Source organism: Leptopilina boulardi, unplaced genomic scaffold, assembly GCF_019393585.1.
Source record: "Leptopilina boulardi isolate dan_hultmark-lab unplaced genomic scaffold, ZJU_Lbou_2.1 LbouV2_218, whole genome shotgun sequence".
NCBI lineage: Eukaryota > Metazoa > Arthropoda > Insecta > Hymenoptera > Figitidae > Leptopilina > Leptopilina boulardi.
This window is the reverse complement of record NW_026137772.1, coordinates 725,867-789,741: the sequence shown is the minus strand read 5'-3', so window position 1 is coordinate 789,741 and position 63,875 is coordinate 725,867. Positions and strand designations below refer to the sequence as shown.

The window sequence follows — 63,875 nt, the reverse complement described above, 5'->3', positions numbered from 1 at the left end:
TAATAGTGCTACACTGCTAGCGACAAAAAAAAATCTACTGCAAATAAAATCATCTGTTGTTTCCAACAGGTATAAAACTTTCCATCTTGTTAATAGTGCTAATCTGATAGCAGAGAAGCAATTCAGCTGGCGACAGAAGAGTATCTTCTTAAAATAAAATCATCTGTTGTTTCCAACAGGTATGAAACTTTCCATCTTGTTAATAGTGCTAATCTGCTAGTAGAGAAGCAATTCAGCTGGCGACAGAAGAAAATCTTCTTAAAATTAAATCATCTGTTGTTTCCAACAGGTATAAAACATTCCATCTCGTTAACACTGCTAACTGCTAAAAGAGAAGTAATTCTGTTAGCGACAGAAGAAAATCTTCATAAAATAAAATCGTCTGTTGTTTTCAACAGGTATAAAACATTCCATCTCGTTAACACTGCTACTCTGCCAAAAGAGAAGCAATTCTGTTAGCGACAGAAGAAAAACTTCTTAAAATAAAATCATCTGTTGTTTCCAACAGGTATGGACTCTTTTATCAAGGTAATAGTGCTACACTGCTGGTGACAAAAGAAAAATTTACTGAAAATAAAATCATCTGTTGTTTCCAACAAGTATGGAATTTTTTATCTTGTTAATACTGCTACTCTGCTAACAGAGGAGCAATTCTGCTAGCGACAATAGAAAAATCGTCTTAATATAAAATCATCTGTTGTTTCCAACAGGTATAGATTTTTTTATCTTGTTAATAGTTCTACTCTGCTAGTAACGTGATTTTCAAGAGACACCCCGAGGCGAAATTCGAATCCTCTTTAGCTTCCCTTAGAACCTAAATAGGTCCTCTTTTGGATCTTGTAGACTCCCCTAGACCCTCCTTTGAATCCAAACGTGGAATAAACAGAAATTTGCGATTGGTTGAGGAAGCTAAAGAGGGTCTAGTTCGATTTAAGAAGTATAAAAAATACAAAAAAAATAGTCTTTTAACCCTTCAGCAGTCGCGCTATTTTTTGTTTCTCACTCGCACTGCAACAGCGCCCTATATGTTGAGTAGTGTTGCGTGAGACTTTTTCTCACGGCGCGATCGTTGACGGGTTAATTAATTTGATTAAAGCAAAATTAATTTCTTTTTCACACAATTTTTTTAATTACCATTTAAAACTGAAATCAACATTTTTAGACCCTACTTTGAATCGAAACGTGAAAGAAAGGGAAATTTGCTACTAGTTGAGGAAGCTAAATAGGGTTTGTTTAACCCTACTTTACTCCTTGTAAAGCGGGCCTTAAATTTCGCCTCGGGACATGAAGAGCATATGATTTACATGTATAGCATAGCCTTTAATTAATATGTTTTAAGCCTCACATCTTCTTCGTCTCTAAATTGAGTCCGACGACACGATGCTATACTCATATTCTGATTGGTGCAGTCCGGACAAATTTTTAAGTATACTACTGCTAAAAGGTGGGATTCCTCGGTAGTATCATTAAATGCTCATTAAGTGTCAATAAATAGGGTCTCTTGTATATCTAATATTCGACTAATTTATAAAGACTTAGGGTGCTTTATACCCCCAGTATTTTGGTTAAGCAATCAACTGGATTGAATTGTCAAGGTTGTATAACTAAATTTGCATGGCTCTGACAAATATTACATTTCCACCGTGAAAATTGAATTTTGTTATAACCAATTAAATTCAGTGATTTTCCGTGAAAATTCAATCCAGCCGATTGCTTGACCAGAATACTATAGTTATAAAAGCACCTTTAAAGTGACTTTCTAGTTTAGAATTCCAAAAAAGTCGATTTTTTTGCTTGAAAATGTTACTTAGTTTCAGAAAATTACTGTCCCAAAACGTTTTTTAAAAAATATGTAAAGAAAAGTTGTTATCATAGATTGTTTGATAGCCTTAGTTTAAAGTATTATGTTTTGGAAACTTTAAACACGTTTTTCTCGAAAACACATTTCTCAAACTGGTGCATAGCTTTTCTCCATATTTACCGAACCGATTTTAAAAAGTTCAAAATCATTCGATTCTTTATTTAAAAAACCAGAGACACTGGTGAATCAGTTAAATACACTGATTTATCAGTAAAAATTCACTATGTAACCAGTTATAAGTATACCACTTATTCAAATAAGTGAAAATACACTGGCGAATCAGTGAAAATTCTATTAATTCAGATGAAGATAGATACCCCTCCCCTACCTCCCCCATAGCGGGCACACGAATTTATATGGAAGGCTGAAAATTGGTATTTTTTTACGAAAAATTACTATGTACCCCCCCCCTAGTAGTACACTTATGTATTTTAAAGTGAAAATTATAGGAAAAATATAGCGAACTTGATTCGGATCGATTTACATAGCGTTGTCAAGGAAAAATAAAAATTTCGAAAAAAGTGTTTAATCCCCCTAACGTTCACAATATTCAACCCAGACAGTTTATATTTATTTTACAAATGTATTTTTATGTGAAAATTACAGGAAGAAAAAGGGAATCACGATTGGAGTTGATGATTCATTTTATCAAATTTTTAAAGAGAAATGATAATTTTAGAAAAAAATGTGTATTCGAGAAAAACGAGTTTAAAGTTTCCAAAACATAAAATAGTACAGAACCCTCTATTTCAGTGCGAGTTACACTCGCACTTTTCCGAGTTTTTAGGTTTATTGTCTAGAATAAACCTTTATGAAGAGATTCCCGTTTGAATTTGAATTTATATATTAATGGTTGTCCGGATTTAAGTGCATCAAAAAAGTACCTTTTAGAATACGCCACCTACAGCTACAGTTAATAGTTGATCCCTGCATGATCCCTATGATGAAATCGCGACGATTCTCGTCGATAGGACGGACGGACCGTTCAATGAATGATTATAATTCTTGGATTGATCGTTGTGCAAAGTCCTTATTTTTTTATTACTTTATAATGAATAATACGTTTCGAATGCAAAATTTTAATTTTAAATCCAAATAATATTTCTGCATAACTACATCTGAGTAAAAAATTAAGTTAACACTGTAAACAAATTTCAGTATTTTAAAACATTTTTTCGATTGTAACTTATTAACTCAATTTTTTAACTTTATTATTAAACTAATTAAAGAACATAAGAATGTCTTAAAACAATTAAATTCTTTTAAAAAATTGAATATTAATCAATTCACCTTTATTTTTTCTAGGTGAGTGGCGTCGAACTCCCGACACTTTTAAAGAATCTTTTTTGTGAGTTTGAAGAATTTTTATTTAAAAGATTAATTGAATTTGTTGTCTTCAAATGATTTTGCACATAAGGTGATCGAGAACGATATGATGTGGTTTTATGAAAATGTTTTGAGTCTCTTCGTGAATGGTGTGATGACCGGGACAAATGTTGTGGGCTGGCTGAATGATTTGGATGAATATGAGAATTTGTTCTAGTCTTGAAATGGGGTGATCGAGGACGATGAGATGTTGTTTTATGAAAATGTTTGGAGTCTCTTCGTGAATGGCAAGGTGACCGTGATAAATCTTGTGTGTTAGATGAATGATTTGGATAGTTATGCGAATTTGTTTTAGTCTTCAAATTAGGTGATCGAGAATGATGAGATGTTGTTTTATTAAAATTTGAATGTTGTTTGGAATTTCTTGGTGAGTGGTGAGATGACCGAGACTTTTGTGGGTTTGAAACATTATTTGAAAGAGTAGTTGAATTTGTTGTCTTAAAATAATTTTGAAAATAGGGAGATCGAGAACGATGAGCTGTTGTTTCATGAAAATGTTTTGAGTTTCTTCTTGAGTGGTGTCGTGACCGGGAAAAATCTTGTGGGATAGATGAATGATTTGGATGATTATACGAATTTGTTCTTATCTTGAAATGAGGTGATCGAGAACGATGAGATGTTGTTTCATGAAAATGTTTTGAATCTTTTCGTGATTGGCGAGGTGACCGTGACAAATTTTGTGTATTTGATGCATGGTTTGGATAATTATGCAAATTTGTTCTAGTCTTGAAATGATTTGGTAAATGAGCTGATCGTGAATGATGAGAAGTAGATTCATGAAAATTTAAATGTCGTTTTGAATCTTTTGGCGAGCCGTGAGATGACCGGAATGAACTTTTAGATTTAGATGAAGTTCTTGAAGGATTACGTAACTGTTTTTTTGAATTTAGAAGCGAATTTTCATTTGAATGAAGGCAGTCAGAAATGCATGTAGAGCAAAACAAACACTTTGAATAGTTACGCTCATCATTAAAATTCTTTAAAAGTTTGAAAAGTTGTGAACGCATAGTTCTTCTGTCTTTTGAATTTTCAGTTTTGAAATTAATCTCTAAATCCTTAGATGAATTTGGGGGTGAAGAGGACAGTTCTGTTGTTTTTTTTGTTGCTGCTGATGTTGCATTTGGATTGTTTGTGTCTAAATCCTTAGATGAATTTGGGGGTGAAGAGGACAGTTCTGTTGTTTTTTTTGTTGCTGCTGATGTTGCATTTGGATTGTTTGTGTCTAAATCCTTAGATGAATTTGGGGGTGATGAGGACAGTTCTGTTGTTTTTCTTGATGCCGTTGATGGTGCATTTGGATTGTTTGCAGATTGGAATAAAAGTGATAAAGGTAGAGATGATGATTGATTTAACGTAGGCGTTGGAATTTCAATGACAATTGGTTCCTTAATTTTTGACTTAATTAATTCTTCGATTTTTTGAATTTCTGAGGCACGAGTCTCTACAATAATTTAAATTAAATCATTTTTAACAAAAAACAGTATAAATGGTTTATGGTCAATTTGCAATATGCCAATTTGTTTAACTATAAAAGAGTATATTAACTGATTGACAAATTACACAGCAAAACAAATTTGGGTCAACTTTTGGACCCGGGAAAGTAAGAACATTTCTTAACGAACTTTTTTTACGTTGAATTCGAATCTGTCGTTAGATTTTCTCTAACACGTCAAATTTCAAAATGTCCAATAAAATATGTCGGGAAAAATTAAAACTTAATAGCATTTGCTTGAAACTCGGAAGTTCTTGAGGTCGCTGATTACGAATATGAAGTCAGATTTTTAATATTAAAAATGGCGGACGAAAGAAGGATTCACACACACATACATACATTCGGACAATTGATCAGGATCTCATATAACATGTTTCCATATGGAAAAAAAACTTATTGTTTTCACCATTTATAAAAGTTGTTATTGTTACTAGGGGGTCTTTGGGGTCTCTGATTTCAAATACGAAGTCAGATATTAGAAATTCAAATGGCGGCTCCAATATGTCATTCTGTTTGATTTATATTTTTTGTCCGCCATATTGAATCTGTCATGTTGAATTTTTAAAATTTAACTTGAAACCCGCCATTTAAAATTTTAAAAATCTGATTTCAACTTTGTAATCATAAAAAATATGTTAACCGACATGTTATTATGATATACATAGTTGATTGAGAAAAAAATATTTGTTCTTTTGGTTAAAAAATGTAAACAAATGTCAACATATTTAAACTGCGACAAAAATTTTGACAAAAGAATTTATGAATATAAATAAATCAAAACTATTTACTGCCTTTGTTTATATACTTATGTATTTGACGCGTTGTGAAGAAAAGGATCCCTATTGTAAATTCCCGTATGAGATCCCGTATAAGATCATATGAGTTTTCTCATATGAGATACTACATGAGATCTTACGAGAATCCTATATGGAAAGTCATGAGAAAAATTTCATGAGTGTCCATATAGAATTCTATATGAGATCTCACATAGGAACCCACATGGGAATATGTAGTAGTTATTTAAAAACTATTTTAGGTATATTTAGGACATATTTTAGGTTTTAAACATAAAATAATTTTGCTTTATATAAAATGAACTCAAAATTTTGTCCGATTTTGCGTACCTCTTACCGTTTTTGAGATATTCACAAATTTTATTATTCAAATTCCTATCTCATATGGGATCCTATATGGACACTGATGATTTTCTCCTTACGAGATGTCCTTATAGGATTTCGTATAGAATCTCATATAAGAAACCATAAGCGATCTTATATAGGATCTCATATGGGAATTAACAGTAAGGATTTAAGAGTCAATAAATTTCATATTATGTTTACAATTTTACTATTACGCAATTAAGAAAAAGAGTTATATTAATGTAAAACTGACTCAAACATAACCTTAAAGTGATTTGTCTCTTAGGCCCCTTTCTTCGCGATGCGTCAAATGTATATTATTTTGTGATATTGTAAACTTTATGGAAGATCATAATTTATGCTCAACAAACTTTAAATAATATTTGGCAATGATATAATTTTATATAATTAAAAGTATTTGTAATATAAATTTAATTACCATTTCTTAGATCAACGTTTATTTCTTTGTTAGATTTATTACTGCTAGGCATATTTATATTATTTTCAACATAATCTTGGTCTTGAGAGGCTGTAATAAATGAAATTATTTATGATTAAAATAGAGCTTCAATATTTTTGATTTAATTCTGATTTTATTTTTTTACTCTTGGAAAAGTAGATTCATAATTTTTATTAATATTTTTTAAGCCGTTCACAAGTTGTGAATCGTTAATATTTTTAAATATTTGATGTTTTGAATGATCTTAACTTCTTTTAAAATGTTGGTGTCAATTTTAATTTTTTCTATGAAAATTATATGTTTCTAATTGAATTTCTTAATACTGTTATGACAACCATAATTTCCAAAGTTTGTCCAACTTTAAAATTAATAGTTGGCCCAACTTAATCTGCCGATGGTTGAGCAAACTATACAAATGATAACGGTTCACCGTCCATTGATGAGGATGGTTGGTCCGACAACTCATCATAAAGTCCGACAAACTTTAAATAGGTAGTAGTATCAACATTAAGAAAATTAAAAAATCTAATTATTTATACAATTATCACATTATTTATTATCGGAGACTTCACATATACTTCTACCTATTATAATTAACTGCTATTGTCTACATACATTTTCGAAAATATCTAATGCTCGCTAGGATAAGACCCCCTAACCTAACGCTCTACAGCCAAACACGCTGCCCATTACGCTACGTTGACATGGGAATATAAATACAAAATCGAGTTGATAAGTTGTGACTGAAAAAAATAATAATTTTGAAGCAGAACAAAATAAAAATAATAATTTACCCACATAATATTAATAAGTATTATCAAAAACAATAATTTGTGAACTTTTAAACTTTTTTTTATCTTTAGTTTTGTCAACCGTCGAGGCAATCATGGCAAAAGAATTTGACCAGCCAATAATTTTAAGTCGTTTAAATTTAGTTTTTGTGAGTTTTTCCAACCAAAAATTATATATATATATACCCAGATAACACATGTACTAGTACGGTAGTAGCCCGAGGCGAAATTTAAATCCTCTTTAGCTTCCCTTAGAACCTAAACAGGCCCTCTTTTAGATCTTGTAGACTCCCCTAGACCCTCCTTTGAATCCAAACGTGGAAGAAAGGGAAATTTGCGACTGGTTGAGGAAGCTAAAGAGGGTCTGTTTAACCCTACTTTACTCCTTGTAAAGTAGACCTTAAATTTCGCCTCGGGAGTATAATACTAGTACAGCGTACTAGGCGTACTGGTACTGTACCAGCCATGTACCTTCGCACGGTACCAGGTACTGTACTAGTACGGCGTACCGGTATGCAATATCGGTAGAATACGAGTACGACGTACTGAAAACTTTTGTGACTTAGTATAACGTACTGTTATTGTACTGGTACAATACTAGTATGATGTACAATATAAAATATTATATTATTATATTAATAAAGATTTTAAAAAAATAAAAATTAGGTGCTTTAATTATTATTATAATAAAATTATTGATTTTCATAATTGTTTTAAGTAAAAAGCAGTAAAAATCAAAACCTTTTTACAGAAATGTGTAAATAAATTTACTTGATTTTTTAATAAAAAAAATTTTTATTTTGAAAAAATTGGCACTTGACCCCTTTTGTCATTCAAGGCTTCAATAATAATTATTACATTATGTAGTTCATGTGACTTAATGTTTCGTAATGTATAACTTAATGTCGCCTACTGTATAATTTGAAATCCATTATTTTTTATCACAGTTATAAGGATTTAAGAATAACAGTTTGTTAATATCATATTCTAATGTTAAATACATTTTTTTAATATGCGCATCAACCAATCAAAAGGGTATAAAAAAACTATACAAACTAATACCAACAAAATTTTTTTATTTAATTAGTCACAGAAAAAAAATTGTTAAAATATACGCTACTCTTTGGTACTAGTGATTTACCTAGGTGATCTTCAAGAAAAAAAAGTTTGACTGAAATGTTTTTCTAGATATAGATAATGTTATAGGTCAGTATAGAATAGAAACAACAGTATAAACTAATTTTTTCTGCACTGTATCAGTACTTTTCATTTTGTTAATTTGCACTAAAGAAATAAATTTTTAGTATTCAAGTGATACACAAAAGTAATCTATAACTCGATATTGCATTCATATCTTCTTATGTTTATTCATTACATAAAACTATTTGGTATAACACTCAAATCTTTAAAATATAATAACAATTTTATTACCATCTAATACGAGTTTAAAACTTCCGTCATTATCTGATTGTGAGTTTTGAGAATCTATAATGTTACAAAAATCATTTGAATAAAGAGAAAACACACATTAGTTATATAACTTATTTAATCTCATTGTGAGGTTAAATTAGTTATATAACTAGAGTTTTATCAAAACCTTATTTTATTTATCTTTTCTGTCATATATATAATAAAAAATTAATTACCACTTAAGTCTTGATTTATATTTTTCGAAATTTCTGAGTCTCCAGGTGCTGTAAAGAAGTAATGTAAATTATTTTCAACTATGAAAAGTAGTATTTTCATTATTTAATAGGTAGTAGTAGTTCGTCGCATATGTACCCAACAACAAGGGTGGAATTGAATGGAATTTAAAATTTTATTTCCTTTTAATTCGGAAAATTTCCTCTTTTCATCAATTCTATTTAGGGGAGACCGGGGCTATTTGGCGCAGGGGTTGCTTGGCGCACTTGAGTTTATTCAAAAGTGTTAAGTTAAATTAATTTTTCTCTTCATTCAACCCTGTTGAAAATTCCTATGTGAGAACACATATGGGATCCCATCCAGGATTTCTTGTGAGTTCTTATGTGGGTTCCCATACAGGTTCACACATAAGATCCTGTATGAAAAGGTTCCTGGGATGAACTTGCGTGAGATCAAGCGCACGATCTTATGTCTCTGTAAAAGCAATAACACAGGATCCCATGAGGTTTCCTGTGTAGGTTCCTATATGAACAACACGATAAATAGGAACACACATGGGATCTTATCCGAGATCTTGTATGAGTTCTTACATAGGTTCTCACATATAAGAAGATTAATAGCAGCTTAATAAGATTTTATAGAATGCTTTTATATATATGCTATTAATCTTCTTATATGTGAGAACCTATGTAAGAACTCATACAAGATCTCGGATAAGATCCCATGTGTGTTCCTATTTATCGTGTTGTTCATATAGGAACCTACACAGGAAACCTCATGGGATCCTGTGTTATTGCTTTTACAGAGACATAAGATCGTGCGCTTGATCTCACGCAAGTTCATCCCAGGAACCTTTTCATACAGGATCTTATGTGTGAACCTGTACGGGAACCCACATAAGAACTCACAAGAGATCCTGGATGGGATCCCATATGTGTTCTCACATAGGAATTTTCAACAGGGAAGTTAAAGTATTTAATGCACTTGATATTTGGCACTCCAAAGTAATTTTTTAACCTCTTAATTTTTTTGTGATATCTCTTTAAAAAATGAATTGTAGAAGAGCACAAATATTAAGTTTTGAGCTCTATACATTTGTTATTAAGAAACAAAAAAAATTTCGATTTATATTAACAGTTTTTTTTTTAAATTAATAAATATCTCAAAAGTACATTTGGGGTTAGGTGGCGCGGTTATTTGAAAATTTTGTTAAATATTAATAAAATGATTAAATGAAGTTGATTATATGAAATTTATACATTAATAGGCACCAATTACAATCCTTCTCAAAAAATTTAATCAAATAATGGGTTTTTAAATATTCACAACGTAATTATCAAAAAACATATAGGTATATTTTTTGATCACTTTACGACTTCATAGAAAATGCTTTTAATTTAAATGAACCCGTGTGAAAAATGCCACGATCTTGCCCCCAAGACTTCGGGGCCCCCGGCGGGGGCGCATGAGGGCTGATCCATATGGCGAATCCATGAGGGCCAACGTAGGGGCCCCGCATGGATTACCCACATGATCGTTTAGCAAAATTTTCTAAGTCCAAAAGTTAAATATTTTTTTATCAACAAAAAATTAATGTTTACAATGATTTAGAACAACAAAAAACGCGTTTTTAATAAAAATATATTTAAACTTTAAAAAAAAAACACTCTCACATATGGCAAGAGACATGAGGGCCAACGTAGGGCCCGTATAGATCGCCCACATGATCGAATAGCAAAATTTTCTAAATTCAAAAGTCAAATATTTTTTTATCACCAAAAAATTAATGTTTACAATGATTCAGAACAACGAAAAAAACGTTTTTAATAAAAATATATTTTCACTTTTTTTGAAAATTTACCTGGGATGATTCATGATAATAATCATAAAGCATATAATTAATTATATTTTATAAATTGCATTTGATTGGAAAATATAATTTAATATCTTAACTTTAACTAAATGAGTTGGTAAAGCGTTAGACTCATAATCCGTAGGTCGTAGGTTCGATTCCCCCCATGCGTTAGATTTATTTATTTCTGAGGTTTGCGTTTAATTATTAATTCTATGTATGAATTAGTTGAAAAATGAAAATATCCGACCATAACATATTTTTTAATTTTTTAATTAATTAATTTATTATTACTTTTAATTATATCCGACAGTTAATTAAAAAAATTAATTAATTCAATTTGAGTAAGAATTTAATTTAAAATGGAAGAATTAGTAAATAAATAGGTTATTATTCATAATTTAAGATTATTTATTTTTAATTAACTATTATTAATAATATTGTTGATTAATAAACATTAAGGCAAACGTGAGGGCCCATGAGCATGTCATCTCATGACATGAGGGCGATCCATAAGGCCTCCACTGGGGGCCCACATCACTTTTCCACACGGGAAATATAATGAAAATATAAAAATTGTATTACCATCTAAAACGAGTTTAAAACTTCCGCCATTGTCTGATTGTGAGTTTTGAACATCTGTAATGTTATAAAAATCATTTGAATAAAGAGAAAACACACATTATTTATATAACAAGAATTTTATCAAAATCTTACTTTCAGTATTATTTATCTTTTCTGTCATATATAGGGGAGGATGGGGCAAGGATAGTTAAGGGGCAAGGATAGTTAGTGGCTCTAATTCAGAAACGGCTCGTCAAAAAAACGGGTCATTTATCATGTACACTCGTCTTAACACCAAAAGATGACAGTAAAAATTTGAGCTTGCGGGGACACTATTTGTAGAAGCTACGTGCCCATTTGTGTTACATCTCAGTTTTGCTAAAATATTTTCACCTTATTTTTATTATTCAATCTTATTTTTGCGGATATAATTTATTAAATATATTTGGTTGCGTAAATGTTTTCTGGTGTAAAATTTTGTGCTGAAAACGAATATCATATTCGTTTTTTAAAAAAAAATTTTTTTTGTACTAAAAATTTGTGATAATTCGAAAAAAGCCTTGAAACAATGGAAAATCAAATTTCATGATTTTTTGTATCATTCTTAGTAAAAACAAATTTTCAACTATCTTTGCCCCACTAGTGGGGCAAGGATAGTTAAAATTTTTTTTTTACTTTTCCAATATTATCTCGAAGGCATTGCAATCTACAAGAAAACAATGTATAGCAAAATTGTAGCTAAATAAACAGGCTTTCCAACGATACTATTCTTTTTCCGATGCCAGTTTAAATTTCACGGCTAGATCCAAAAATATCTTACCTAACTATCCTTGCCCCATCCTCCCCTATATATATAATATAAATTTAATTACCACTTATTTGATTATTGTTTTCCTCATCGTATGAGTTTTCACTAATTCTAGATATATTTATAAAATTTTCATCATATTCTGAATTTTCATATTCTTGGTCTTGAGAGTCTGTAATAAATGAGAACATATTTAATTAAAAAAAATTTTTTAAATTTTTTATTTGTCTCGAATTTCTTATTTTTTTTAACTGTTAGAAAAAAAGCTTCATAAATTTTCCACATTTTTTATATAGTCGTTTAACAGTTATGAATTGTTAAATTTTTAAATATTTTTATGTTTTGAATGTTTATAATTTCTCTTCAAATGCAACTATCAAATTTAATCTTTCATATTAACATTTTGTTTTTAAAATTATTTTGAATAAAGAGAAAGAAAACATTTAAGTATAAAATTGAGATTTGACAACTAGAGTTTTTACAAAATCCCATTTTTGGTTATTTTAATTTTCCCTGTTATATATATGTATAATGCGATATAAATTACCATTTAAGTGTTCATTTAGAACTTTTGGTGTTTCTGTGTCTTGAGGTGCTGTAAAGAAATAATGAAAATTATTTTCAACTACAACAATGCATATTAGGTACTTATTATTCGTGAATTTGGTCATCTTATTTTCATTATTCAGGTAGAAGCCGTGTTTCACACAGGTACCAGACAAGAAAGGTGGAATTGAATGGAATTCAAAATTTTATTTCCTTCTAATTCGGAAAATTTCCTCTATATCAATTCCACTTAAAAAACAGAAAGCCATAAAATTCAATTCCATTTAATTCTATGGAAAAAAAATTTTAAAAAGAAGTCAAAAGATTTTTTATCCCTACAAGCCTGAAGGTGACAAATTATTCTCGTGAACTTTTATAGTATATGTGACCGGGTCTGAGAAAACGGTGCTATCGACCAAAATCAACTTTTCGAAAAAAACGCGTTTAAAGTTTTACTACTAATTAAAACAGATTTCTTCAAACATTTTATATTTCAAAGAACCTAGATAAATGTTCTTTATATATTTTTAGGGTTCCGTTCACGCAGTGAACCGAAACGGAACACTTATGATTTCACTCATGTCTGTCTACAATATTTTGTCCCCCCCTCTAAAATCTGGCCATTTTAACCGATTGGGCTCAAACTTAGTATACATACGTATTTTCGAGAGTAGATTAAAGGAAAATTATAGCGAACCCGATTAGAATTACATTTAACATAGTTTTTTTTAATGGTTTTGGCATTCATATTTGAGGTTTGAGAAAATATCCTTAACACTTGGACAACCAGGTCGCCGATGACGGGTATACCTGGAGATCATCTTCGAGGATTTAGGTAGAATTTTTCGTTAAATTTGAAAAATTAATAAGTTTTTAATTTTTTATTTCAAGGAAAAATACAAAGAGTGATTTTTGTCTTAGAATTACTTATATTTTTATATCTCAGACCCGGTCACATATATACTTTAGAAATTTTGAAATTTAACTGAAAAAGAATTAAATAAGATAGAAAAAAGTTGAAATGAATTCCGAAACAGAATAAAAATTCGATTATCATATCTTGATATTGCAGAATAGCATATTTTATTACCCATTTATATTGAAAGAAATTAAAAAGATAATAAATAATCTAATTTCACTTTTGGAATATATATTTATCAAATTCACCAATTTCTATAAATAACATATAATTTTCATTTGGAATAAAAACGTTAGAAAAAATATGTTAACTGATATATTTTTAAGATAAACATTGTTTATTGAGACTTTTGATGTAATAGTGCTTTTGTTTATAGTTTTATATATATATATATATATATATATCGCTGGGTTAGTGGAAAAAAAGGACACGTCGGATTTTCGTTGAAAAAGAGGACACGTCGCGTTTGAGTTGAAGAAAAGGACACGTCAAATTTTATATTTTTTTAAGAAAATTTAAGTTGGTAACACTTTTAAATTCGTCAAATTTATAACTTCACATCATTGATTTCCGATTATCAATAAAATATAAAAAATAATAATAAAAATTGTTATTTCATTTTATGATGTTTGTCTTTTATATTTAAGTTTTATTTCCTACAATCAAAATTTTTTTTATCAATTTACACATAAACGACCCGAAAAATTTTTGAAGTTATAAATTTTTTGCTGCATATACATCTTTCATCTTTTAATAAGGATAAATATAATTTTAATTTTTGTAACTTAGCGAAAACTGAAAATTGTATTAAACAAAAATATTAATTAAGATAGCATTATAAGGTTAAATTTTCAATATTATAATTTAATTTTTAACCATTCTAACCAATATAATTTATTTCAGTTAAGTGATAAATAAATAAATATTTAAATGTCAACCTCAAAAAAAGTGTTACCAACTTAAATTTTCTTAAAAAAATATATAATTCGACGTGTCCTTTTCTTCAATTCAAACGCGACGTGTCCTCTTTTTCAACGAAAATCCGACGTGTCCTTTTTTTCCACTAACCCAGCGATATATATATATATATATATTATTTTTGTGGTATTGTAAACTTTATGGAAGATCATAATTTATGATTAACCAAATTTAAATAGTGTTAATCTATTATGTAATTTTATATATCTGATAAGATGTAAATATAGAAGGAATTTAATTACCACTTGTTTTATCAATGTTACTTTCTGCGTTAGATTTCTCACTTAATCTAATTAAATTTATATTATTTTCTGCATATTCTGTGTCTGGAGAGTCTGTAATAAATGAAATTATTTTCAATTAAACAAAATTTTTGATATTTCAGACTTGACTCAAATTTTGTATTTTTTTGAACTGTTAGAAAAAGAGTTTCATAATTCTTTACGAATTTTGTTTTAAAATAATTTTTAATAAAAAATAATCACAGTGTACCCAGCAAACCATAATATAGAATAGTTCACGGAGAGAAATAGATGGTAAGAATTTATGATCTTAAGATGGTAAAAAGTAGATGTTATCCGGTACTATCATTATGCTACTCGGTACTATCAAAGATGTTACAAAAAGTATGGTTATGCTACCCACTACAATCAAGACGTTACTCCGTACAATCTGGATTGTTACTAATAGAATCTAGATTGCTGTCCGTATATGTAAGATCAAATATGGTACCTGGTACTATCTAGATAGTACCCCGTACCATCTATTTCTCTCCGTGTTACATTAAAAGATCAATTTGTAAATTTTTATATAACTTGTTAAAAACTATTTAGTAACTAGTTTAGTTCAATATCGTTCCATCCCGAATATAACAAAGATATAACAAATATAGAACATCGATACATCTCATGTACAAATAAAAATATTTATAGAAAATTGTCTAAAAATTTTAAAACGTTTCATTAATAATTTAACCTAAACTTATTTATAAAACAAATTAAGTAAGGATAAGTATATTTGTTTTATCATACATATTAGAGAAATTTTTCAATTCATTTAAACGGAAAATAGAAAATGTGAAATTAAAACTATATTTAACAAATTTTACCGAAATTTCTGCTTGGTTAGTGTATATAATCTACTGCGATATCTACTTCATGAAATAATTATGTAGCACTATTATAACATTATTCTATCGTTTGGTTACATTTCAGTTATAGAACAGTTCGACAACTATTTTATATCAGTGTTCCAGAATTTTGTTACATTTTGGTTATAGAACAGTTCCATAACTATTATGTAACAGTACTCCAGAATTCAGTTACATTTACAATATGAAACAGATAGATAAGTATTGGTGCAATAATATTCCAGATTTTAGTTACAAAATATTTACATAATTATTCTATAAATAACTTGTTTCATCTGATCTAACAAACAGTTATTTTCAAGTTATATAACATTTTATATCTGGTTTGCTGGGTATAAATAAATTGATTAATTCTTATAGATAGCAAAAAACGTTAAAGTTTAAAGTTATCATTTGACAAGTAGAGTTTTTTCAAAATCCTATTTTCAGTTATTTTAATTTTTCCTGTCATACATAATATAAAATACATAATATAAATTACCACTTAAGTTTTGATTTATATTTTCCGGAGTTTCTGAGTTTCGAGGAGCTATAAAAAATTAATACAAATTATTTTCAAATACACCCAGAGAAATGATTTATTTGAACCAAATAAATCATAAATAAATCACGTTGAATAAACGTATATTTGTCTCATCACCAAGTAGCCTATTTATTTGTTTTAAATAAAAATGTTATTCAACATAAATAAAATATATATTTGAGACAAATAAAATTTTATTTAAACCAAAATGAAATTTATTCCAAATAAATAAAAAGTTTCTAAGACAAATATATCTTTTCTCTGTGTACAACAAAGCATATTACTTATTATTCGTCACTTAAAACTACTTGGTATAATACTCAAATCTTTAAAACATAAAAAATTGTATTACCATCTAAAACGAAGTTCAAACTTCTGTCATTGTCTGATTGTGAGTTTTGAGCATCTATAATATAGCATATTACTTATTATTTGTGAATTTTATATTTTTTAAACTAAAACAAAAATTTTAGCTCTATATTTTATTAATATAAACAAAATGGAACATAGTTGGACCCTATGGATGAGTGCTTTAACCACAAGATATTGTTAGCTTTTATCAAAAACTATAAAGGAGCCATTAAAAAAATACGTAACGTTTTTATCGTGAGGGGGGCAAGGTACTTGTTACAGTCAGGAAAAATGGCGCCAATGTATGTAACGGTTTTTTCTGTTCTTTCGCACAATAAAAACCTGGGCTCATTTTTGCTTAAGATCAAAATGATCCTGTTGGCTGGATAATTTTGAGCCCGGCTTTTTTCTTTATGAATGTTGTAAAAAAATTTTTTTTAAATTTAAAAAACACCTTTTTTAAAAAATAAATATATTTTTGACTTTTTGTCAAAATTGACATTTCTCTTTAATATTTTAATTTTTTTGTAAAGTTTAGAATGCATATTTTCAGTACTAAAAATATTAGAATGTCTATTTTTTGTTTTTGAGATATTAACTAATTTATTAATTAATAATTATAAAAATAAAATAAATATTTTACAAACAAATAAAATTACCGAAAATATGAACTTTCAAAATGAAAAGTCATAAAATTCCGCATCTAACGAACCTGAGATGAAGTTTGAATTAATGGATTTTTTTATAAACAATTTAAGTTTTTTTAAAAAATGTTATACCATTCGAAAGATCTGAAAGAAATCATACAAAAACATATCGTTCAAAATTTTTTAACGCCACTGTATAATAGACTTCTTAAAGAGTCAAGTGTTCATATTTTTGACATATGTTTACACATACTTTGGGAATATTTTGGACTTTATATACATATAAGATATTTTACGTGGAATGTCATGAGTTGAAAAATTGATTTCTCAAAAACTACTGAAACCTGTGGAAATTGTTGTCCTACTTGATGGTTAAATATTTCAAAAAAATTTTTTTGACTTTTTTGAAAACTTGGGATGAGGTAGGGGGGTCAATTTTCTCAGTTTTGATTGACACCGTCCTCTATTTTAATTTTATCTTTTATGAAAATTTTTTTCATCCCAAGTTTTCAAAAAAGTAAAAAAAAAATTTTTTGAAATATTTAACCATCAAGTAGGACAACAATTTCCACAGGTTTCAGTATTTTTTGAGAAATCAATTTTTCAACTCATGACATTACACGTAAAATGACTTATATATATTATTTTTGTGGTACTGCCTACTTTATGGAAGATCGTAATTAATATTTAACCAAATTTAAATAATGTACGAATATTATGCAGTTTTTTATAATAAGAAGTTAATATGGTATGAACTTAATTACCACTTATTTCATCAATGTTTATTTCAGCGTTAGATTTTTCACTGACTTCAGATATTTTAATATTTTTTTTTGCTGATTTTGGGCCTTGAGATTCTGTAATAAATTAAATTATTTTTAATTAAAAAAAAGATTTGATATTTTTAATTTAACTAAATTTTTTTTATCTTTCTGTTTTCTCAGAAAATAGCTGCATAATTGTTAACTAAGTTACTTGAAATAAAACGCCTCTCTTGTGTGACTCTTTGTGATGATAAGTATTTTGGCTCCACAAATTTGTAGGTTGAGTTTGTTAGTTTTGAAATGAAAATACATACAAAAGGATTAACTCTCAAGGCATATACTAATGATAAATTTTAATATTCATTACATAATTTTTTATGTATATAATAAATAATATAAATAATATAATATAATAAATAATATAATAAACATAACTTTTGATAAGAATTGATGCAATAGGCTTGTTCCCGTTCACTATTAATATGGTAAAATGATCGTAACCATAACCGTTAATATTTTAGGACTAAAATATTTCTTGTTACAAAGAGTCACATGTATTTTTTATGTTAGACAATATTCTTACTTGATCTTATTGCTGCCTTAACATTTGATTTTTTGCCTCCTGTAGGGTTTTTATTTCCTTTTTTCTTCGTAAGATTAATATTTTTACATTGTTCTTCTCCTATAATAATAATACTTCATTTACTAAAATTTTAATTTTTATGTGTAACAGTAATTCGATTTCGGTGTACTTTACGTCTACTGAAAGAACTTTTTTCGAATTACTGTCATAATTCTGGTTAATTCTATCACATGGTATTTTTGCATTAGCATGAAACTGTTCTAACTTAACCAGGGATGGCAACCGAAATTTTTTCGGTATGGGTATTGCGGTTTCTGTTTTTTCTTAAAAGATTAAGGTTCCGGTTTGGGTTTTTAATGTCAAAAATTTCGGTTTTTTTAGGTTTCGGTTTTTTAATTGTTTCCCTCTAGTAATAATATGAATAAAAATATTTATGGATTTGAATTATTTAGAACAAAATAAATGTATTATAATTACTCATAATTTATTTATAAATTTATATTATAAGTATGAACATTAAAACTCTTAATAGTTAAACAAAATGTAGAATTTTCAAAACAGAAATAATTATTTTTTGAAATTTTATATTAATTTTTTGCAGCAAATAATTTATTTTGACAAATGAGTAACACATTTTCCTACACTGAGAGACCTTTTGCACCGTAGCCGACTTTCGACAGGCGGCTGCGGAGCATTCTGTTGGTAAGCTACGAGACTACGTTTGGGCTGCTGTAGTAGATTTTTGGGCGCGTGTCTGCCAAAAAGTTGTACAGCTACAAACCAAAGGTGGCGTCCCCACAACTTCGGTGAGCTACTCACTAACATTTTGGACAGTCACGCTCCCAAAATTTTACCGCCGCACACCAAAACCATAGTGGCGCTGCTGTCACTTACCTTGTTCCGCTGCAGTCCAAAAGGTCTCTCAGTGTATATATGTGAAGAAAGATTGCTACGTAGATGAGATAATACAAACTTAAGACTTGAAAATAAGCGTTCTACGCTTACTTGGGTTGCTGAAACTGATATTACTTGATCAGCTAGAGCTCGCAATTAAGGAAAATCATTTTCCATGGACTTCCAGAAATTTAAGATTTCAATCGATTTCACATTTTTAGAAATTCTTTTTTGTGCAGAATTGTAAGAAATCAAAACATTTTTTATTAAATTTTCTTCGATTTGTTCTACCCGATTATTAAAACCGAAAAAAACAGAAAAAATAAAATTTAGGTTTCGAAATAACGGTTTTTAAATTTTTATAATAAGGGTATCGATTTTTTGTTTTCGGTTTCTTAAAAATTTCTGTTTTTTCGGTTATCGGTTTCGGTTGCCATCTCTGAACTTAACTCACATACTAATTTGACAAAAAATCACGCAAAGTTATACACAATACCAGAATTATTTGGATATATCTATATCTTTAAGATATTTTTATAATATAATGAATAACCGGGTACTACACGAAGAAAAAAATCAACCAAATATAGTAGATATATACTATACTACTTTCGTGCGTGCGCTTTCAACGATATTTGGCAGGGATCTGTTACTCTTTTGGTATAGGACCTTGTAAATTGGGTATGTTCTTCTACGAATATCGTAGAAAGCGCACGCCCGAAAGTAGTAGAGTTAAGGCGTTTGTATACCTCACCGATCCAGAGTATACTTGCGTCGTGTACCATTGGAGTAAAAGAGACAGAAATATCATTTGTTTCTTTTACTCCAATGGTACACGACAGAAGTATACTTGGGATCGGTGAGGTATACAAGCGCCTTCACTGTTTCTACTACTATATTCGCTTGATTTTTTTCTCTGTGTAAATAAGTATAAATTATACCTTCTTTCCGTTTCGGGTTTGAAATCTTCCCCTCTAATTCCTTAAGGCAATAATTTTCTTTGATATTCAAAATCTCTATTAGCAAAAATAAATTCTTATAAGCATTTTAAAAATTAGGTACTTTTAAATATAGTAATTACAGATAGTTCATTGTATATTATTTTCAAAAAGATACATTTCATATATGAGACTTTTTATGTGTAATGTCCCAACTTGAAAAATCAATTTTTTTCAAAACAATATGTAACCCAACAAATTTTTTGACTTTTATTAATATTTGGCGGTGATGAAGGGGGGTTAATTTTATAAACATTCATAATTAAAATAAAAAAATAATACATGGATCTATTTCAAAACAATTTGACAATGAAACACAATCACCCAAGTATCACATAATATTAATGTAATGTTAAAATGTCCTCCTTATGGTAATATTATAGGGAAATGTTACTGTAATATTCCAATAACATTACGGGAGGATGGGACATGAATAGTTAGGTAAGACGTATTTTCGGCAACTAACTATCTTTGCCTCATCCTCCCCTACAGTAATATTACGTCGTAATGTTATTGTAATATTTCGGTAACATTAATTTAATATAACACGAATATAAGCAAAGTGTTCAATTCATGGCCATTTAGCTTTCTCATCATGATACACTTATATTCAAGATTAAAAGAAGGATTACAGCTAAAATAGCGATCAATTTTACAAATATTGGTAAAATGTAAACTTTATACACATCAATCGATTCGTTTTCATGCCAGGAATACGGTTTTGACAAAATTTATTAATAATTTTCATAAAAAAAACAGTTTTTTAAAAAAATACGAACAAAGTTTTTTTTCAAAAATTAAAAAATGATATAATTTATAGATTTTAAGTAAAATATAGACATTATATAGGTTAATCAATTTATTTTAATGCGAGAAATAAGTTTTTTGGACAAAAAATTATATTTACAGTGTAAAAAAAGTTTTGGTTAAAAAACGTATTTTTGAATTTTTGAAAAAGTGACATAAAAAAATGTGGATAATTTTGGAAACCCTTGTGTCTGATTTTAGGCATTGATGACTGTAATAAGCCTATAAAATTTCAGGACAATCCATCGAAGTGTATATTATATATTACGGTAACATTTCCTTGTAATATTACTATCAGGCGGATATTTTAACATTACACGGGTGCTATTCTGCAACTTCACTTCACTTTCACTTCACTTTCGTAACACTTTCATTTCACTTCACATTCACTTCATTTTCGGCTCGTCTCGGCTCGACATTCGAGCTTCTTGCACACCTCTAATATAATCTAATAATATTTGCTCTAAACACGAGCAACGTATCCATAGAGCACAGAAGCTGATTCGGCATTACAATTGAAAATAATAATAATAATAATAATAATAATAATAATAGACCATTAAAAAATATTATTACTAATCGATTAAATATGTTTATCACAATTATATTTAAGAATATTTACTTTTTGTAAAAAACGCATTAGGAAATTTAATTTCAAAATAATACAAAGTGAAGTACAATCACATTTAAACCAGAATGAAGTGGAGGTGAAGTAAAGTGAAAGTGAAGTGAAGTTACAAAATAGCACTCCAGTAATATGACGTGTTACTTGGGTATAAATGTTCAAAAATAAAAATTATATATTTACTACAATAAATAATGTTTTAATAAAGTCTCACCTGCTTTTGGCAAACTTATAAAATTTCTTGTAAATTTTTCAATTTGTAATATAGCACCTTTTACGTCTAGTCTAAAAAAAATTAAATATACATATTTCAAATACGTATAAGTATAGAGTAGAGTGGGGTGAGATCACCATTTGGCTTTTATTTTCGTATTCTCTGACTTAGAAATTTGTCGCTTCACGTAAATGTCTCTTATAGCAGTGTGCATACAGGGTGTTCCAAAAGTATGGAAACTTATAAATATCTCGAAAAATACGCATTTTCGTGAAAAATAATCAAAGCACAAGTTGTTCCCAAAAAAAGATCTACATTTTTGAAGCCAAAAAATTGGTCCCCGGGCCCAACAGTGAAAAAAGAAGCATCACGAAAATGCGTACTTTTCGAGATATTTGCAAGTTTTCATACTTTTGGAACACCCTGTATATGCCCTAAGTTTCGATCCGATTAAAGAAGAAGCAACCGAATGACAGAGTGATTACTGAAATCGAAACTTATTTCACAACTTATTTTTTTAATTTTTGTGATTTTATTTTGAGAAAAAATTTCATCAAAAAAAATTTAACGTAATTATGTTTTATTAATTTCAGTCTTCTGAATGTCATGGTGTGGTTTACTTTGCGATTTTTTAAGTGTTTTAAAAGTTATTGTGTTTTTCTCTGAATATATACACTTGTGGCGAGATCACCACCATGATATTATTATTAGCTTTATTCAATTTTTAATTATTATTTATAAAAAATTTTATTTTATATAACTTTGTGGCGAGAAAACCCCAAAGCAATTGCGATTCAATCAAATTGTCTAATTAAAGCGACAATCTCTGAAATTTGCAAAAAAATTTAATTGTTAATTACAAAAGATTTTATTTTCTAAAAATTCTAATTTTAGTGTTATAAAATAGTGATAATTTGTATGTATTTTTATTGATGTTTTTCAATGATTTTTAATTAATTTCTTAATTTTTACTTCAAAAAAAAGAGAAGTGGTGATCTCGGTTAAAAACTCACAATTTTGACATATATTTTAATCTAATTCAATCTTTTCTAATTTTCTAATTACAAAGTGAGTCAAATCCGAGAAAAATGGTTATTCTTTTGACTAGTTCAGTCAAGCGATACAATCTCCTTGAATTATGTATATTTTTATCATAAATATTTCATGGGAGAGCATGACCGCACAAATGCAACATTTATAGCACAGGAAGACAAATTCATGTTAACAGTTGGACGCGAAAAAGTAAGAACGTTTCTTAATGTATTTTTTACGCTGAATTCAAATCTCAGGGGTTTTTGGGGTTGCTGATTACGAATATGAAGTCAGATTTTAAATATTAAAAATGACAGATTCAATATGGCGGACGAAAAAAATAAAAAAACATTTTGATCAGCTTGGAACTTGTCACTAGGGGGTTTTTGTGGTCTCTGATTTCGAATACGAAGTCAGATATTACAAATTCAAAATGGCGTCTCCAATATATAATTCAGTTAGATTTTTATTTTTTTTATCCGCCATATTGGACCCGCCATTTTGAATTTATAAAATCTGACTCCTAATTTGTAATCAGCGACTCCAAAAACCCTCGAGTAAAAAGTTTCAAGCAAAATCTGTTTAATTTGTAATATTTTCGTCTGTAATATTAGATCCACCATTTTGAATTTCAAAAATCTGACTGTAAATTCGTAATAAGCACCCCAAAAGTCTTTAAATAATTTACGACTTTTTTTCTAAGTTGCAATTATCTCAAAAAACTAAAAAATATTCTTGAAACGTTTTTAGAACCTTAAATTGGCAGGCATAAAACGTTCTTAAAGCGCTTTAAGAAGGCTTTTGGTCTTTTTGCTCTGAAATACTTTTATTAAAAATAAAAATACAGGTATTACAAATATAATTTTGATAAATTATATTTTGTAGTAACAATATTTTTTATTTCGTCCGCAACTTTTGCTGTTGGACAACTCCAGTCCAATTTTAAGCCCTACTTTGAACTTGAATTTTCAGAGTCTGTTAGGTTGTAGCAGTCTTAAACAAGGCTATAACTTGAATAGATTCAGATCCTACTTTGAATCCAAAAAGAAAATTAAATTTCCCATTTTTTCATGAAAAAGCGTAAAGTAAGCTCTACAGTAATTCATAATCATTGATAGTTATACACGTTGTCTACCCTATTTTCATACTCCTAAACGCTATAATTTGAAGAAAAGAAATTACATACTATTAAACACAACATTTTTTTGATATTTGCAGTGTTTTACCAGTTTGTAGTGGTATTGATGGTCTCAAAAGATTATTTCAATTGTTTTTGCAAATTTTAAGATTTTAGGAGTATAAAAGTAGGGTATACAACGAACGTACATAACTATAAAATATTAATTGCTGTAGATGTACACCCTACTTCACGTACAAGTGAGTAGCATACACTACTCATTTTATGATTACAGAAAAACGATATTCTAGATTTTAGAATACCTACTTAAATAGGAGCCTAGAAATATTAATTCTTTCAATAAGAATATTGTTATTATTGTAAGAATATTTTCCACTTAATTTAAGTAGATATTCTAAAATCAGTGTTCAGTTTTTTTCTGTGTTGGCTTATAAGAAATACAAATAAAACTAAGTGGATCTTACACTGTAAAAAGAAAGTTAAATTTTAACTTCAAAGGGGACTATATTTATATAAGTTGCTCACATTTGGAGTTTAAGAGAGAAGGAATTAATGCTTTACGAGTTAATTTTATACCTAGTGACTGTGAGTTTGTGATAGGAAATTAATTTAAGGGGGGAAACTCGTGTAAATGTACATTTTTTAAGGATTTTTTTTAAAACTATGGTAAAGTTTATTGAATTAAACTAAAGCATACCTTGAAGTACGTAATATAAGCTTCATGAAAAAATTTTGTTTATTAAAATACGCAAATACGTTTTGCATGAAGAAGAGAAAACTAAAAAAAATTTTTTTTTGAAAATTTGGGACTATTTTGAAAAAAAATTACTTTTTTTTCTTATAAATAATGTTCAAGAATAATTATTAAAAAAATTTTTTAAAAAAAGGAGCTTGTCATGCAATAGCCAGTAAAATAAAGAAGATTTGTGGTAAGTTTGATTAAAATCGGTTAAAAATTGGCCTTGAAGACGTTATGTATTCGAAAAAAAATATTGCACTAAAACAAAGATTTACTATTACTTGCTTATGGTGCTTTCTAATGACAATTAATAAAATTATATTGACAAGAAACCGAAAGAATAGAGGGATCTCGTGCTCATAGTTATCTGCATTTGGTAGCATCTGAAGTGCTAAACTTATGCTTAGGTACTAAAGGACATTCATACATCTAATTATAGATTAGTAATAAAGGATCATATTCTACAGATAGTAAATTAATTTTTAAATCAAAAAAAATTTTTTTTAAATGTTGTTTTACACGAGTTTTCCCCCTTAATGATTAACTCACTTTTGAAGTAAATTTCATTTTTACTCTCCACTCCGGTTGCCATTAACTTCTTAAACATTTTCTTTACAGTGTAAGTAGGTTCTAAATGTAAACTAGAAAAAATACAAAAAATGAAATCATTTATTTACGCATTCTTGTTGAGACGTTGAATGGTGTCTATCATACAATTTTGAATCATAGATTTTACTTCCTTTTCTCGACTCGATTGATTATTTGCTAAAGCATTTATTTTATCTAAAAAAGAAAAAAATATCTTTTTTTTTATAAAATTCAAATCTCGAAAACGGCTTGCTAAAAAAATTTGAAAAAATCATGAAAGCTAGTCACAATTAGTACTAAAAGAAAAAAAAGTTTTAAAAAAATCGGAGATGCAATTGCAGATGGTCTTCGAATTTGGCGTGGAACACCTCATAGTCACCCATCCCAGTAAACCCGGTCAACGCGGAAAGGGGCAATGTTGGGTTGAAACTCTACGCCTAAAGCGTCTCAGCCATCTGAGACAGATAAAAGTCTTCAAAAAGATTACGAACTTATTTTTCAATAAAATGAATTGAACTTAAAAAATTTATATAACATTCATCTTAAACAGTTTCGGTGTATACGTTGAACTTAGAAAATAAAATTTAAAAGTTATTTTTATGAAAAATTTTCTATTTTCAAAATCTGAAAGAACGTCTTTTAGACATGCTAAAAACATCTTTTTGAGCAGACATAAAACCTTTTTTTGGACATACCTCAGAGATATTATTCACGTTGTTAAGATATACCATACGGGGCCAAATTAAAAACGTCTCTAACACTCTCTAACGTCAAAAAGACGTCTTTAATAGAAGTCCAAAAGACGTTCGCAAAAAGACATCCTCAGGACGTCTTATGAACAAGTGTGCCCATTGGGTATATATATATATATAAATAGGTATACACTGTGACTTGGGTTCATCGGATGTTTTGGTTGCTTGTTTGTTAAACTTAGTAATAAAATTTCCTATTTTCTTATAAAACCTCAAGTCGGAGTTCCTTACCTTACCTGTTATTTGCAACAAGAAGAGACTCGTTTTTTTCTGTGATATCGTTTAATTACCATCTCATTATTGTCAATTCAGAGAATCTGTTAAACCCGAGTCACAATGCATACAAATCCTTTAAAATCAATGAAATGAAAGAATGTTACCAATAAACTCTTCTGTAAATTTGGAGTTCAATAATTTCGTTCGCAGTCTAATGTTATTTAATTCAATTAAATCATTTGATTTTTCGTGAATACTATCAAAAAGAGGAACAAAATTTGTTCCCCAAATAATTGTATCACAAATATCCTTAACAAATTGTTCAGTTTGGTCTGTTAGGGATTGATGAACCATATCTTGAATTGTCCTTACTGCATTAAAGTAATCTCGAGGTGGTATTAAGGGAATGCATGCAAAATAGGACAATATGTGCTGTGACACATGTCCGATTTCAAGTTCAACCCATTTTTCGACAAGAATCTGTAATATGTATGTCAAAACATTTCTGAAGGTATTATTTGAATCAATAACTTAATGTTTTTAAATCAGACTGTGATCGATAATCAATAATTATAAAAATGAATAGGGTCAGTTGGGGTAAATGTGAACAAAATCCAAATTTTTCACAAATTACGTAAGTTTCTTCCTTTAAAAGATAATATTTGCGGGTTTATTTTTTTAAGTTATTATTTACATTCCCAGGATTAATTTTATGCAGCAGAAAAAAATTAAGCTAAGCTTTAAATGCATGAAACTGACTGTTCCCACCACAGAAAAAACTTAGTCTCATTTTGAAATGCAGCAAAAATGAGTCAATGCTAAACGACATAGACAGTGGCGCCACCAACCTGACTCATTTTTGCTGCTTATCAAAATGAGTAGCATACGCTATCATTTTGAGTTAAGGTTTTATCTGTGATGTACCCCAAGATTTAGAAAATTTTATAAAATTTGTGGTAAATGGGGACAGCATAGCATAGCATAATCTCGCTGTTCTCCGAAAAATACATAATTTTGAGTTAAATTTTTAAAAATTGAATTATTAAATTAAATTATATTAAAATAAATTATTAAAAAATTAAAAATGTTTAAAACGTGACATTTTAAAACGAAAAGGAAAAGAAACATGGCGGCCCATACAGAGACGTTGCTTGAGTGTCAGTGGTCCAGTAAACAGCGCCAATTCGAGCGAGTGGCCGCTGAATGAACGATGATAAAACACATTATTTTACTATTTATTGCTTTATTTTTATTATTTTTGCGTGAAGTTATATTAAATGAGTAGAACAACAAGATTCCTTGTACAAAACGAAATCATTTTTCCAAAATTTTAACCCGAAATCATTATTTATTTCAGAGAAAGTTTCAAACCACAAAAAAACTTCCTTTGCCCACATACCCTAAAGAGATGAAAAAACTTAAAAAAATTGTAGTAGATATTTAATAGTTGAATCAATTGAAATTTTTTTTTATTTCAGTATTTCGTGTCGCATTTGTAAAAAACAGACTTAAACTTATGACTCCCATAACAAAAATTCACTTTAATTTTTCATTTTTGTCAATTTGGATAATAATAACCAGTTGTGCTCATTTACCCTGAGTTTTCAAATTCTTGGGGTAAATGGGGACAGATTTTTATTATTAATCAAATTGACAAAAATGAAAAATTAAAGTGAATTTCTGTTATGGGAGTCATAAGGGAAAAGAAAAATTTTTGTATGATTTTTAAGTCTGCTTTCTTTAAAATGCGAGACAAAATACTGAAACAGTTTCATTTTGATTTTCAAGTTTTTATGCATTAAGCGATAACTTGAATTATCTTTCTGCCGATTGTCAAGATAAAAGCTTGGCAATACTGAGAACCTCTTGTAGGTGATCTAATTTTAAAATATTGACGTTGAACTTAATATTAAAACTGTAAATTAAGCTCCAACACCTCTTGTCCCAATTTACCCCATCTGAACCTACTTTTTGAACAATATTAAAACTGCTATATGATAAAATATTATTTGTACGAAAAAACTTTTTTAATAAATAGAAATAATAATAATAATAATAATAATAATAAAATTTTAAAAGTATAGCGAGTGTCTTTTTATTATGAATTATAAAAAAAATATTTTGAATAATTGTTAGTGAAAATTAATAAAAATTGTGGAAATTTAAATTTAAGAATAATCACGAGTAAAATTAAAACTAATTAAAATTTGATTTCCTCACAAATGTCAATTTCATTATGACAATTTTTTAAAATTATTTAACTTTAATTTAAGCATTTTTTTTCAAATTTCTACAATTAATTATTCAAAATCATAAAAAACTGAAAATAAAAATTTTCAATAAACAAAAATCGTACTATCTACAATTTAGCATATAAATAATTAAAATTGGTAATTTTTTTCTACAAATCGATTGAGCATGTCTACTATTAGATGTGTGCAAAAAGCTCGAATTTCGAGCCGAGTCGAGCCGACATTTTTTCGAGCTCGAGCTTGACTCGAGGTATCGAGCACTCGAGTAAATTCGAGAACTCGAAATTTTTGAGTACTCTAGTGAATTCGAGGACTCGAAGTTTTCGAGTTCTCGAATGAATTTGAGCATATTAAACGTTTAATTTTTATTGTTTTGCAAAAATTACTAAATTAATCAACAGATAAATGAATGACTACATATTTGAAATTACAAACTCATGAAAAAATAGTAAATAGCTTACAAACAATCGAATATTCAAATTTAATTTACACAAGTACTCGAATTTACTCGAGTGATCGAAGTTACTCGAGTACTCGAAATATTCGGGTACTCGAAAGCGTTCGAGTACTCGAAAATTTTCGAGTTTTTTATACAGCTTGGCTCGACTCGAACTCGACTCGAGCTCGAATTAATAGCGCTCGACTCGAAAAACGTAAAGCTCGAAAAATCTCCATTGAGTTTCGAGCTTTTTGCACACCACTAAATATCTCCGTTCGACTTCAAAATAATGTAGATAGACTTTCTTTATCCGTACAGTATAATAATACAGCTATTAAAAATACCTCAATAAAATGAACCCATGAACTTGTGAATTCCACGTCCTCGAAAGCACGTCGTACGTCCTCAAGCATTTCACAACAGTATGGTCCAATAATTAATTTTAAATTCTTGAAAGAATTAATTTTTTTAATTTCTTCGAAAATTTTCAGCCGTAATGATGAAGTTAACTTCGTATATATTGCATAAAATGCTATGCATGCCTATAATGATCATTAATGAAGAAGCATAAATGTCAGATTATTACCTTAGACTTAGAAAACCTTTTACATACAGTATATTTTTTAACATTTAGAATACTCCCCCCCCTCTCTCTCCAAATGAAATAGTGATAAATGTACTACTAATCCAATTGTGAATTAATCAGAAAATAATTTGCTACCATGACATAGATAACTGGTTACTACAACCAGGACTGTACTTGAAAACTAAATTCAGAAATGCATCATTGATTAATTATTGACTGTAAATAGTCAAAAAAGTTATAAAAACGAAATCAAATTAATTCTATATGATTGAAATAGTTAATGCAGAAACAAAACAAATCTATAAAACAAAATTGTTCAGGAATCAATAAAAACGGTTTTTCTTTTAAGTATTAGATTATTATTATTTAATAATGAATGTCATCTAGACAGTCAAAATAAACTTTTAATAAAGTTAAGCAGCTTTGCTTGAAACTTGTTACTCAGGAGTTTTTGGAGTCATTGGTAACGAATAACATCAGATTTAGAAAATTCAAAATGGACGATTCAATTTAGCGAAAATATTTTTAAAAATTGATTAATTTCGTTTTAAACTCTCAACTGGGGTATTTTTGAAGGCAGTGACAACGAATTTAATGTCAAATTCTTAATCATCGACCCGGAAAACCCTGAATAACAAGTTTCACGCAAATCCATATTGAATTTCTAAAATCTGATGTCAGATTCGTAATTAGTGACTTGGAATTCCCGTGAGTAATGTGTTTCAAGCGAATTTGATCAATTTTTATTCTCTTTTATACTAAGAATTTGTTGTTTCCGCACGGAACGAAAATTTGAATGTGCTATTTAATGGAATAACAATTTAGAAACCTATGTAATATTTTACCAGATTGTTGGACTTCATTTAAATTCAACATTTCAATAAAGAAGTATTTTTAGAAAAAGAAATGGATTTAGGCTTCTTCTGTTCCAATTAATTCAATTATAATTAGTCACATGAAATTGAAAACAATAAATATTTGAACAAACCAAATGTAAATTATCATAAAGACAAAACAAAAATTTTATTTACTGAAACCTGGACCTCCAAGGTATCGTTATCCATGTCATTTCACGTTGCTGAAAATAGGCATTTGTAGTTGAAAACAAAACTACATTTCTGGTTTATTTAATCAGTAATTATATGCTCTGTAAATATATTTCATGCAACTACTTTTTTCTGGCTGTATTAACCTAGTCTCATTTCTCACAGTGTATTTTGTTTCACAATATTAATGTTTGACAAATATTAAATGAAATTAAAGTATGAAAATTTTTAGACAATAGCGTTATAGTTTTACCTGATCAGTTACACGAGATATGTACTGTAACTTAATATCGTTAATAACTATAAAGATTTTAGACAGTATCGGTAGTTTTACGTGACCAGATATACGAGATATTTACTGCACAGTTATTACAATTAATAATAAGTTACCGCGGATGCGATACAACTATGACGAATTACTGTTTTTTTACTAAGTGCTAATTTTTTAAAAATTATTGTAAATAAATTCTGTTCTTACTTTTTTGTCAACTTCAACTCCAAAAGTCATGATTTTAATGTCAAAATTTTGAAAGGTCATCTGTAAAAAAATTTAATTTGTAATCTTAATTTTTAAAACTATTGTAAAATCATTTAATGAATAAATTTTTCAGTTGAAGCAGAGAGAAACTAATAGTAGACACGTAATGAAAATAATTGATCTTGTCATAGCGACCAAAATTGGTACTGAAAAGTACTGTTTAAATTTTATTGTTCCAGGATAGTCTGTGTATCTAAATTAGTGATTCACACACAAACCTGTGAAACTGAATAGCCGAATATATTTTGAGAATTCACCAATACTAACTATAATATGATGGTATTTCTCATAAGACCAATTCATATTATCAATGGGTTGATGTTATATACTTAATTTTAAAGTAAGATATTTTTTTAAAAATTTTTGTTTTCATTTATTCGAATCCCACCATGAGAGTGGAGGAGATTCACTTTTTTCAGAAATTCTATATCAGAATAAATGAAAATAAAAATTTTCAAAGAAAAAATCTTAATTTCAAATTGAGAATTGAACATCACCCCAACGGTAAATAGGTCTTATAAGAAATACCATCTTATGTAAATAAACCGATTTCAAAACAAATCCTTGATTACCAATAAGAAATCAAGAATTAAAACTAATTATAATAGTTAATGAATTTATTGCCATTACGGGTCTATCATAATTTTCTCTTTAATTGAAATTTGTCTGTTCTTAATCTTTAGAGGTTGATATTTCAAAAAATATAATCTCTTAATCTGAATTAGCCTTCAAATCTTTAACATTTCTGCTGCTAAAAATAGTATAGCGACAGTCTGTAAATTTTGCTTTTTTTGGTCGGTAAGGCATAATTTTTGTTTATCCTGCAAATAGTGCTCGAAAAGTAAACAATGTCGGAACACACAAGAATTGAAAAATTAAATAGTGTAAATTTCGCTGCTTGGCCATACCAAATGAAAATGATGTTTATGGAAGTTGATTTATGGTCAGTTATCAAATCAGGTGAAGATGAATTTGCGTAAGGCGCGACCCAGAATGTCAGAAAGACGTAAGATCTCTCACGTCAAGGAAATACACATGCAGAGATCGCTCTTACAATTATACGCACCAAAAGATAGTAAATTTCGTACTGTGAATTTATGCTAATTCTCCACTTACCGAGTTCCTTCGCTTTTCAGTTACGTTTTTAGATATATAGATATATTAGATATTAGATATATATAGTAAAGGAACCGTTAGTGTAAAAATGAATTCCGTTAATTCCATATCTGTGATCAATTTCGAAGCGAAAAATACTTTCTTAGTGCTAAAAATTAATTAGGGTATTTTGTTAGTGAAACAAACCACACAGTATAATATCTTGCTGTAAGCTTTCCTTGAGTTTAAACCTAAGATTAGTTAGCTTACAGAGTAAACTTCAGGTGAGCTGTAATTGTCCTATCTACCGTAAGCTGCAGTGTAAAATTGTAGTCAGCTTACAGTTAAGCTTACTATAACCTTACTGTATACAGAAGGTTTAGGGGAAGCTTACAGTAAAGTTATAGCAAGCTTAAATGTAAGCTGACTACAATCTTACACTGCAGCTTACGGTAGATAGGACATTTACAGCTCACCTTAACCTGAAGATTATTCCGTAAGCTAAAGAATCTTAGGTTTAAACTCAAGGGAGTTAAGTGGGAACTTATTAATAATAACAAAGAGGGTTTGTTTAACGAAAGTTGTTGCTTTATATACACTGAAAAAAATTCCTAACACCCGTATACCAGGAATTGACTGATTTGCCTAGTTACGAGAGAAAGCCACTAGGCAATCTTGGTCAAAGTTTATTTCGACAATTAGTCAGAGTGACTAGGAAACATTATCAAAATAACCAGGTATCTTAGTTATATTGGCTAGAATTACTAAATAAACTTTAGCAAAATTGGCTATACATACATGTCATTTTAACCAAAAATCTTAGTTATTATAACTCGGAAACAAGGGGTCAATTCTACTAAATCGACTTTGACAATATTAATTAAGCTACATAACTGAATCGACTAGGATTCTTGATTACTCTGACTAGATTTAAAGTTGCTATGGTTAATAGTTATAATTGCGAAGCAAATTTTTTTCAATGTAAAGGGTGTGCATATTTAACGGTTAAAATCTTTGGTAAAAAACAAGCAAAAAGTTTCGGTACACTTTTTGAAAATATGAAAATTTGTTCTGGTTATTAAAAAAGTAAAAAACAGTTTTTGCATTGTTTTAGCAAGTGGTGGGGGAGCCATATTCGTGGAATGAAAGTTGCACATTTTGAAAAAGTACATAGGAGCTTTTTGCTTGATTTTGGCATAGATTTCAACCTTTATATGAGAGAGAGTGAAAAAATTATGAGAGGGTGATATTAAAAAATTGTTGAGTGAGAGTAGGATTGAAAAATTTTTAAGTGAGGGTGAGAGTGAAAATTTTTTGAGGAAGAGTAATTTTTTTCTAATCTCACTCTCACTCAAAATTTTAAATCTCACCCTCACTCAAAAATTTTTTACACTCACTCTCACTCAATTTTTCCCATTCATTCTCAATTATAATTTTTTTACTCTCATTCAAATTTTTCTCTCTCATTCTCATTCATAATTTTTTCACTGTTACTCTCACATTCACACAATAAACATTTTATGAGTGAGTGTGAGATTGAAAAATTTTTGAGTGAGGGTGATAAATTTTTAAGTGAGAGTGAGAGTTACGTGAACGCACCCCTTAATAACAAAGATGGAAATATTTTAATAATAACAAAAGAAAAAATCGTATTTCAGGGTGTCTAACAAGGATTAAGAAAAAAATTCCCTGTCTTTCCCTGACCGTTAGACACCCTGTATTTGTAATTAACACTGAGCAGGCAAAAGTAAGTATTAAGTAGTGCAAAAAGAAACGAAATCACAATCGCTTGACTTATAGCATTAAAAGATGATGCACGTGAGTAAACACAAAATCTTATAAATGAAAAATACTGATTCAGTCATATGATTAAATTTGGAGGAAAGTTTACTAACGACAAGTGATTCCTGTCTTGATGGAAATAAGAATAATTACTATTTTAGAACTCGTTCATTCAGATCTTATGGGTTTTGTAGACATTCAAAGCTGAGGAAAGAAGAGGTACATGCTCTGCATAATTGATAAGGCAAACAGATACGTTTTCGTGAGATTTTTTAAGTACAAGGGTGCTGCATTGAGGGAATTCAAAAAATGGAAAATAGAAATCGAAAACCAATCTGGGAAAAATCTAAAAAGTCCGTACTGATAACGGCCTTGAATTTTGTGTGAAGAATTTAAAAAGGGTTTTGTAAATCATCAGGAATCCAACACGAAAAAACAATTATATATACGCCTCTGCCAAATGGCATTACTGAACTATGTAACAGAACATTGTTATATTTAGTGAGTTCACAAATACAGAAAAGTAATCTCCCTAAAAACGCGTGGGCAGAGCTGACGTACGTACATGGTCGAGACTATCGAGTTTGCATGCTAGAAATTCAAATAGTTTAAGAATCACGTAATTATATCTTTAAAGAACATTCCAAACCAAGCCAGTGCAAGAACATGAAGATATAGCTGTTCCTGTGTAAAAACCTCGCGGAAGAAAAAAAAGGATTTGTCAGAACCTCAACCGGAACCTGTTGACACTTTGATCTTTAGATGCAGAAAATCACAACGCGAATATTCAATCATTTACAGTTCGAAGAGAGGATAATGATTAACCTTTAACATATCACGACACAGTAAGTTCCAGTGAAGCAAAAGAATGGATTTGCAGCAATGAATGACGAAAAAGAATCTTTAGATGCTCACAAATCGTGGAATCTCACAAAGATCTTCATGAATTTCATCGTAATCGACTGCTATGCAGAATCGTTTAATCACGATGATTGATTGTTCGAAATGATCACCGTAAAAGATGTTTCCGAAGGGAAGATTGTTGTCTTTTTACCGTTCACATTTTGGCATCATTGCTCTAGTGGTGCATTAGAGGAAATATCTTTATGTTTATAGTTTTTCCTTTAATATAAATGAAAAATCCCTGTTCTAAATTTCAAAATCACTATAAAGTCTTCAGTAACCAGATTTATGTTTCTTAAATTATCAGCCCTCTTTTAAGCTTTTAAACATACAGATTTAAAAATGTCTAGAATATTCAATATTTGCTACATTTCACAGTGGGCCAGGAGACCCCGTTTTGTGGCCAAAAGTCAATTTTAGAAATTGGTAAAACAAATTATACCGTTTTTAACCAGTAATAGCTACAGTAGTTGCTCTGAAAATTTTATAGTCTTAGGACAATTCATTCTCAATCTACACTTGCCTTAAGTTACAAAATCAATTCAGATTTTTATTCCTCCCATTCGAAATTTATGTTATTTATTTTATCATTATTATGAAGAATCTAATCTATCTTTTTTTTGCACATTTATTTATGTTTAAGAATAAAAATAATAATAGAAGTTATTTTATTGTCAATTTGTGAAGTACTACAAAGTTTTTTTCATAAAATCATGAATTTTTCAATTTCGTAGTAATACTGAAAGTAAACTTCCCGTAACTCCGTTATTTTTTTAATCGCCTTTGGTTAAAACTTTTTTATTGATCCTAAACTAAAAGAAAAATCCGCCCACTTTTGCGCGAATTCAAATTATGCTCTCATATATGTATCGGGTAAAATTCCTGTAGCATACTAAGTGAAAAAAATTGATCGAATCGAGCTGTAACTTGCACATAGTTTAGTCCTATGGGTGAGTACTTTAACCACGAAGAATTATTAAATTTTTTCAAAAACAGTAAGAGAGCGAGAGGGTGGAATTTTTTTTGAAAAATTTAAACAGTGAATTTATGAAGTATTATAACTTTTAAACAGAAAGATCAAACAAAAAATTGACCTACATGTTTAATTGCAACTTTTAAACTGTCACTTTCTCGTGGTAAACCATGGAAACTACTATTAATGTAGGCTAACTGCAGATAAAACAAACATAAATAAAAAGTTTCTTATTATAATCATTATCACTAATACCGGATTTGTAATCAGTAACCGCGAAAATGGTTGATGATGGTTTTCAAGTAGATCCGATGAATTTTTGAAAAATCCGTTTGCCATATTGGACCCCAAATGACAAGTTTTAAGTGGATCCGATAAATTTTTAATAAACTCGTCCGCCATATTGGGTTTTTAAAAATTAATAACGGATTCGTAAGCAGCGACCTCAAAAACCCCCGAGTAATAAGTTTAAGGCCATTTGAAATATAAATTGACTTTTGGCCACGAAACCGGGTCTCCTGGCCCACTGTGCATTTAAGGATAAAACGAGGTGTAAAAAAGGAGTCAAGAGGCTTAAAAGATGTTTTAAAATCAGTTTTTTTACAATTTCTCGAAAAATAAAATTGGATTATTTTTCATATAGTTATTTTTCAATTACCCTGTAGAAGCTGCAAATATTGATTTTTAAAGCATTGCAATTAAATATAAAATGAAAATTTTTAATTTTGTCAATTGTCAGCTCTTTTCAGTCTCAAACCATGCAGATATTTTCAAATCTGAATGGTTTGAAGGCTTAAAATAGGATCTAAATTTCGACTCGGGAATTGTTGAACAAAATAATTTTGTAATTTACAAATATGCAAAACGTTTTACAAATTATAGAACACAAATTATTCATATACGTAGGGAAGATTAGGGTAAAACTGAAATGCTTCATTATTATAAAAATAGCAATGTTATTCTTGTTGAACAATATCCGAATATTTAAGATAATCTACAGACATCCTAAGGATAACCGGAATGTAGGATATCCACAGGATGTCCTAGGGATATCCTGATGACATCCTAGAGATATCAAAATTTCCGGATACGAATAGGACGTCCATAGGATATCCTAAAATATCCATTACTGTTACAAAATAAACTTAATATTTTAGAAAGCGAGCACGTTAAGGAGCTGACATGCTACAGATCTACAAACCTTATGATGATCGTCAATGTATAGTACCGTGGAATTTTCACAACATTGGACTATATAGGGCGTTTGAATTATAGTGCAAAATTCGCCATTCTCTACAATTTGTTCTCCAATGCAAACGTCTAAATTCACTAAAGCCTGCATAAAATCCTTTACATTGGAGTGTTCAACATAACGTGACGTTCTAGATTTTTTCATTCTTTCCCTAAATCCATCGAAAGTTAATTTGCAATTTGGTAAACTGAAATGTTTTTTAAATAAAAAATTACTACATTTTTTATAAATTATAATAATGAATAAATTATTAAAAAATTAATAAATCTTTTTAATAATAATTAAAAAATAAATAATAATCAAAAGAAGAGAGAGCGGATTTACTTAAGGTGACAAAATGAAATGAAATGAAAAAATGAAATATGAAATTTCAAAAATTGCGGGACATAGGAAAGGGGAGTGCCGAAAATCTAGAAAATTTGCGTGACGTGATATGTGAACGTCCTCTTTGGAGAATAGAATTATAGGTTGTGTTTTGAAATTTTTAAGTGAAAATACACAACAGAGGATCAACTCTTAATATAAACGAATGATATTAAATTTTTATCACATCAAAAATATTTAATGAAAACTGATTTTAATTTCACAAAAAAACAAAAATTAACTTTTAATTAAGGTAAAAATTTAATACACCTAACTTGTGATTCAATTGCTTCTAAGGTCCCATTCTTCATATCGTGTCACACATTTTAATTAACATAAAAAATTTTACATTTTTACGGAACATATTTCTTCTAAAATTTTTAAATAGAAAAAAAGAAAAATACACCTAAAAAATATTCTTATATTAATAGGAAAATTTTTCTTTAAAAAGTCCTCTTAAATCAAGAATATTACTCTTGATCGTCGAGTATTTTCCTCTTATTTTAAGAGGAATATTCTTAAACTAAGAATAATCCTCTTAAAATAAAAGGAATCCTTTTGTGACATATACTGTAGGAAAATATGCATTGAAATAAGAGGAATCCTCTTAAAACGAGAATATTTTTTTTTGTATTTTTGAGTATATTTTGTAAAACTAGTAACATATAATTTCTTTATAAAGTTTTATGTATAGTTATATAGTAACTAGTTACTAAATTTATTATTCACAAGGGGAGACTGGATACAGTTAAAAAAATTTTAGCAAATCTTTTACATTGATTACACAAAAAAATTACTAAGACATATTAGAATAGGTTAAATAACAAAAACGATAATATTGAGACAAATGGATTTTAATAAAATTTCCAGTTACTACTGTAATCATTAATAAAAATTTTAACTCTGACTCCACATACTATTGATTCTATTACTTCAGAGAATGACTGACGGCCAATTTTGTTTTATCGTATTATTTTGTAAATTGTTCTTTATTTTTTATTATTTACGTAGCAATCAGACAGCAATCGCACTTTTCTATAGAATTTAATGAAATTTAAAAACTTAACAGTTAATAACAAGATCTACATATTTTTAAAATTTCTTTAAATTTAACGTTTCTGGAACGAGATATACCTACATGTTAAAAATTTGATAATTTATCATGGTTAATTAGTCTATACAGATTGCATAAACAAGTAACATTTATTTCAGTAGATTCTAAATTTTTCTATATATTTTTTAAAAAAACTTGTCCATTATAAATAAACATTTGAAGAATTTAATGAAAAAAGAATTAACAATATTTATTGTTTCTTTTAAAAGACATAAGATTTAAAAAATTTTTAATTTTAAAGTAAATGCATCGTAAGATTAGGAAAAATACTACTAATACATGGACATGTACCTGTCTTTCAAGAGGCTAACGATGTATTCAATACATTAATTCATCAAAAATTGTGTTAATCATAGTGAACGACAAATGGAATAAAGCACATATCAATTGAACATTTTAATGCAATTTTAACATTTTAATACCTTGTTAAAAAACTTTAAACTATATGTGAATAATCAAAGCATTTTTTAAAAATAAATGCCCGTAGAATTTATATTTTAAATGATAATTTTTTTAAATAAAAAAGTTTGTTAATAATTTAAAAAAAAAAAAAGTGAGATTATTTGTTGTTCTGGCCACAAAAACAATGTGTTGATTCCATTTGGATAATTAACCATGTTAGAAAAATATTATTTGTCTCAAATGTACCATATGAATAAACTGTACCCAGTCTCCTTTAATGATTTATTTGAAACTAAGTTAACAACTAATCATCTATAATTAATAATATAATTTAGAAGAATACCGTTGACTAACTAATTGTAGTATCTTAGGGAAACTTAAATCTGTTTCTTTGCACAAACGAGAAATAGCGTTCTCCGCTTTGTTCAGCGCAAGATGATCTATAGCGCGTTTATCATTTTTATTGCAAATATGCTTATCTATTTCTGTATATTTATCTTCGGACCTATATACTTTGGCATAGCATGGATCTTTTCGATATGCGCAATAAAATGTATCTTCACAATCCGTTGGTTGATAATATAAATAGCTATTGAAGACACATTTTACGGAATTAGGTTTCTTTCCTTGAAGAAAATACATCTGTTTTAAAAATGTACGAAAATTTATTAAATTATTCTTTATTTATTCTCTCTGCCCACAACAGGGTTTCAGACTTTTAAAACATACATCACAATCTTTAAGGGAGGAAACTCGTGTAAATGTAAATTTTTTAAGATTTTTTTACAAAAAAGTGGTAAAGTTTATTGAATTAGCTATGTATAATAATTATAGTTATAGACGTTTAAATTTTTACATGAGTTTACCCCCTTAAACTACAATAGAAACCACTTTTTAACTCAACTTTTTGAACTTCCATGAAGTCGGCGTCGACGCTCAGCGTCTAAAATTATTTTTCACGGGACCAAGAATATGAAATTATTTTTAAAAAGGTTTTGGGTCCATATAATACCTTGAAAAGTATTTCTTAAGTCATTATTTAGTTACCCAGTCGAAAATCCTACGCTATGTTAAGCTGAACAAAAAGTTGTTTTGAAGTATTGAGATAACCATTAGAGAATTGTGAGACAGTAGATAACTAGCTATAGAAAACTTTCAGGAAGCCTGTTATGGCCGATTTTTCGCTTTTACGGAAAGCTTGAAAATAACAAATTTTGTACGTTTTAAACAAAGCATTCAAGTAGCTTTGACAGAGTTATCAAAGAGTTGCAGGATTTTGCATATATAAAAAGAAAGCGTTCGGGTGGCGAAAATTAAATGAAGCGTCATGGATGTTTCAGGAAACAGCGGAAAAATGACAATGATCAAAAATTAAATTTAACCTTTCTTTCCATCTTTATTTATCTCGTAAAAATATTGTTGTCAACCAAAATTTGTAAATAAAAATACGCTGTTAAATTCATTTTCATAAATTATGAAATTCTAAAAGAATAAAGAATATATTATTTATAAAAAATATTAATAAATATCAAGTATAAAAATAATAATGTTTTTTTTAAATATTAAATATTTTGTCTTTTTTTTAAGAAATTGTATTCATTATTCAATATAAAAAGTTTTCACCGTGTTCGTATTCCTAACCCCAAATTTTGCTCAAGTTATATATAATTTTTTTCGTATATAATTTAAGTGTTTAAAAATAAACGTTTTCTTTGAAAAATAATTTTTATATAATATATAAAGAATAATTATTAATTGTATAAAACGGATTTACAAATTACTATATAGAATTTTTATGATTTTTCGATATAGTTTAATTTAATGAAATTATTCTAGTTTTCAGAAAGTGTAAAAAAGGTAATTAAATTACATATTAATTTGCAACTTGTGAAAAGCAAATAGAATTGCTTTCTTACACATTAAACCAGGCATTAGGAAAGCATTCACCAAGCAAACTGGTAGACCTTTTGCTAGAAGCTGTCCACAGATATTCAACAAGCTGTAGAAAAAGCTTCCCGTTAAGAAGTCAGAAAGCAAATATCACAGAATTTTAGGTCTAATGTATAAATAGTTGCCATGAAGCTTTTGAAACCTTCATAACAGTTACCTGAAGGCCATGTGAACCCTTCAGGGAAACTTACGATTTTCGACTGGGTAGACCAAAAATCTTTTTTAAAAAAATAATTTAACATTTTTGGTCCTGTGAAAAAAAATTTCGGCGCTGAGCATCGACGCCAACTTCATGAAGATCTTTTTGAACATTTTTTTTCATTTAATTATAATAAATAAGAAATAAAGCTTAAAAATTAATAAAAAGTTCAAAATTCTAAAAATAAAAAGATTTGTTATAGGTATTCCAAAAAATTTTAAATTGAATTTTTCTTTGAAAAAACCTAATATTGGCTATATTTGAGTGAGTTAAAAAAAATAATTACATTTTATTCATTTTTTTTAAATTGTTGCACATTTATAAAAAATAATTTATAAAAAAATGTTTTAATTCAAATATTATTTTATTATTATTGATTAATTTTTTGAAATTAGAAATGTTTTCTTTAAATTCAATAAAATTAAGAATAAGCTATTTGTGACGCGCTCAGGGGAAAGGTACCTAAGAAGCAAAAAATTGTAAGTTATGTTTGTGATTTTTAAAGTAAAAATACACAAAGGGAATCAACTCTCAATATAAATTATTGGTGTTTAAATCTTCATAACATTAAAAATATTTAATAAAAACTGATTTTACTTTACATAATAAAAAAAATAATCTTTTAATTAAGGTAAAATTACGACAAACAGAACCTTAAAATGATTTGCTTCTTAGGTACCTTTCCTCGGAGCGCGTCACATTTACAATTTAAAAAGTAATAATTTAAGGTGAGTCACAACCTTTATTTTGAGCAACTTAAATTTAAATTATTAAACGAGGTTATATTTTTTTCTTGCATCATTTGGGTCCAGAAAACATATTAAGGTGATCAAAAAAAGAAAATTTTAATTTTTGACCATTTTAGAATTTTTATTTTTTGAAAAAAATATTTTTGAAAATCCATGCGATAAATTTTGAAGAATCAGTAAAAAAAGTGTGGAAAAAATTTGACGTTGAAAAATACTTAAAATTCTGAAAAAAGATACATATTTAATAAGAGAGTGCAATGATATTTTAACTCATATTTTTCTTTCTTTTTTAGAAAAAAATAAAATTTTTGAAAAGCCATGAAAGAGATTCTTAAGAATCATTAAAAAAAGCTTGGAAAAAAATTGGCGATGAAAAATAGTCAAAATTGAGAAAGAAGATAGATATTTAAAATATTAATTTTTTTTTTAAATTAATTTCTAAAATGGTCAAAATATAAAATTTTATTGTTTTGACCATCCTGTATGGATTTAGGACCCAAATGATGGAAGGAAAAAAATATATCTTCCTACGATCATTAAAATGTAAATTAAAATGATTCAAAATGAAGGTTGAAACTCTTTTTAAAGTATTTACAATGAAAAAAATTAGAAATTTGACTAATTTCAAATATTAGAAAAAAAAAAAAATAAAAAGTTTTGACAATTTAAATAAATTTTTAATTTACGACAATTAAAATTTAATTTAATGTCGATAAATTAGTCATTTAAAACCTACAGTATTTAAAAAAAATAAAAATATTTGTTATATTCCAAAAACTTTTAAATTAATTTTTTTAAGATAACAAAACAATGGTTAGGTATATTTGATTGAGGTTAAAAAAATAATTGCATTATTGATTTTTTTTGCACACTTATTTAATTACATTTATAATTCAAATATTACTTTATTATTAATTATGTTTTTAAAATAAGAAATGTTTTTTAAAATTCCATAATACTAAGAATTGTTTACAATTACACAAAGTAAAAACTTAAAGTATCTAAAATAAAAAGAAATTTAATTTTACGAGTTTTAAAAATTAGAAAAAATGATATCAAATTTTGACAATATAAAAAATTTTAAATTTAAGAAAAGTATAAATTAAATTAATTTTAATAAATTATAAATTTAAAGCCTACGAAATGTAAGAAATTTAAACATTAATTTAAATTTAATAAATTAAAGAAATTTAAAAATTAATTTAAATTTAATAAATTAAAGAAATTTAAAAATTAATTTAAATTTAATAAATTAAAGAAATTTAAAAATTAATTTAAATTTAATAAATTAAAGAAATTTAAAAATTAATTTAAATTTAATAAATTAAAGAAATTAAAAAAAATTCAAAACTCGAAAAAAAAGATTTTTTATATTCCAAAAACTTTTGAATTAAATTATTTTTTGAAAAAACATAACATTGATTATAATCGATTGAGGTTAAAATATTATTGAATTATTAATTTTTTTATATTTTTGCACATTTATATATTACTTTTTTGATTTAACTGCTATTATTGTATTATATTTTTTAATTTCAATTTTTTGTTTTTGTTGCATAGCTTTTGTATAAATATTATTTACTAAAATAAATAAATAAAAGCAAAGAAATAATTTACATTATATATACATATTAATATTATTTAAGCAAATATAATTTATTACTAATAAAAAAGTATGTATTATAATAAAATAACTGTACATTTATATTTTGAAAAATTACTGAAGTGTAAAAAATGTAAAATGAAAAAAATAAAAATGTTGCCTGCTTATGAATTTTTAAATATAAGTATAATCATAATTTTTACCTTATCTTTTATGGCAGGATCTTGACTGCATTCATTGTCCAAAATATCTTTAATTAAATCATTCATCATAATTGAAAAAACCACGTTTCGTTGTCATTAATTAAAAATGTATATCACAATACAAAATTGTCTTGAAAAGCTGACATTTATACTTCGTTTACTGTGAAACTGCTTCATTGAATTTTGTTTTCGCATTCTCTTGTTATAGTTGATAAAAGAAACAATCAAATTTAAGGTGCAATTTCATGAACAATTAAAAATATAAATAACTGATGTAATTAATTTTCATTAAAAATAATAAAAATAAAGACACCTTAATAATTAAAAAAAAATTTATATTTATTTTCTTTACACTTACAAATATAACATTATAACAAGTTTAATTATTATTGACCTTCAACACATTTATTTAATAAATTTATTAGTTAATTAATTAAAATATTAAATTATATATTTTAAAATACCTTAAATATCGTTTTCATATTATTAATTTATTAGGGTTGTTATGATTGTTTACAAACAAAATTCTAGGACTTAAATTTCTGTTAAACACTATCATCATCGAAAGATGACATTTGTAAACAAACAGGGTTGGGAAGCAAAAGCCCAAAATTATGTTCATCCGAAGCAGAGTCGGGAAGGATTAAAATTAAGGCGCTTCTACAACTTGTATCTGTACTTGCTTTACATTTGCTACTGCATGTGCGCATGCGCATGAATTGTTTAGTTACCGAAAATTAAATTAATTAATAAATTACAAATTAATTAAATATAATTAATTAGTGAGTCTATTATACATTAAATTAATTAATTGATTACGTATTAATGATATTTAATGAATTAGTAATTCATTATTTAATTTAATATTCGATATCTGGAAATTGATGTGCGCGCTCACATGTAAGACAGTGATTAAATGCAAAGCAAATGCAGATACAAGTACCGATGCAAGTTGTTGTAAAGGCGGTTCTAGAATAGGTGCAAAAGCCAAGTACAAGTCCAAGTGACAATCTCATGAGTGAGAAAGAGATAGGTAGTCTTTCTTTCTCTTTTGCACTCATGAGATTGGCACTTAAACATTATTATACGTATTATACGTATAATACTGTAGAAAACCAGGTTGTCGACATTGTAGCCGCATCAATGGCAGCATAACCTCTTTTTCTTATTTACTTTCTTGTCTAGTTTTGGTAAATAAGTATTAATTAATAAATAAAATATTTAAATATTGGTCAATTGACAACTTTCAGTTGAGTTAAATAATATTATCTTATTTACAATAATTCCGTAAAAAATTTTAACATTTTAAATGTGCTTCCGTTCTCAATTTAGAAGAGATATACTAATGTAATTTAAATTTTATCAAAGCATCGATAATTAATTTTTGCCAATATCAGAACTTTTGGAATTTCGAAACAAGCATAATTTAGCATTAGTATGTCATACGTCCACATTTACGTTATTTAAGATGCAAATTCATAGGACATCAGTTGCTGAAACAACGCATGAGATAGAAAAGGACAAAAAAAATGTATGTCCTTTTCTATCTCATGTGTTGCTTCCATCAACTGATGTCCTATGAAAATGAACCCTTATGGAGCGGTCACACCTCGCCTGCAGGAGCAGTTGCCAATGGCAACCGTGTAAGAGTAAGAGAGATGGAAAATCTTCTATCTCTCTTACTGTTACACGGTTGCCTCCTGCAGCCGAGGTGTGACCGCTCCATTAGGGTGAAGTCCCATGTGAGCATAAGAGTAAAACTGAAAGCAGGAAAACATGATTACAAGATATTCTTCTCACTCTCATGTTTCTCTGCTTTTCGCTTACGTTTACGCACCTATGGGAGTGCACCCTAATGGTTCTATTGGAGACACATTATAAAAGCAATGAAATATGTTCTTCTCTTTCGTTCTCATGCTTTCCGCTTTTACGTCAGCATGGGACGGCGCCTTAAGGCGCTTGTACACCTCACAAATTCTAAGTATACTCGGAATTTGTCAAAAGTTATACTAATTTTGATTGGCCTTGCTCATGGAGAATTTTCAAAAGAAAGGAAAATTTCGAAATTTTCTATGAGCAAATCCAATCAAAGTTAGTGAAACTTCTGACAAATTCCGAGGAAGAATTTGTGAGGTGTACAAGCGCCTTTAAAAACAAATTTTACGTAGATAAAGGCCAATGTACAACTTACAAATCCGTGAGCTTGTACGTACAAGCTCTTTCATGCTGACTCTACATTGACTGCGCAAACGTGTACGTGAACGTGCTGAAGTCACAATGTGAAGTCGGTTCTACAATGGGCACGTTTGTACGTGAACGTGTACATTCCGTGCTGACGTCACTTATTTGCAGAACATTGTGACGTCAGCACGGAACGTACACGTTCGCGTACAAACGTGCCCATTGTAGAACCGACTTTATTCAAATGGGTGACGTCAGCACGTTCACGTTCACGTACACGTTTACGCAGCCAATGTAGAGTCAGCATTAAGTCGGTTCTACAATAAGCGCGTCGGACGTGGACGTGCTGACGTCACAATGTTATTCAAATGGGTGACGTCAGCACGATCGCGTCCACGTCCGATGCGCTTATTGTAGAACCAACTTTATTTTACCTGTGTGCATCGACTTCTATGGACCAAAGCATAATGAAAATCGTAAGACGTTAGACGTAAACTTTACATGAGAGAGAACACATATCACTGACTTTTTCACTCTCACTATTTTTGGTTTTTTGTAAAAAAAATTTTTAATTAATTTTTAGCTAATTAAAAAAAATTCTTGATTAATTTATATTTTAATTATTAAGGTACCAAAAAAAAATTTGTTTAATCTGGAGAACAGGGGTACATGAAAAAATGTAAAAAAAATTATCAATTAATTTAAGTATTAAAAAAGGGAGAAAATAGCAAATTAAATAAAAAAAAATTTAAGATTATTTTTTTTTACTTTTCAAGGTACCAAAAAAATTCGTTTAACCTTAAAAAAAGGGATACATGAATAAATTTAAAAAAACTCTCAATCAATTTCTAGAACTAAAAATAGGTTAAAAATAGTTAATTTAAAAAAAAAAAATTCTAGATTAATTTCTTTTTAACTTTTAAGGTACCAAAAAATTCGTATAACATTGTAAAAAGGGGTACATGAATAAATGTAAAAAAAAATTCTAGATTATTTTCTTTTTAATTTCTGGGTACCAAAAAAATTCGTTTAAACTGAGGAAAAGGGGTAGATGAATAAATGTAAAAAAACTCTCAATTAATTTCTAAAATTAAATATAGGTTAAATAAAAATAGCTAATCTAATAAAAAAAATTTTAGATTAATTTATTTTTAATTTTTAGGATACCGATAAAAATTCTTTTAATCTGAGTAAAAGGGGGACATGAATAAATGTAAAAAAAATTATTAATTTATTTCTAGAGTTACATATAGGTTAAAAGTAGCTCGTCGATTGAGGGCAGAAACACACCAATTCAGGCGAATGTTGAGAAACATGACAATCTAAAAAATATTAGGGAAACCTGCCATTCCAGTGAAGATTTCAAAAACATGCCATTTCAGATGTCAAATTTTTGTTGATTGTTTTAAGTTGGTAATACTTTCTTGAGAATGTTATATTATAGTTAACAAAATTTTATTCTTGAAATCAATATTAAAAATTAAGAAAAGTACAATTATTAATAATAAAATTATTAAAGGTTCTACCGACTTAACCATCAATATTCAGCAAAATATTAATTATTTTGACTCATCAATTTTTCGTTTACAGTGTTACCAACCTAAAACAATCAACAAAAATTTGACATCTGAGATGGCATGTTTTTGAAATCTTCACTGGAATGGCAGGTTTCCCTAATATTTTTTAGATTGTCATGTTTCTCAACATTCACCTGAATTGGCGTGTTTCTGCCCTCAATCGACGAGCTAATCTAATAAAAAAAATATAGATTAATTTCTTTTTAATTTTTACTGCACCAAAAAAATTCATTCAACCCTGTATAAAGGGGTACATGAATAAATGTGAAATAAATTCTCAATTAATTTTAAATTTAATTAATTTAATTAATAATTGCATAAAATTTGGGGTAAATGGAGACAGCATAATTTCTAAGAAAGTTTTAAGAAAAAAGATTCCTAAGTATATTACTGTATTAAGGGATGAAAAAAATTAAAATATTTATAGTACATATATAATAGTTAAACCAATTAAAATTTTTTTATTTTTTTTTTATTTCAGTATTTTGTCTCGCATTTGAAAAGAAACAGACTTAAAAATCATACCAAATTTTTTTCTTATTCCTTATGACTCCCATAACAAAAATCAAAAATTGAAGTGAATTTCTGTTATAGGAGTCATAAAGAATAAGAAAAAAATTTGGTATGATTTTTAAGTCTGTTTTTTTTCAAATGCGAGACAAAATACTGAAATAAAAAAAAAAAAATTCGATTGGTTCAACTATTATATATCTACTACAAATTTTTTTCAACTTTTTTCATCCCTTAACCCAAGCAGCACGGTAAATTCCCTGAATATCCCTTGAGTACCACAGTGGAATATTCTCATGATCTTCTAGGAAAATCAAAATGTCCGCATCATGGGAATATTCCACAGTGACATTTAGGGTATATTCCAGTGACATTAAAGGGATATTCAGGTGATATTGAGGGAATATTCCAGTGATATTGAGAGAATATTCCACGGTTATATTGAATTTTTTTTAAATGTGTTTTTAATCTTCCTGCTTATTTAAATAACAATGTATAACACTTTTTTATTATTTCAACACTTTAAAAAAAATTCAATATAACCGTGGAATATTCCCTCAATATCACTGGAATATTCCTTTAATATTACCTTCAATGTCACTGGAATATTCCCTGAATGTCACCGTGGAATATTTCCATGAGGCGGACATTTTGATTTTCCTGGAAGATCATGGGAATATTCCACGGTGGTATTCAAGGGATATTCAGGGGATATACCGTGCTGCTTGGGAATACAGTAATATACTTAAGGAAACGAATAAAGTACTGACTAATACACCGAATCAGTACTATGTCGGAGGTAAAAAAATATTAAAACCAGTACTGGCAGTACACTGTCATTCACACCGAATCAGTACTATGTCAATGGTAAAAAAACATTAAATGAAAAAGTCTTTAAATTATTCCAATAGGTAGAAAACGATGATTTTTTTAATAAAAAATGTTTATTAATTTATTTCCAATACTTTCTCCCAAAATTTTTGATATAATTGTAATGTAGTATTATATATACCTATATAAAATATATTTATGTTTTTATTAGTTATTTTAATACTCATTGAAATATGTGCATTAAGTTATTTATCTTGCATATAATAACAATAAATTGAGAATTTTTTTCTAATAGTTTTAAAAATAAAGCAAATGTAATTTTTTACTGTAATTTTTAAATATTCAATTTGAAATAATTAAATATTAAATTTAAAATTTTTTTTACCATTCATATTTTACAGTCGTCTTTTATTAAATTATTTTTAATTATGTAATTCATCAATCATTTTTTTCTGTTTTAATATTATTATTCACGATATGAATAATTTATTAAAAATATTTAACTGAAATTGATATCCAGTTTTATTTCATAAAATCTTTGTAAAAATTAAAAAATTTTGTGAGATAAAAAAATTCAAGAATAGATAAATAATATATAATAAATAATAAATAGTAAATAATAAATTCTGCATAAATATGTAAAATTAAAATCAAAAAATAAAAAAGTAAGAATTATTTATTCGTAAGTTTTGAAACACCGCTAACTGTGAAATCTACCTAATACTAATGTTTTCTTTTGTTTTTAATTAACCATATGTTAAATTTTTCCTTTTTGCTTTTTCATGTCAAATTTTATTCTTTTAATAATAATTAAAAAATGGCAAGCAATATTCGGAAACCTATTCGTCACAAGCAAAAGGCAATATTGTCGGGTTTGGAGACATATCGTGGTATGTAATTTAAATATATATCACATTATCTATATTAATAAGTGATTAAATATAATAAAATCTTTTATGGGCATATCTCTAGAACCTTTAACTTTAATGTCCCTCGCATATATTTTGGTAATTTTAATAAATTTTTCGTTGGTTTTTGTTGGAAATATTAATGCTTGATATAATCAATCATTTCCAAAAGATTCCACTTTAATTTATTAAATACATAAATAATTATTTCAATTTTAAAACGCGATTTTTAACAATGTCTACTTGTCCTTAACCATACTTTCTGATGCTTTAAACGATATAGTTTTAGATTTAATAAAAATTACTAATTCTGAAATATGGTTTTTCAATGTTAATTAATCGGTGAACACAGTTTCGCAGGGAAATTAATATTTTATTACTTGTGAAAAAATTTATAAGCTTTTAAAAGTTGTCCCTCACTTTTAACCTTTTCGACCGTAATCATCGTATTTATGATTTTTCTTTTATAAGACAAGCGGCACGTTAAAATAACTTATGGGAAATCAAAGATCAAGTTACTATAATTATTTTGAGACATAATAAATTGATGTGCTTCATGTCTTCAAAAAACTATTATAAGTTAAGTAAACGAAAACACGTGTGGACAAAATTTGAAAACAACCGTAATACGAGTGATACTTCATGAAAATCATATAAAAGCATTCGAAAAGTACTTGTATATATTTTCACATGTGCCATTTAACATCCCGTGAATGTGCTTCGAGAAAAAATACTTCATTGCAAAGATAATGTAAAAATATTCATCAATTACGGTCGACCGTAATCGACCGAAATTTTTTAGAAACAAATTGTTATGTACGAAGTTGCCGATTATAATTTTTTTTATAGAAACTGTCATTAATTATTAAAACCTGAAGGTTAAGTTTTAATGTTTATTTCGAGACACAAAAATGGATCCAAAAAAAATTCATTCTGAAAAAAGATAAGATGCGAGAGAAAAGAAAAATAAAAAAGGAAAAAAGAGAAAAGAAATTGGAAAGTTTACGAATATTAAATTTAAATAGAAAAAAGTCTATGAAAATCGTATGGTAAATTTTAAAAATTACAATTTTACATTTTTAAAACAATTCACTATAATAAAAATCTATTTTAAAATGTAATGTAAATATTCAAATAAAAAATTTATATATTTAGTTAATTTTTGACACATGCTTTTATACCCAGTGCATTATTTCAGTATTTTATTATTCATATAAATATTGAAAATATTAAACGAATTTTATTGCTTTTTAAAATTATAACCCCTTAGAAAATTCCCTTCAACTGTTTTTTATCCTAAAAAGCAAACACCTGTTGAATATTTTTTTGTTACAGGTTAAAAATAATTCTCAATTTTAAATATTTATAACTTTTTGAAGACAACTTGTTTTATATGTCCACTTGTATAATTGGAAAGCTTAGTTCTTGAAATTTATGTAGACAAAGTTTCAATACTGTGCTCAAAAAAAAAAAAAAAATTTTTTTCTTATTGAAAAGTTAAAGGTTTCAAAGATATGCCCTTATATTTTTTCAGGAAATTTATTAGATGACATGTTGGAAAATTTTAATTACAAGGAAATGTTAATTATTTTAAATTCAAAAAATCCTTTGAGGAATGAATATTGTAAGTTTAAATATTGTAAATATAAAGATAAATTTTTAGCAATTAAAATTTTAAAAAAATACATACAAAAATACCTTATCTACTATCTACACCCAATGGAATCGAAATTAATATTCTCAAGGGGTGTTTTTTTTATTTTATTATTTAGGATCTAAAATTATTGTAAATTGTCAAAATTAAAAAAAAATTTTGAGAACTTGAAATCATATTTCACTATGAAAAATGAAAAAAGTAATTTTTAATGAATTATTAATGAATTAATTGTTTTTCAATATCCTATAGTATATTACAGATTTAAATATTTAATATTAACAGAAAAGAATGACAACCTTAAATAGTCTTAAATTCGAAAGGTTATCAGCGGTCCCTCTACTTTAATAGCTGATTCAAAAATTTTACATTTTTGGCATGTGTGATTAAGAAATTTTTGGTCCATATTTTTCTAGATCCTTGGACGGGAACTATCGTGAGGATGTTTTCAATTGCTGGCCTCGGTACTTTAATGGGAATTACTATTTTATTGATTGGAATCTTTGCTTTTGGATATTTTGAAAATAATGATATTGGTACATATTTGACTAACTTAAATGCAGGAGTAATAATGGGAATTGTACTAAGTTTCACGATGATATATAGTGAAAAAATAGTTTACACAGACTTCACGATAAAGAAATTAATCTTCGTATCCCCTGTGATTAGTATTGTTTTCATTATGGGACTTATTCTTGCTCCATTAGCAATGTCAACATTATTGTCACGATTTGAAATTCAAGCTAATCTTTTAGCTATAATGTCAACGTTGTATCCAACTCTCATCATTATTGGATTTTTAAAAGCATCTGGTAATTTTCCTTATAATGAACAAAATAATTTATAATTACAATAATTAGTTTCTAGCTACTAAATTTTTATTTTACAATCATTTTCATTACATGATTTTTTTATATAAAAAAATGTTAATTTAGCAGAATTCTTATTTAATCGAATTTTATATGATTCAAATTTTTAAATGACAAATTCCAATTGACTGAATTTTAATTTATCAGAATTTTTTTTACCAATTTGTAATTAATAGAATTTTTAAGACGCCGAATCTTCATTTGTCCAAAATTAAAAATTACCTAATAATCAATTGACAGAAAGATTTGGCGCAATTTTTAAAATTAACCAATCACGATTTTCTTGATAATTTCTAATTGATTAATTTTAAAAATCTTCATATTTCCACCGGTTTTTTATTCTGACATTTGTAACTTCAGTAACGTCACTGTATATAATAAAATAAATAAAACTTTTAAATGTTTTTAATGATAAAACAGAAAAATTTAATAATTATAATCAGACAAATATCCCACGTATTACAGTAATATATTACTGTAATATTATACGCTTATTATATATATATATATATATTATGTATATATTATTATTATATACATACCAATTTCAAAGTTTTTTTTTATAATAAAACAGAAAAACATATTAATTTATCGGTCAAATATTTTTTTAAATGATTTTAGAATTTTTTTAATATTACCATTTAATATTACCGTAATATTACCGGTTGATATAACTGTAATGTTACCATAAGGCAGAAATTTTAATATTACAGTAATATTACTGTAATATTACGTGCTGCTTGGGTCAGAGATTATGAAAAAATGTTTATACAAAATTAATTCAAATTAAAATTACTGAGGAAAAAATCTTCACGTGGAACAGCAATATGTTTCATTAGAATAGAGAATGTTTTAACTGAATCAGCTAAAACTGTCACTATTCTAATAAAAACTCCGTCTGTTACAAGTAAAACTTCTTTTCCGTAAACTCAAAACACCTGAATTAATTAATCACACATCATTCTCTTCAACAAAAGGAATATTAAATTTATTTTTGTAATATTCTACATAACTATGCAAACCTCTTTCATCTTCAATAAATGTTAAATTTTTTTATCACAGGTGACTCTAAAAAAGCACATCGTCTCTTTCAAATGTGGATGAATTTCCAATTCGTGAGATTCCGCTATCAAATTTTATACGCTGCAATTGTGTTGTACCATAAAATGATAGCTTTCACAATTAAAAAATTTCGGCCACCTTCTAATAATGAACTTTATGAGTTAATAAGGACAACAGAACAAATAAAGCATCATAAAGAAGAAATAAACCAATTAATTTCAGAAATAGATTGTCATTATGATTTTACTACAAATTGTAATATAGACTTCCTGATTCACATGGAATTAATGCTCCTAACAGAACCTGTTCAAGGTTAATACATTTAAACCCAAAATAATAAAATATTATTATTTATTATTAAGCTTCAGCCTTTCGGCCTAAAAGTAGACTTGGCTAATAATAAAATATTAAAGTTATTAGAATTTACAATTTAATTTAAATTGAATTACATAATTAAAAAAAAATTCTATTTTAGATGAAGCGAGGGACACGGAGTAAAAAACGCAAGATCAATAATAAACATTATTAATAAGAATTTTTATTTATAATATATTTTTTAAATAAAAAAAATTTGAAAAATATACATTAAGGTAGAAAATTAAGGAATTAAATTTTTCAAATTTTTTTTTATTTTTCAAAAAAATTAAATATTTCATATACCTATCTCAATGTTGACACGTTTCATGTGCGTTAAATTTTTTTTCTGATTAACCCTGTTTTATAATTATTGTGAGATCTAATATTTGAAAAGAATTAAATGTGCATGTGTTTGTTGGAATGATGAAAATTTCTATTCAATTTTTTTTAATGCACTAAAATTATAAAAAAATTAATTTAGAATTTTATTTATAATTATTAAATTAATTAAAAAATATTTCTTTTATAAATAAAGCGAATTTTTTATGGTACCCTAAAAATTAAAAAGAAAATAATCTATAAATTTTTTATTAAATTAGCTATTTTTAACCTATCTTTAATTCTATAAATTGAGAAATTTTTTTACATTTAATCATGTACCCCTGTTCCTCGGATTAAACGAATTTTTTTTGGTACCCTAATAATTAAAATGTAAATTAATCAAGAATTTTTTTTAATGAGCTATTTTTAACCTATATTCAATTCTAGAAATTTATTGAGATTTTTTTACATTTATTCATATACCCCTTTTCCCCAGATTAAACGAATTATTTTTGGCACCCTAAGAATTTAAAAAAAATTAATCTATAATTTTTTTGATTTAATTAGATATTTTTAACCTGTTTTTAATTTATTGTTTTTTTAATTACTTAGGGCCAGTTTCACCAACTCCGGTTAAAAGTTAATCATCGATTAAAGCTAATTTAAGCACTCATGATTGGTCAATTAGGGATTTAATTGATGATTAACTTTTAACCGGATTTTGTGAAATTGGACCTTAATATGATAATTTATTTATTGGTTATTTTGTTTAATTAATTAATTTATTTATCCAATTTACATATATAATATATATATATATGTCATAGATACATAATAATATTATTACGAACCTTTAATTCAATTTCTTTATAATTTTCTAATATTTACACTAATCGCTCTATCTGTAGATCAACTTCTTATATCCTACCTAATTTTGAATATTTTTTCTTTAAGAAATTTAAATCTGATATATATATATATATATAAATATATATATATATATATATATATATCAATTGAAATTAAAAAAACAAATGTGTAATGTTTAAACTTTGTCAGATACGTTTGTCAATATTTGTTTCTGTTTTGATAGAATGTTGTTAAATATTTTGAACAAAGCTAACAAACGCTAAAACGAGGTAAATTTAATTTCTTTTTAAACTATTGATTTTTAAAAAATTTTACAACTTGTCACCTATCTTAAGTTTTTTTAAATGTGAAAATAGGGTTAAGAATAATCATAATTTAAATAAATTTTTTTTTATTTTATTAAAAAGAATTATTTTACTATTGCATAAATGTTTGTATTACTATATATTTTTTAACGTTTTAATTTTATATAATTAATAAATAAAAATCGATGAATAGTAATATAAATTCAATATTTAATGAATTATCAAATTCTTTACGTTTAAAAATAATGATCTAAAAATATTTTCAAATTTTAAGCAACATGCAGATAAAAGTTCTATTTTATTAATGAATCAGAGTTTATTACAGATTAAAAAATTTGAAAATTTTGAATTTTTATTATATTTAAAATGCCTATTTTCATTGATGGATACAGCTATAATCCAGATCCCAGAAACGAAAACATCCTTAGGTGAATATTAAAATTTTTAAAAATATAGTTTTACAATTTAATTAAATATTTCTCAAAATCCTGGTTGACACCTAAAATTTCATCTCATTTTATTTATACCTCAGTTACCATAAATATAACACAATACAGGCCTTAGATTAAATGACTTTTATAGACTTTTTTCAATGAATGAAACTGTTTTCGACATTTTTACAATTTTTTTTAACAAGATATTTTTATTATAAAATATACGTTTTGAAATTGAATTATGTAAAAAAATGAACTATGATTTCACTTAAAAGTAAATATTTAAAATGACATTATTCAAGTCCTTCTAAAATTCAATTATTTAAAACATTTTTCAATTGAATATTCTCTAGAATTCAATTATTATCTAAAACTTATAAATAATCATCAGTAATTCATATTTATGAAAATTTTAGTTAAAAATCTCCTGAAATTTTTTTATTTCTAAAAGTATTAAATCGAACTCTACTTAAAATTTAATTGTTTTTATTAAAATTTTTATCTAAAATTCTTTGCTAAATTAATTATTATTTCTTATAATTTTAATCAACATCTTTAAAAATTTAATATTTAAAACATTTTTTGAATCAAAAATTCTCTAAAATTAAATTATTATTTCAAATATTTATAAACTCTTCGGCAAATAAACTGTACGAAAATTAAAATTATAATTTCATGAAATTTATTTATTTTCAAAAATGATAACTCCAGCTCTTGCAAAAATCAATCATTTCTCAAATTTCAAACTAAAGTTTATTGTTCAATTAATTATTTATATAAATTTAATTACATTTTTCTAAAACATAATTATTTAAAACATTTATCAATTAAAAATTCTTTTATGAAATAATTAATTTATCGATAAATACTGAATATTACAATAAACCTAATACTAATAAAAACCACCTTAAAAAAGTATTTTTATTTGTTTATTTAATTTCACTTATTTCAAGTTTTAGTCATACAAAAGAGCAGTTTCGCATTATTATATAAAATATAAAATTAGGCATAAAATTTAAATTTTCGTTAATTCTTTTAAAGCGTGCTTTTCACGCAACAACCCCTATAGCATCCAAACTTTTTGATAATATTGCAAAATCATTTCCAACATTGATGAATGTTTGGCAATATTACTGGGTTAGTCCTTTATTGGTATAAGTAAACAAAAAAAATTTCATAATAAAAAAAATGTTTAAAGATAACGAATATATGATTCTAACCCTTTAATTATGATAATTAAAGCCGACCTACATTTTATCACTTACACTTAGAATTTACTAATTTAATTGCAACACTAAAAAAATTATATTCTAGATTTAAAAATTTCTTCTTAAATAGGCGCCAAGAATATATTATTTACTGTAAGAATATTTCCTCACTTACTTTAATTCGGCACTATTCTTGGCGCCTATTTAAGAAGAAATTCTTAAATCTAGAATATCATTTTTTCAGTGATATAGTATACTTTTTGATTATGGCAGGTGTTCAAAAAGAACAGGAAGGACTGCATGTAAATTTTTATTAATAAAAGAAAATGGGCATTTTATTAAAGGGAAAGAAGAAAATCATACATGCAGTATTTTTAAAACTTTTGGAGAAAATAATAGAAAGGCTAGAAAATTAATGGTTGAAAAGTGCAAAGACATAACTCTTGAACAAAAAACTATTTTCGATAATGTCGTTACTGAGTAAGAATTTAATTATTATATTACCACTAATTTTTAAGTTTCTCAATTATTTATTTTATTATTTATAACAAGATAAATAGTTTTAATTTAAACTGCAATTATTAATTTTAAATTGTATTGCTTCCTCATGGAAAGCATTTTAATATGAAAAGTTTTCAAGTTATATTTTATGATGTAACTTTGTATTTTTCGTCCTCAAGAATCAAAAAAAGTCGTTCCGTATGTGTGAGTGTAAGTGTATACAGAAAGAAGGATTCTGTACTAATCACTTTCATTATGATTCAACTAGCTGTCGAACCGCCTACGTCGGGTCTCGACATCTAGTGGTGCGTGTCCGATAGTATTTTCGTACAAAAAGTATTAGTATTTTCATCAGGATCGTCTGTAAATTGTTCAGAATTTATTTACATTGCTTAAAAATTATATAAATATTTGATTGTTATTTAACCAATGTCAATAAAAACTTATATCTTCCTTAAATTTAAATTATGATTTAAACTAAATTTTACCAAATTAAATTTTTTTATGAAATTTAAACATTTCAATGATATTGTTTCCAAGATGCACCACCAATTTGGTTGGGCCACCAAGAAAATTTTGTTGGTATTTTAGTAACCAAATTATTTGTTTGAGTCAACCAAAAAATTTGGTTGAGTGTTGTTTATTGGTATAACAAAAATGTTTGGTTAGCTCAAACAAATTTTTTTGTTAGGTCAACAAAAATATTTGGTTGATCGAACAAACAGTTATTTTGTAAAATTAAAAATGTTATTCTACCTTATTTCTTTTTTTGTATCCTTTTTATTTATTTTATTATTTATTTATTATCAATTTAACGTTTAATTTATATTTATCCAATTGAAATATTTGTGGACTTTGAAAAATCTCATCTCCGCCTGGGATCGAACCTCTGTTTTAAAACTGAAGGTCGGGAGCTCTGACCACCGGACTACCCATCCTTGTGAGTTCCATCCTTGCAAATCAAATTATTTGGTTGCCACAACCAAAATTTTGGTTAGGACAACAAACGATCATTTGGTTTTTTAGACCAAACTATTTTGTTGTGTTAACCAAATTATTTTGTTGTCGTAACCAAATTTTGGTTGGAATTTAAAAATGTTTAACCAAATAATTTTGTTGGCCTAACCAAATGTTTGGTTGAGATAACTCTACGATTTTGTTTCAGCCAACAAAAATTCGGTTACAAGAACCAAAATTGTCTAACCAAACAATTTTGTTGCAACCACTAAATTTTTCTTCTCAGTGTAGAGGTAACCAGTCATACATCTCACCCACACAGCACCAAAAATTTATCGAATAATCCATCACAAAAATACATGTACTCAAAAGAATACTATGATTAAAAAACGATAATATACTACATTTTCTATGGCTCTTCTATAATATATCCGTCGAATTTTTGCAGTTGTGTTGTTACAAATCTGTAATTTATAATTATATATATAATAGATATAGATAGATAGATAGATTTGTACAAACAAAATAATTAGAGACGTATAAATTCAATTATTACAATAATTTTTATTGTTCGATTTTTTGATTTTCAAATTTTTGAACCAAATACTTTCAATTTGCAATTTGGAATTTTCTTATTTTGACGTAAAAATCTTAATCAGAGATCCCCTAAATTAAGTTTGAAAGCAATTGGTTACAATAATAGTTGTTTCGATTTTTTAACCCCAAAAACTGTTTTATAGCCATATTTCAGTTTTACCTTGTAATTTTTATAAAATTATGCTAAAATGTGACTAAATAACATTTAATACCGAATTATAGAAAGTTTAGAAACAATGTATTAAGAAATAAATAATCTGAAAATTTTTGATTTTTCGAATTTTTAAAAAAGTAGCATATTTTCCATACAAATTAATATTTTTTATTCGGATATGACAAAGATTTTAAGTTAGGCTTATACCTAAGAGACCACCAAGTTTCACTTTAATCTGTCAAACCGTTCTTACGTAATGCTGGAACAAAATATTGCGGACATAGATACCTACAGACACAAATTTTTTTATGGCCATTTTTGACTCCTTGTTATTCATAACGACAAACTATGTCAAAAATTTTGGATTCTGAGGAATGTACTGACAAAATTCTGATTTTATTAATACAGATTATGATTGATTATATGATATTTATATAAAATGTACTATGACCCCCACATTAATTAAGATTAACTAATTTTTTTGCATTTAAAAATTTTTTTAAAATCGTTCTTGTCCATAACTTTAAAAAAAGGGGTAAAACACCTACAAATGTTTTTCATTAATTCAGTGTGTCCAGCGGTCAGGGAAGTCAGGGAAATATTTTAGTCAGTAAAAAGTCAGGGAACTTTTTAATAATTTGCCAAAAATAAACATTTTTTTGTACTTCTCGCTAGACACCCTTTTAATTTTATAGTCTATTAAGTCTTATCATCTTCTGAACTATTGGCAAACATTCCACTGTAATTCAATCCAAAGTTACTGACGTTTTTAAAATTTGCAAAAATCTTTTTTCCCCATAACTTTTAAAAATGTTTAAATATCTAATAGTATATTTTTATATATGCGGAAAAAAGAAATTCATGACTTGATATCCAATGGTGGTAAAATATAACAGCTCTTACTTTGTTAATCGTTTATTTTAATGTCACTTATTATCTCATTATTTTATTTTTATAACATTGGACAGTGATCATGGAATGAACACAAAAAATACTTCTCCCATTAGGAAGCAAATCATACTTCAACTTGTCAGCGGTTTTTCTTTATTATTTTAAATAGTAGAATATATGAGAGGTTAGGCCACTGGGAACTTTAAAAACAAATCGATTTCTTCTATAAAAAGATTCCGGGTCTCAGAAATAAGAAATAATTATTATGAAAGTAAAACATTTTTAAAAGCTAAAATTTTAAATCTGTGCAACGCTCTATTGTGCACTCTTAATACATACGCTGAAAAAACGATATTCCAGATTTTAGAATACCTACTTAAATAGGTGCCAAGAATAAGAATATTATTTTTATTGTAAGAATATTTCCCACTTAATTTAAGTAGGCAATACGTACTTCTCTAGCTTTTGAGTTGTAAATAACGTTTTTTTAATTCTACCCCCACAGCACCGAAACTTTCCTAAAGATTTCCCAAAGATTTATTTGAAATGTTTGGAATATTTAATTGCAATGTTTAGTGAAAATTCTATAAAAATTTAAATTATTAAATTCCTGAACATTTAAATGAAATTTTCGCCTATAATTATAATTAGGCAAAAATTTCATTTTAATGTTCAGGAAAGTTTCGCGCGTTATACAATAAAAATACCTTATATTAAAGAATGATGGAAAATGAAAAAGGAGAAGGTAATTATGTACATTGAGAACATTGCTTATTTGCCTGCCCAGAACGATTTTCGTCATCCGGTCGCCACGTAGGTAAATGTCTAGACCGCGCTGAAAGAAAATGTTTGAGAAAACTTCACATTACGAAAAACGTAATTTACACTTATAAAATTTAGAATTCTGAAATAAGGAATATTCTGAGTACAACCTAATTAGAAAAGTGTATTACATTATGTGTTATTATAAATGTGTATGTTTGTGTGAATGAAATATATTTATAATATAAATATTAATTTAATTTTAAGAAAACTTGATAATGATAAAATATATTATAGAAAAAATTTTTATAGATTGTGGCTAGGGCTGTAACTCTATCTCTACAGGTTTCTTAATAATTTCATTCTACTTCTACAAAAACTTTTAAATTTGAGTCTTTTTTTGTGTTTCACAGTCACCTAACCACTTAATACATTCGCTCTTAAATATAAAAAGATAACAACTAGTATATTTAAAATGAAATCAAGAGTCTCCTTAAGTATACAATCGGCGAAACCGATTGAAAATTGCTAATAACTTCTTTAAAGAAACATTTTTAATTATGCATTATGAGGAAGCCTTAGCATCATGAAGAAGTTTTTTGGCCGTCTTTTAATGAATATAATGTTTAAAAATTACAATAAATTTTTTTTAAATAATTCACATTACAACTTTGATTTTAATTAAATTTCCATAAATTACCTATAACTTTCCAAAATTAGTTTTAAAACTTTTATTTTATGTATCATAAATTACCTTAAAGTTTCATAAATTACCATAAATTACCCTATAAATTTCCAAATAAATTTACAAAATTATATTTTTCTTTTTAAAATTTTGTTTTTTATATTAAAATTTTTTTTATATTTTTATTATGTACAAAAATAGATCATTATATTACATGGGTGCAGTTGCATTTAATTTGTTTAAAATATACCAAAATTATAGACAATTTGTCTGGTCCATTACAGATATTTCATTCTTGACTATCATACTTGAAAGTTATATTATGATTTTCATTTTAATTAAAAAAAATTCTATAATAACAGAAACCAAATTGTACGCTACGCGAAGATTCACCCATATATATATATTTGCCCTATATGTTTTCGAAAGGTTTTTTCCTGCTCTTTCGAATGGTGTAAAAAAAATTTTTAAAAATTCAAATTTTGACCCTTTTTTTGGAAATTAAATCTTTTTTCAAATTTTTTTTTAAGTTTTATTTTTATTTCCTTTTTATTTTTTTTTATTTATTTATTTTGAAAGCTAAAAATGTATATTTTCATCAAAAAAAATATTGAGATGTCCTTTTTTGTTATTTATGAGATATTAGTTAATTAATTAATTAAGGTTAATAAAAAAATGATATATTTTATAAACAAATAAAGTTATCGTAATTCTGACGTTACTAAATGAAAGTTAACAAAATTCCGCATCCAACGAGCCTTATATGAAGTACTTTGGGTTACTGGATTGTTAATAAACAATTGGCTAACACGGCAATTGCTTTTAAAAAATCCTCTAATCCAAAATAGTCCGTATAGGGCTCGTTGGATGCGGAATTACGTCAGCTTTCAATGGGTACCTTCAGGATTGCAATAACTTTATTTATTTGTAAAATATTTCATTTTTTATTAAAAATAATTAATTAATTAATTAATATCTCGAAAATAACAAAAAAAAACATCTCAATATTTTTTGTGGTGAAAATGCACATTTTTAGCTTTCAAAAAAAAAATAAATAAAAAAAATAAAAAGGACCGAACTTAAAAAAAAATTTGAAAAAGGTTTAATTTCCAAAAAAGGGTCAAAATTTGAATTTTTAAAAATTTTTTTTACACCATTCGAAAGAGCAGGAAAAAACCTTTCGAAAACATACAGGGCAAATTTTATTTCTTCTTTCTGTTTAAAAGTTACAAGTCTTCAAAAATTTACTATTTAAATTTTTCAAAAAAATTTAACTTCCTCCTTCTCCGACAGTTTTTGAAAAAACCTAACAATAATTCGTGGTTAAATTACTTACCCCTATGGGTAAGCTATGTGAAAGTTAAAGCCCGATTCGATCAACTTTTTTTTCACTTAGTTCCCTATAGGAATTTTACCTTATATATATATATATATAGTTGATTTTTTAAAATTCAACAACAAATTTAATGAATTTTCATTTGAATAAGATTTTCTGAGAACGGGTTGCCAAACAATCTAAATTACAAAAAGGAGAAGCAGGCAATGCTTAGAGTGAGACATAAAATGGGTTACAGACAGCCAAAATCATTATTAAATTTAGCGGAATTAATGTTCGTCGGGAAAATGTCTTCTTTACAACTATTACAATCAGTTGTAATAAGTGGAGAAGAATCAGCTCTCATTTTCTCAAGTCAAATTCTGTTACAGCAATTGAACACAGTGAAAGAAATTTTTTTAGATGGAACATTTAAAGTAATAATTTAATTATATTTCACAATTTTATTTACTTATTTAACTTTAAACTTTCATTGCCAGTTCAATTGGGCGTTTGGATCATAGAACTTAAGTTATTTCGCATGGAGTGAGGAGGCCCCGGAACGTAACTGCACCCGCTACTTCCAGGGGACTCTGCTTTTCTTTGAAATTTTCTAAACAAAATTATGTTAAATTTTCATTCACAATTATAAATAAATTTACGTGCCATTCTACGATCTAGGCGCTCAATTTTTTTCAAAAAAGGTTTGGCATTCATTGCATAAAAACATATTTTTTAAAAATAAAACTTTTTATAAACAAAAAGAAACCAGTCAATAAACTAATTCTTTAATATGCAAAGTTGTATAAATTTTCCTCCTATGTTTTTATCTGTATTGTTCAGAACTCTTATACCCTCAATTAACATACACTGGAACTTCTGACAATTGCATCTCTGACGATTGCAGCAGCTCACGTAAACGTAAAGACGGCGTCAAGGTTATACCTCTATCTATTCCACATAAGACTCGAGTACTGCAATAGTTAAAGGTTCCAGTGTAGTTTCCACACAGATTG

At 27.2% G+C, this 63,875-nt stretch overlaps 2 protein-coding genes across 2 annotated transcripts; one reads left to right on the top strand and one right to left on the bottom strand.

Moving 5' to 3' along the window:
• Positions 1 to 3,162: 3,162 nt before the first annotated feature.
• Positions 3,163 to 44,575, bottom strand: LOC127279580 (putative uncharacterized protein DDB_G0282133). Its single transcript, XM_051302012.1, has 22 exons — positions 44,375 to 44,575; positions 43,911 to 44,108; positions 39,550 to 39,848; positions 37,277 to 37,514; positions 31,263 to 31,322; positions 29,497 to 29,694; positions 26,626 to 26,941; positions 25,583 to 25,688; positions 21,997 to 22,067; positions 20,294 to 20,368; positions 18,459 to 18,557; positions 17,876 to 17,968; positions 16,466 to 16,519; positions 16,072 to 16,119; positions 14,683 to 14,775; positions 12,545 to 12,592; positions 12,062 to 12,169; positions 11,211 to 11,264; positions 8,776 to 8,823; positions 8,561 to 8,614; positions 6,318 to 6,407; positions 3,163 to 4,688 (listed from the first exon to the last, which is right to left on the bottom strand). The coding sequence occupies exons 2-22, from the start codon at positions 43,977 to 43,979 to the stop codon at positions 3,163 to 3,165; spliced, it is 3,747 nt and encodes a 1,248-aa protein (XP_051157969.1). The 5' UTR covers positions 43,980 to 44,108; positions 44,375 to 44,575.
• Positions 44,576 to 49,826: 5,251 nt separating this feature from the next.
• LOC127279579 (uncharacterized) lies at positions 49,827 to 54,000 on the top strand. The gene is made up of 4 exons (XM_051302010.1): positions 49,827 to 49,899; positions 51,988 to 52,383; positions 53,503 to 53,814; positions 53,978 to 54,000. Exons 1-4 carry the CDS (start codon positions 49,827 to 49,829, stop codon positions 53,998 to 54,000), a joined length of 804 nt encoding a protein of 267 aa, XP_051157967.1.
• The last annotated feature ends 9,875 nt before the right edge of the window (positions 54,001 to 63,875 follow it).

Coding starts and splice junctions, on each gene's coding strand:
- LOC127279579 (XM_051302010.1), top strand. CDS start 49,827: ATGGCAAGCAATATTCGGAAACCTATTCGTCACAAGCAAAAGGCAATA. Junction 49,900..51,987: donor GGGTTTGGAGACATATCGTG/GTATGTAATTTA, acceptor ATATTTTTCTAG/ATCCTTGGACGGGAACTATC. Junction 53,815..53,977: donor CCTAACAGAACCTGTTCAAG/GTTAATACATTT, acceptor ATTCTATTTTAG/ATGAAGCGAGGGACACGGAG.
- LOC127279580 (XM_051302012.1), bottom strand. CDS start 43,979: ATGATGAATGATTTAATTAAAGATATTTTGGACAATGAATGCAGTCAA. Junction 20,369..21,996: donor TATAAGTTTGCCAAAAGCAG/GTGAGACTTTAT, acceptor TTTTGCTAATAG/AGATTTTGAATATCAAAGAA. Junction 12,170..12,544: donor TCTAAATGAACACTTAAATG/GTAATTTATATC, acceptor CATTTATTACAG/ACTCTCAAGACCAAGAATAT.